The sequence below is a fragment of the Dermacentor andersoni genome, chromosome 8 (genome assembly GCF_023375885.2).
Source record: "Dermacentor andersoni chromosome 8, qqDerAnde1_hic_scaffold, whole genome shotgun sequence".
NCBI lineage: Eukaryota > Metazoa > Arthropoda > Arachnida > Ixodida > Ixodidae > Dermacentor > Dermacentor andersoni.
The window spans coordinates 131611770-131683604 of record NC_092821.1 but is presented as its reverse complement, the minus strand read 5'-3'; the positions used below and the strand labels follow the sequence as shown (position 1 = coordinate 131683604).

General features: G+C 47.5%; 2 protein-coding genes across 2 annotated transcripts; both read right to left on the bottom strand.

Annotated features, from left to right (window-relative positions):
• Nucleotides 1-30904: 30904 nt before the first annotated feature.
• LOC129383263 (uncharacterized) lies at nucleotides 30905-42372 on the bottom strand. The gene is made up of 3 exons (XM_055067640.1): nucleotides 41420-42372; nucleotides 33696-34618; nucleotides 30905-31497 (listed from the first exon to the last, which is right to left on the bottom strand). Exons 2-3 carry the CDS (start codon nucleotides 34470-34472, stop codon nucleotides 31057-31059), a joined length of 1218 nt encoding a protein of 405 aa, XP_054923615.1. The 5' UTR covers nucleotides 34473-34618; nucleotides 41420-42372; the 3' UTR covers nucleotides 30905-31056.
• Nucleotides 42373-60122: 17750 nt separating this feature from the next.
• LOC126525688 (uncharacterized) lies at nucleotides 60123-69081 on the bottom strand. Its single transcript, XM_055067639.1, has 3 exons — nucleotides 67740-69081; nucleotides 62656-63577; nucleotides 60123-60732 (listed from the first exon to the last, which is right to left on the bottom strand). Exons 1-3 carry the CDS (start codon nucleotides 68576-68578, stop codon nucleotides 60304-60306), a joined length of 2190 nt encoding a protein of 729 aa, XP_054923614.1. The 5' UTR covers nucleotides 68579-69081; the 3' UTR covers nucleotides 60123-60303.
• Nucleotides 69082-71835: the final 2754 nt, after the last annotated feature.

The following is a 71835-nucleotide window of genomic DNA, read 5'->3' as shown; positions in this document are numbered from 1 at the left end:
GGTTCTCTCGGGAAACGTGGCCACAGCGCTTGCTCACTTTGCTACCCGGCGAGGCGGCCGACGTAGTCGCTCGCTTGGAGAGAGAGGAGGCAGAGGATTTCGACAAAGTGAAATCGAGTCTGCTAAAAAAGTACCGGCTGTCAGCGGAGGCGTTCCGTCGGAAGTTTCGGGAAAATGAGAAAGGCAGAAGTGAGTCATATACAGAGTTTGCGTACAGGCTTATGTCAAACATGCAGGAGTGGCTCAAAGAAGAGAAAGCGTTTGGTGACCACGAGAAAGTTCTGCAGTGTTTCGGGCTAGAACAGTTTTATAGTCGGTTACCTGAGAACGTGCGGTACTGGGTCTTGGATAGGCCAGACGTTAGTACGGTGGCTAGAGCCGCTGAGTTAGCCGAGGAGTTTGTGACGCGTCGGGCTCGTGGAGCTAAGGACGGTCAAAAGGGTGAATTTGGCTCCAAGTTGGAGAGGCCGAAGTTCACACCCATGAGAGCAAAGGGGGATACACGTAGTGCGGATGCGAGTGAAAGCAGTCCGACCGAACGTAAGGAGACGGCGGCAACCGAAGCCGAACGCAGAAAGCGGTTCGAGACGAGGCAAGCGCGCGTTTGTTATACGTGCCAGAAGCCGGGTCACTTTTCGGCGCAGTGTCCAGAAACAAAAACACAAGTCGTGTTTTTGTCTATATGCAGCACTGACGAGAACATGAAGCTTCTCGAGCCTTACATGCGAGACCTCCTCGTGAACGGGAAAGAGTGCCGAGTGCTTCGCGATTCCGCAGCTACAATGGATGTAGTTCACCCCTCTTACGTAGAACCCGATATGTTCACGGGCGAGTGCGCATGGATCAAGCAAACAGTGGAAGCTCATAGCGTGTGTCTGCCGGTAGCAAAGGTGCTTATTGAAGGACCTTTCGGAGCACTTGAGACGGAGGCCGCAGTGTCATCTATGCTGCCCCCCCAGTACCCGTACCTATTTTCAAACAGGTCCGATCACCTCCTGCGCGAGAAGGGGCTTTTGTTTGGTGAGGCTAGCGTTCAGGCCTTAACCAGATCGAAGGTTCGGGAGCTCGCTGCAAAGGCGGTAGTTGCGGGGCCGACGTTGTTGAACGATGAGAAAGGGTCAGAGGCGCAGCAAGCTAGTATTCAGAGCACGCCCGAACGGGATAAAATTGAGCCTGTAGCGTTAAAGGCACCAGATACTGGAGAGGAAATTCCCGATGCGGGAAAGTTAGAAGAGCTTCCGGTCGAGCTTCCGGGACTAGGCTCAGTGACGAACAGGAAAGACACCGATCAAGTCATTAGTGACTTAATAAGGAAAGCATCGCTGTCGCCTGAGCAGAAAACAGAACTACACCAGCTCTTACAAGAGTTTCAAGGTCTGTTCTCTGAGAGGCCTGGTAGGACTTCTGTCCTTACTCATGACATAGAACTTACCTCCCCAGAGCCAGTACGATCTAAGGCGTACCGGGTGTCACCCCGCCAGAGTGATATTATGGAGGCTGAGGTAAAGAAAATGCTACAGCTCGGTGTTATTGAAGCGGGTGAGAGTGATTATACCTCCCCTTTGATTTTAGTTGAGGTACCGGGCAAGGAACCTCGTCCTTGCGTCGACTACCGCAGGCTTAATTCCATCACTAAGGATCAAATTTATCCGATCCCTAACATCGAGGAGCGCCTTGAGAGAGTGAGTAGCGCTCAGTTTATTTCCACCCTAGATCTTGTCAGGGGTTATTGGCAGGTTCCACTTACAGAAGAGGCTAGTAGGTATGCGGCGTTCATTTCACCAATGGGGACATTCCGTCCTAAAGTTTTGAGTTTTGGTTTGAAGAACGCGCCATACTGCTTTTCAAGCCTCATGGATAAAGTGTTGCGGGGACAGCAAGAATTCGCTTTACCGTATCTAGACGACGTAGCGATATTCTCCGCATCCTGGCCTGAGCATATGGCCCACTTGCGGGCAGTGCTAACCCGCCTGCGCGATGCGGGCTTGACAGTCAAGGCTCCCAAGTGCCAGTTAGCACAGGCCGAGGTTGTCTACCTCGGACACGTGATTGGTCGGGGTCGTCGCCGCCCCTCTGAAATAAAAGTGGCCGCTGTGCGAGACTTCCCGCAACCGCGCACGAAGACCGATATTCGGTCGTTCTTAGGTGTCGCCGGCTACTATCAGAGGTACATCCCCAGGTACTCTGATATCGCGGCTCCCTTGACGGATGCTCTAAGAAAGACAGAGCCGCAAACAGTCGTCTGGGATGAGACGAAGGAAAGAGCTTTTAGCGCCCTAAAGAGCGCCCTAACAAGCCAGCCTGTGCTACGATCGCCCGACCACACAAAAGGGTTCGTTGTTCAGTGTGATGCTAGTGAGCGAGGCATGGGCGTTGTACTGTGCCAACGGGAAAATGGAGAAGTAGAACACCCCGTCCTGTATGCTAGTCGTAAGCTGACGAGTCGTGAGCAGGCGTATAGCGCCACCGAGAAAGAGTGTGCGTGTATCGTGTGGGCCGTTCAGAAATTGTCATGTTACCTAGCTGGCTCGAGGTTTATCATTGAAACGGATCACTGCCCTCTCCAATGGCTGCAGACCATCTCTCCCAAAAATGGCCGCCTCCTGCGCTGGAGCCTCGCTTTGCAACAATATTCCTTTGAGGTGCGTTACAAAAAGGGGAGTCTCAACGGTAACGCCGATGGCTTAAGTCGAAGCCCCTAACGTGGGAATCAGCCTCAAAATTGCGTGTTACTGATGTTTTCTTCCTGAGGCAGGATTTTTTTTAACTTATTGCTTTTGTGTAGTGTTTCAAAGTGATGATGTGCTTTTTAGTGCAATTTTTCCGATTTGTGGACGCGTTCTGAGTGCTGCTAAACTACTGTAAGGAACTAGGCAGCAGTATAAAAGGGGAAAGAGCCTGGCAGGGCTTAGTGAGGGTTGTGCCGTGCTTGCTGACTGAGCGGTTGATTTTCAGGCGTGGTTCTAACGCTTGCCGGAAACGAGAACAAAAATGTCAACTCTCCCGAAGTCACTTTGCAGTGTCCTGTGTGCACCTGAACGTGAGAACGAGGCCTTCTCTGTGCGCTGCGCTCAAGAAACGCCCAAGGACGCCCAACTTCGGTTATGAGCATCATCGAGCGACATCCCTCCGGACAGCGGATGCAGTCCCCTGACCTTCGGGATCTCCTTCCCCCGGCGGGGCGGTCTGTTACGTTTCGCCTACAACGCGCGGTAATGCCGGCGCGGATGCAACGGACGCCGCGGCTTTGTTCAAAGCGGCGGACATTTTGGCCCGTCCGACGCCGCCGCAACGCCTACCCGCCAAGCGTGCCCAGGCGTGTTTCAGTGCCACGTGTCTTCGTGTGTGCGTGTGTGTGTGTGTGCCCTCGCTTGTCAAAGCGCGGCAGCCGGGGAGCGGAGTTCCCCGAATGAGGAGCCTGGAGGTCTCTCGGCTCAACTGTTCGCGCCGTCGTGTGGGTGAGGGTTGGCGATGCGTCACTACACTCGGTTCAGCAGGTCTCTCGGCCCGACAGTTCGCGCCGTCGTGGGCTCCTGCTGCGCCGTCCCGTGACCTTCATCCCGTGACCTTCCCTCCTTCCCTTTTGGACCGCGACGCCGGGAGTATAAGAGCAGCTGCCCCCGGACGCCAAGAGAGAGGCTCCGATTTGTACTGTTGAGTTACGTGCTCTCCCGTCTCTCCACTTCGGTCGACCTGACCGGCCGCTCTTTTGCTATGTTAGAATAAACAAGTTGTTCTGTTACCAGTCTTCTCATGCTTTGCCGGGACCTTCGGATGCTTCCAGTGCCCCAGGCCGCCAGGCCAACGCTACCCTTGGGGCTTGCGACCCATTGGCAATAACGGGCGTCAGCACCGAGACCCCAACAACTCGGGCCAGCGGTGCGATTCTAACAGTGGGAAACAGTGCAGTTCGGAAGCTAAACAATGAATCAGCATAACAATTAATATGTAAAAATAAGCCAATGAAAGTAGTCACGTTTAATTTAGGGAAGCACCGGCGAGTGCGACTGGCTGCCTTCGAGAACAGACACGCACGCCGAGTATAGTCGCTTTCAGCTTTTTCTGTGTTTACTGTACGAAATGTGGAATGGTTTCTCTCAAATTCCTGTCGTCAAAACTGAACTACAGAAGCAGTTTTTTTTTCCGTCCTAATGGCCTAACTAGGTTCACGTCAGTCGCTCAGCTCAGCCAGCAGCCGCACGAACTCCGCGGCTATGACGTACAGGCTTAACCTCGGCTGAACGCGATCGGCATCGGGTCAAATTATGCGCGGATGGCGACGGCTGAAGTTTGTGCTCCCAGCAACGCAATATCACATGCCTCTTTACTCTTGCCCGCCCACACAGAGCCTAACTTTTTGCGACAGCAACTTCTCAAGCCAAACATTAGCTCACTATCACTAGCTCACTACTCGAAACTGTCATCCATTCCCCAGCATGCTCTGCGTATAGCACATTTTAGGTCATAACGCAATGTGGCCAGTAGCTGAGGAGCAGGCAAGGTAGGTGGTACGAGGAACTGAACGAAATTTATTTACAGAAATCTGCGCAACTCTCGAGCCTGATTGTTGCAGGATTTTAGGGAAAATGCACAAGAACGCACTCAGCAAATTTCATTCAGATCCGTCGACGTCGAAAAATTACCGGAGTTGCCCTTTCAGCGTAAAGTAAATAAAGTCGAGTGGTCACTTACAAGAATTCATATTCAATGGACCAGTCCAGATTCAGTTGTTCCAACGTGGTCATTTCACAGAGTGCTGGAATGAGCGTCTTCAAGAGACCGCGGTCACCGCGAATGGGTCCGTCACTCAGCGTTAGCTTCTTCAGGGTGGAAGCGCTCTTGGTCAGGTAACGGGCAAATACTTCGCCGGGCACAACGTCGAAGCTGGCGCTGTACACGCAGCCTCCGACAGCTAGATCAGCGACGGTGCGATTCGCTATGAGCGCCTTGACCAACTGCTGCACGTTATATATACTCATTTCCAGAGCCCTCACATCAAGCGTCGTGAGGTTTCTGAGAGCGCGTCCCAGAAGATGGCCACGGCCAAAATTAACCGTCGGGTGGAACGGATCGCTCTTGGCTTTGAAGACGAGCTCGTCGAGTGATGGCAGAGAGTTGACGAGCCCGAAAACAGCAATGTGGTTGTGGTCCTGGCGACAGTCGTCATCCACTAAGCAGACAGTCAAGCTTTTCAAGGCGGCACTCTTGCTGAGTGCGTCTAGCGCCTGGCGGGTGTAGCCAACCGTGGAGTATATTTCCAAGGCAGTGAAACAACGTGAGTGACAAGCGAGCAGATCACTGGCGAGCTTAAACGCCGAGCTTCCCACCGGGTCGTCCGGTTGAGCCCAGAGTGCGTAGTTGCAGGCGTAAATCTGAGTCAGTCCCAGGCGGGCGCCACCGACCTGTCGGACGTCCTCGCACAGTTCTAGTCCCGCGCCAAGAAGCACTTCGTTAATGGCTTCTCGGTGCTGAAGCAATTGGCATCTCTCGTCGGTGGTCTTGGTGCACGGGACACACAGGTTGCGGGGTTCCATTTTGTGCTTCGTCGTAGCGCGTGCCTTTTTTTTTTTTTTTTCACGTAGAGCTTGTAGGTGGAGGCCCAACATGAAGGTTGTGCTTCCACACCGAGGACGTACTTGAACGCTTGAATGGGTGCCGTCTGCGCCTGAGGGAGAGAGAAAAAAAATTAAAGGGCAAATTAAGAGAGAATTGTAGAAGGGTTCATCGCCTAAATTACAATTGACTTAAACGAGTCCTAACCAGTCCGTTAACAGTATGGGCTACTGTGAACATCTCTGCCAAATTTGACAGTCCTGCGTGTAGCTTGCAAACGGACTTGTTTACTTAACATGATTTTCGAATTTCCGCAAGAACTTTGCGAACAAGACGCGTGACAGGGGCCTCCTGAGAACTTACATCTTCCATAGCCTTAACATGATGAGAAATCGTTGGAGTGGCCTTTTAAATGGTCGGTGCATATTGCTGCTTCCCTGTATTTGCCATAGATGCATTAACTAAATAGATAGAGTAACGTAAACTTCGGATAGAAAGGCTGAAACAATCTGCGGTAACCTTATATTTTTCCTGCTGTTTTCGTACAACACTACATTGGTGAAGTTTGTTGCACACGAAGAGTCTAGGACACAGAATGACGTGGTACACATGGCCGCTGAATAGAAACAGTGTTTATTTCGAGCCATAGAACCACATATATAGAGGTACGAGTATTCTGCAGAAATCATCAAAAAAGATCATCATTTCTGCGTTGTGAATGCATCGCAAAGTCAGCAATCTAGTCAGCCACCTAAACTCCATAGAAGTAGACAGGTACGTACCCAGGATATCTTTAATTTTTTTTTTTGGGGGTGGAGGGTAACCCAAGATAAGTTTTTATGCAAATGAGGGGGTTGTATATCTACTAGTACAAATGTGAATAACGCCCGCCATTCGCCATAAAGGCGCGTGAACCCGCAAGAGAGAGAGAGAGAGAGAGAGAGTAAACTTTAATGAACACCAGCAGTTCTGTCGGCTGGGCCTAGGCCTCCCACGATGGGACGTCGAGGTCTTGCCTCTTCGCCGCTTCGTAGGCCTGCTGGGTCGCCCAGAGTTGGTCGTCGAGATGGGAGCTGCGCAGGGCGGCGTGCCATCTCGACGAGAGGGTCACGGGATTAAGGTCTTGGTATTGTTGTTTGCACTCCCATAGCATGTGGGGGAGTGTTGCCGATTCAGTTTTACAGACCTTGCACGTCTGGCTCGGGTAGATGTCGGGGTATATAGTGTGATAGCGTGTGAGGGAGGGGTATGTATTCGTCTGTAGCAGGCGAAGGGTGGTTGCCTGTGCCCTGTTTAACTTGCGGTGAGGGGTGGGGAAGGTTCTTCTTGCGAGGTAAAATGACTTTACAAGGTCGTTGTATCTTGTAAGGCGGTCGCGCCCTGCGGATGCACCTGCACCGTCTCCGGCACGGTTGACTAGTCCTCGTGCTACGGAGTGTGTAACCTCGTTGAGGTTGGTGAGGTGCGGGTGGACAACGCCGGCGTGTGCTGGGATCCAGACGAGGGTGATTTGATTTTCAGACGAATGCGGGGCTTGTCGTAAGATACGGAGTGATTGATGAGAAATACGACCTTTGATGTAGTTGTTGACTGCTGCGCGAGAATCGCTCAGTATGGTGTGACAGGATGGGTCAAGAGTGGCCAGGGCAATGGCCACTTCCTCGGCCGTCTCGGCATTTTTTGTAATGATGCTGGCAGCATGTCGGAGCAAGCCGCCTGCTGTGGTAACCGCCGCAAAGCGCCGTCCATCTTGGTACTCAGCTGCGTCGACGAAGGTGACGCCCGCTGTGTTGGCGTAAGCTTTGATGAGGGAAGTAGCTCGTGCCTTCCTGCGTTCTTTGTTGTAGTCAGGGTGCATATTTTTCGGAATAGGGTCGGCGTGTATCCATTGCTGAATTTCGCGTGGTATTGGGTGTTTGTCTCCATGTTGACGGTGGTAGGTGATATTAAGCTTGTTTAGAATGCTGCGGCCCGTTTCCGTGAGAGTAAGCCGCTCTAGTTGAGATCGACGTTGGGCCTCGATTAACTCATCTAGCGTGTTGTGGACACCTAATTGTAGTAGAAGATCCGTGCTGGTGTGGCTGGGTAGTCCTAAGGCCTGCTTATAGGCTCCTCTAATGATGATGTCCAGTTTAGTCTTTTCAGCTTTGTACCAGTTGAGAAAGGGCGCAACATAAGTAATGTGACAGACGATAAAAGATTGGACAAGGCGGATGAGGCTGTCTTCCTTCATACCCCCTCGCCGGTTGGTCACTCGTTTCAGCAGTCTGGATGTATTGGCGGTCTGTCGAAGGATCTTTGAGATAGCCGTAGAGTTAGCTCCGTTGGCTTCTATGGTCATACCAAGAACGCGGATGCAAGGGACCACGGGTATAGGTCTGCCATCCCTCAGGTTGAGCTCTATTTCCTCGTATTGGCGTTTAGTCGTGGAGCCCCGCGGGGGGCGTCCACGGAGTGTGGGTCGGTATAGGAGAAGCTCCGACTTTTCGGGGGAACAGCGGAGTCCCGTGCCTTCAAGATAATTTTCTACGACGTCAATGGCGTCTTGTAGGGCAGTTTCGATTTGGCCGTCGCTGCCCTTTGCAGCCCAGATTGTAATATCATCGGCGTATATGGTGTGTTCAATGCCGTCGAGTTTTTGTAGTTCTTGTGCTAGTCCGAGCATAACCAGATTAAACAGTATTGGGGAAATGACAGAGCCTTGCGGTGTGCCCGTGCTGCCGAGGGAGAGTTCCTCTGATCGAATGTCTCCGACCGACAGGAAGGCCTTCCGATTGGATAGAAAGTCCCTTACATAGTTATAAGTGCGTTCTCCAAGGTTGAGCAAGGAGATGCGCTCGAGGATGGTGGAGTGCCTTATATTATCGAAGGCGCGCTCGAGGTCGAGGCCCAAGATCGCCTTCGTGTGACGGGATTTGCCATCTAGGATTTGATGCTGAAGTTGGAGCATAGCGTCTTGGGTGGAAAGATGCTGTCTAAAGCCAATTATCGAGTGGGGGTAAGCACATGTGTCTTCGAGGTGAGTGTTTACACGGGTTAGGAGTGCGTGCTCCATGACCTTGCCTACACATGAAGTTAGCGATATGGGCCGGAGATTGGCGAGGCTAGATGGCTTACCGGGTTTCGGGATGAGAATTACTTTGGCCGTTTTCCATGTCGGGGGAATTGATCCCTGGCGCCAGCAGTTGTTGATGTATTCGGTGAGTTGTTGCACCGAGGGGTCATCTAGATTTCTTAGTGTTTTATTCGTAACCCCATCTGGGCCTGGCGCTGAACGGCTGTTCAGCTTATGTAGGGCAGCATGAATCTCTGCCACGCTGAAATCTTCATCAAGTGCAGGGTTGGAGGTCCCTGTGTATGGGCCGTGAGGCTGAGTGGGCCCAGATGGGATGTACTTTTCACATAAGCTATTCTTAACGTGGTCCTGGCCATGCGTTTTGCTTTCTGTGAATAAAAGCTTGGTGAGGCGATCTTGTTGATATGAGCGGGTGGTGGTGCTATCAATCAAATGTTTGAGGATTTTCCACGAGCGGGGATGGTGGAGTTGCCCGTCTAGAGAGTGACAGAGCTCTGTCCATTGTTGGTGACTTAGAACGCGGCAGTGTGCTTCAATTTCCTTGTTGAGAAGTGCAACCTTCCGTCTGAGTCTTCTATTGAGTCGTTGTCCCTTCCATCTAGAGAGGATGGATGATTTGGCCTCGATAAGGTGGGCGAGTCTACTGTCCATGCGCTCAGTCGGGGCGTCTGTTGTGATAATGCGGGTGGCCGATTTAGTATCAGACAGTAGATCACGTGACCATGATTCTATGTCGGTAATGGGAGTGTCCGTCGCTGCTGTTACACGGCGTTTACGGAACGCATCCCAGTCCGTCCAAGTAAAGTCCCTTGTTCTTCTCATAACGGCTGTTAGGTGTGGGAGAGTAATTTCGATGATAGAGTGATCACTCCCGAGGTCGTGTTGGGTGTTGCGCCAATGGGCGTTGTCTGCGTTTTTGGTGAAAGTGAGGTCTGGCGTCGTGTCTCGTTCAGTAGAAGTGCCGAGGCGAGTGGGGAAGGCTGGGTCAGTAATGAGCGTAAGCCCGAGATCATGGGAGTCTTGCCATAAGTTACGACCTGCAGCAGAGCTGCGTCTGTAACCCCATCCTGTGTGCGGGAGATTGAAGTCACCTCCGATGATAAGGGGGCCGCTGCCTGCGATGTTAAGGGCCTTTTTGAAGAGGGTTAGAAATCGGCTATGGCGTTGAGATGGAGTATTGTAGATATTGAGGATAAATATTCCTTCCTTTCGTTTTCTGTGCGGGATGAGCTCAATGAAGAGGTGTTCGGTGCGCCGATCGTTGAGATCGTGTTCGATTGCGGTAATTCTTTTTCGAACGAGTGTGGAGACTCCGTGTGGAGCGTTGTTCGCAGTGAAAGAGTGATATCCTGGAAGGCTGACCGGAGTATTGTGCGTTTCCTGGAGCAAGATTACGTCGGGTTGACATGAAGTAGCACGGAGGTGTTGACGGAGAACGGGTTGTTTATGGAGGTAGCCGCGGCAGTTCCACTGCCACAATGTTGTGTCAGTTTTAGCGTGGGCCACGATGAAGGATAGGGGATGCCACAGGTGGCAGGGTGGCGGCGACGGTTCCTGTGGTGTCCATGGGTACGGTTTGAGCGGTGGAAGCGGGTTGTGTGAAAAGGGTTTGAATATTAGCTTCCATGGTGGTGACTCTGTGCATAAGGGCGATTAGAGAATTCTGTAAAGTTTCCACCGTGCTTTGGAGTGTTATGAGCATATCCTTGACTTCGGAGCGTACTTGGCCCTGAGCTCCTTCTTGGAGGGCTCGCTTTTTTGGGGCTGGTCGTGAGAGTTCTTCGGTTTGGCTGCTGGTAGCGGGTTCTGGGGTGTTAGGTGTGGGTTGGGTTTTGGGTTGTTTGAGGCTGTGAACCTCCTGGGTAAGCTTTTGGATTAAATCACGCATAACTGCGTTTTCTTTCTTAAGGTGTTCGATGTCTGTGTTATCTGTGTTGTCTGTGTTGGGTTTAGGCAGTGGGGGGGATTTAACGTGACCCTCTCGCGAGACGCCCGTCAGGGCCTCTGCGAAGCTCACCTTTTCTGAGGTATATCTGGCTCCTGGAGTCGACGTGGATCTTGATCTGGACCGACCTCGATCCGACCTCGGTCTGCAGACGGAGCGGGACCGGGACCGGTGCTTGGTCTCCATGGACGGGAAATCTTCTGAATGAAGGGCTGAATGCTGTGCTACTCGGCGTTCTCCGAGGCGTCTTCGTATAACGTACGGCGTTTTGTATCTGGCAGTACAGGCTTTGTCCGCTGTGGGGTGGGGTCCACCACACAACATGCACTTGGGTGTACACTGATGATCTTGATCTGGGTTGCGAGCACCGCAGCCCCGGCAGATCTTGTTATTAGGGAACGGGCAAACGTCCATGCGGTGCCCGAGGCGGCCGCAGTGGTAACATATATCGATCTGCTTGCGGTACAGGGAGCATGGGAGTAGTGTTGCGCCATACCGAACCATGTATGGTACGTCAGGTCCGTCGAAGGCAATGATGATGGTCGTGGTGGAACCGATTCGCTTTGCGGCCAGGGCTAGAGGATTACGATCATTTATGATGTTAGCATCGACTTGTCTGGCGTCATCGGTGAGAGGGATGCCTCTGATGACTCCTTTGGTGGTATTATCTGGGGCGGCTTCGTACGCGCTGACCTCGTGGGTCACCCCGTTGACTCGGATGGACTTGATTCTGGCGTACCGGTCCGCATTTTGCGGGCTGGGCGTGCTGATCACCATGATGTTTTGCTGGTTGTTCGAGCATATTGTGTCGTTTTGACTGTCTTCTGAGCTAAGTTGCGCTGCTTGAAGAATAGCTGCAGTCACTGTAGGGCTGCCGACCTTGGAAATATTGAGTGCTCCTTTGGGTCTGACGATGATCTTGATCTCATTTGCTGGTAGTGGGAGCATGCGCCCGGCCTTGAGAACCTGAGTTCTAACTTGCTGCCTGGGTCTATAGCGAGAGCGAGAGTCTTGCGTCCTAGGTTGTTGTTCTTGGGATAGTTTTCGGCCCCGCTGCTCGTCTGGGCGACGGGCGGTACACCGACGGGAACGGGTGGTACACCAACCCATCTCGGCGGTTAACTCTTCTGGGGAAATATCTTTGCCACATACTTGGACTTCCATGCTTCGCAGATTTGGCCAGGGGCTTGTGCGTCGTAGCAGAGCTCGCACGGACACGCGCGGGAACGTGCCAGGTAGCCTGGTAGGCCGAGCACCTGGCGCACGCGCTTAGCCTTAGCGCGGCGACGGCGTGATCGTAACACAAAAGTGGTCGCAGTACCGGAAAATTAAATGTCCCACCTGATAACTTGGTATCTACAGAGTCCTGGTGGTCTCACGATTCGAATGGTACAAAATTAGGGCTGGTATGCACAGAAAATCGCGGCGAAAACATTTCGAGAAGATGGAGCCGATGTAAACACAAGCTATGGGCGCTGCACTTCTTCTTCCTCCATTAGGTGAAGAATCCGCAAGAGAGAGAGAATAAACATTTTTATTGGGTGAATGCAGCTTTGGAGAAGCGTCCTCATTCCAGAATGCCTTGAGCTCGGGCCGCGTCTTGGGCCCTCGCAATCAGCCGTCGCTGATTGCGAGGCTGATTGCGATGAACCCGCAAAACGGAAATGAAATAAGGTGTATCTCATAAATACGCCTGTGAGGTACGTACACCTCTCGTTTACTTGGCAAACAAGGAACCGCGTCAAATGTACTCGCGCAGGAAGAACGCTGTCAAGAACAAGTAAGCAAGCGAAAGTGTAAAATAAAGACTACTATAGTAGAATTCAACTTTAAAAAACAAATAGCAGTTGGTAATCAAGGCGCACGGACCGCTCGAGGTTTTGTTACTGCGCCAGCCAATTACAGAAGCGAACAAAATCGTCGTTATGCTGGCTTTTCAAAATGGCGCCGTACTTGATACCTCCGAAGCATCTGCTGTTCTTGAAGAGTCGTTTCATCGGCGGAAGCAATGAGATGTGCAACAGACATGGACAAATCATGAGAAGCCAACAAACACTGACACGAAGGAGAACATAAAGGAAATTGTGCTTAATAAACGAAATAAAGTAACGATAAATTAATGGAAATTAAAGTGGATGAAAAAACAACTTGCCGCAGGTGGGAACCGAACCCACAACCTTCGCATTTCGCGAAGACATGGACATGGACAAAGTGTGTGGAGTCTGAGCATTTCACAATGAGTATTTCTGCGGTACAGTTAATTTCACTTCTTAGCGCGTTTTACTCATGAAACTTCAGTGCCAACTGAAGAAAACTTTACAATAAATGGTTGCAGCGAAGCAAGCAAAATATTTCGTTTCAATAAAAGGATTAGGCTTTCGCCATTCCACTGCAACCGGCGAGGGAAAACGTATAAAATTATCCGCTAATAATTTTATTTTTTTGTGGTCATACCGCCTTATTTGGTTAACAAGAAAAGTCTGAAGTACGAATTATTTCCAGCCTCGCGGAGGGACAGTTGCTGGCGGTTTGAGGACGTGGGCGGGGCTTCACTGCAGATTTAAGTTGCATCCGACTATAGCAGCGTCTATTAGCACTGGAAGAATTATAGAGAAATATATATTTGCGGGAAAATCACAGTTTGTTTGGATTCCTCGTTTACTGCTCCACCAATCGAAGTGCCAAAACCGACTCGTATTGTTATAGGGAAGTTGCGTAATGATGCTTGGCCGCCAGTCCCGTACAACCACGTAGAGGGCGGGGCGCTGCGGTTCTAGACGTACTTCGCCCACCGCGGAAGTTTCTAAAAATACCCACATAAGCATAAGTGGCTACGCCAGGCGGCTCGGCTGATAACTGTAGAAGCGTCATTCAAAACACACGGAATTGTTATCCACTTCCGGCGGCGTTTTCTCTACTTCCTTGTTAGATAAAAAAGGTGTCGATACATAAATGTTTACTCTTTCGTTGTCAGCCACATTGCCATACGTGGCCACCTACCACAAATGGTACATCGGGGAGAAGAACAAGACCAACACGCTCATCAGGAAACAGAGAGAGAGAGAGAGAGGAGGGGTAAGGTTAGGAGGTTGACCAGATGGGTAGATCTGGTTTGCTGTGCTACGCTTGAGAAAGAGGCGAGGGGAGGGTAAAGTGATAGCAAAGTAGATATAAAGAAAGAAAGGAGCTTAGACATGCAATCGCAGTCAAATATTGTCACCGCATACCGTCGCCACACAGCACAGTGGCACTTGCAGCACTATAAACATCTGTTCAGGCTACAGCCGCTTGTGCAATTCTGTTGCCCTTAAGAAGTGCAACAGTGCCCTCGCCGCCCTCCCTCATCAGGAAAACGTGCCGTGGACCTCCCGCACTCGACGAGCGCCGAGCTCCTGGCGCAGCAGGTCATACACAACACCCTGAAAGAAATAGCCGAAGCACAGCGCATCTCGCGCCTCGGACGCCTGTCGACCACCACGACGGGAAGGCATATTATGAACGAGCTTGGCATAACGTACACGCCAACCAGCACCGCCAGAAAATGCAACTCTCGAACGAAATCGGAGACACCGTTACGGTGGCAAACATCCCAAGAAACGTGCACACCGATTACTACCGAGGCAGAACAAAGGCAAGAGGCGAGGCTGTGCGCCGTTCGCTCGGCAGGGAGAGAAACGCGCGCTTTGTCGACGCAGCCGAATATCCGAACGGCCATAAATACACCGTGGTAGTCATAGACACTGACTGCAAAGTCAGAATCTTATGCAGCGTATGCACCAAACACTCGGAAATAGCGGCAGCGATCGGGCTGGCCCCCACAGATCAGGAATGCGAAGTCGTACTAAGCGACCCGCAAGCGGCAGTAAATAACTGCGCCAAAGGCACACTCTAAGAAAAAAAAAAGGGCTAAAAGGGGTAGGGGAGTTAGTCCTTTTGGAGATTAACTGATTTGCCACAACAATTAGTCCTTTTGGGGACTTACTGACATGGGATGAACTGCTACTCCCAATGCACTTACTCATTCGAGGTCTAACAGTTGCCCTTTTCAGATGCTCCTCAGTGGAGTAACGGTAATTCTTTCCGATGCTGCGCAAAGGTGGAATTAATGAAATTAGGCATTTATACCTTGATAAAAAATTACTGGGCGGACAAGAAAAAAAAAAAAGCGCGCCCGAAAGTAGGATTCGAGCTCAAGTCCTCTCGCTCACAAGTCAGGCACTCAAACCCCGTCACCACGGCGGTCGGTTGACAGGACCAGGTATTGAGACGAGGTTAAGCATCGGAACGCAAGTGCGGCACACTAAAAGCGACTCGGCATTTTGTGCATGCCATGGAGTAAGAGTGTAACGTTGAGTGTACTTGCACCCATAAGCGACTGCGAAAAGAAATCAGCCCGAGCATTCTTAGGGCGATTTAAACAGGCACTATACGCGATGCGTACACACACTGTGAACGGAAAAGGCTTCTTCCCGGCCGTGATCAGTGCCTCGCGCTCACATGAGTGCGTCTTATCTGCATCGTGTTCCGCGCACGCTCATTCACGCACATTACGGTGCATTTTGGGTTCGTCTTTCTCTGGTGGTGTTCTTTTCCACATATCGCGCATGTATGCGCCGATAACTACTTTTTTTTGCAGTTAGCGAAGGCGGTTCAGCTAGCCCGTGTTCGCTCCTTCTCTCCGTCGTATGCTTGGGTGGCCCTTCGAAACCGATATGTGTTCGAACTGCTGGCCGTTGACGCTAGGAATGCGCTGATTGAGTAATAGGCACACGTAATCAACGTCACTATGGTTGAGGATTAGGCGAGCTGGTATTGCATTCTAAAAGTGGTACAGCGCAACATAGGAAGGAAGAAACAAGCCGAGCCGGCTAGATGAAAGAAGTGAGAGCTGACTTACACCTCGGTTATGGGCAGGTTGCACGAAATATATAGCTACAAGAAAACATCAGGACATGTCCTGTCACACCGGCAGAAGACACACCGCCATCATGTGTCACAAAATGCGCAATTCTCTCATGCACGGTTTGCCATTCAGCGCGAAGAATCTTGCAGATTCGTGTCCTATGACCAACGGATGTTGTGAAGCCTGCTAGGAGAGATTTGACTTCGGGTGGAAATATCTCGACTGGAACTGTGCAATGTATCACACCGTTGTCATCAATTAGGTACTCAATAAATTTGCAAAGTTCAATCAGCATCTCTATATGGCTTTCATAGGTTACTAGAAGCATTTGATTCAGTCGAAATACCAGCAGTCAGGAGGCATTACGTAAGCAAGAAATACAGGACGCTTATATAGATATCTTAGAAGGTGTCTGCAGAGATTCCACAGCTACCTTAATTCTCCACAAGAAAAGTAGGAAGATACCTACAAAGAAAGCGGTCATACAAGGAGACACAACCTCAGCAATGCTATTCACTGCGTGCTTGGAAGAAGTATTCAATATATTAGACTGGGAACGCTTAGGAGTAGAGATAAACGGCGAATATCTCAGCAACCTTAGATCTGCAGATGACATTGCCCTGTTCAGCAACACTAGGGACGAGTAACAACAAATGATTCAGGAGCATAACATAGAGAGTATAAAAGTGGGGTTGAAGATAATATTCAGGTGAGAAAGATGAGGATCAGTAGCCGGACAAGGGAAGAAGAGTTCAGGATCACCAGTCAGCATCTAGAGTCTGTGAAGGAGTACGTTTACCTAGGTCTAATACCAGGCACGTACCCAGGATTTTTTTTCGGGGGGAGGGGGGGCACCACCTCCATCATCATCATCATAATAATCATCATCATCATCAGCCTGTTTTATGTCCACTGCAGGACGAAGGCCTCTCCCTGCGATCTCCAATTACCCCTGTCCTGCCCCAACCGATTCCAACTAGCGCCCGCGAATTTCCTAATTTCATCGCTCCACCTAGTGTTTTGTCGTCCTCGATTGCGTTTCCCTTCTCTTGGTACCCATTCTGTAACCCTAATGGTCCAACGGTTATCTAACTGGCGCATTACATGACCTGCCCAGCTACATGTTTTTTTCCCTCTTGATGTCAATTAGAATATCGTCTATACCCGTCGCTCTCTGATCCAAACCGCTCTCTTTCTCTCCTAACGTTATGCCTAGCAATCTTCGTTCGATCGCTCTTTGCGCGGTCCTAAACTTGCTCAAGTCTCTGCCCCATATATCAGCACTGGCAAAATGCACTGATTGCACGCCTTACTTTTCAATAATAATGGTAAGCTTCCAGTCAGGAGCTGGTAATGTCTCCCGTATGCGATCCAACCTATTTTTATCTTCTGTGGATTTCCTTCTCATGATCAGGGTTCCCTGTGATTAATTGACCTAGGTAAACGTACTCCTTCAGTCTCTAGTGGCCGACTGGCGATCCTGATCTCGTGTTCCTTTGCCCGGCTATTTATCATTATCTTCATCTTCTGCATATTAATATTCTACCCCACTCTTACACTCTCTCTGTTAAGGTCTCCAATCACTTATTGTAACTCGTCTGCATTGTTGTTGAATAGAACAATGTAATTGGCAAACCGAAGGTTGCTGAGATATTTGCCGTCGATCTTTACTCCTAAGCCTTCCCAGTTTAATAGCTTGAATTCTTCTAAGCATGCTGTGGAGAAATTGTGTCTCCCTGTCTGACCCCTTTCTCTATAGGTATCACCCTGCTTTTCTTGTGTAGAATTAAGGTAGCTGTAGAACCTCTGTAGATATTCTTACGCGAAGGACGAGTCAGTAAGACGAGAAACTATTTACAGATTATATTTACAACAACAGTTGCAGCGTTGACCGGTTAGATTCACAGCGCGAGCCCAGTTCGTTCTTCCTCCTCTTTTCTGGAGTGATGGCGCCTACGCGCCTCGTTCAAACAAACAAGTAACACACGCATGTAGCAATATTTTCCAAGCTTTTTACGTAAGCGTTCTGTACTCCTTGATTACGTAGCGCCTCTACGATTTCTGGTATCTCTACTGAATCAAATGCCTTTTCGTAACCTATATAAGCCACATAGAGAGGCTTATTGTACTCTGCAGATTTCGCGATAACCTGATTGATGACATGGATGTGATCCATTGTAGAGTATCCCTTCCTGAAGCCAGCCTGTTTCCTTGGTTGACTAAAGTCCAGTGTTTGGAGATTATTTTGGTAAATATTTTATATAATACAGGGAGTAAGCTAATGGTCCCATAATTTTTCAATTCTTTAACGTCTCCTTTTTTGTGGATTAGTATATAGTCTGCATTCTTCCAGTTTTCTGGGACCCTTGCAGTCGATAGACACTTCGTATAAAGAGCCGCCAGTTTTCCAAGCGTTATGTCTCCTCCACCTTTGATTAAATCGACTGTTATTCCACCTTCTCCTCCCGCTCTTCATCGTTTCATGTCTTCCAGGGCCCTTCTGATCTCATCGCTAGTTATAGGAGAGTTTCTGTATCCTGTTCATTACTGTTTCTAAGTGAGGTATCGTGACTCCTCTGGGTACTGTATACAGGTCAGCTTAGAATTTTTCCGCTGCTTTTACTTTATCTTCGAGATTGCTGATGATATTATCCTTCGTATCTTTTAGTGCATACATCATGCTTTGTCCTATGCCAGGTTTCTTTTTTACTGATTTCAGGCAGCGTTCATATTTTACGGCTTCTTCAGTCTTTCTCATGTTATAGTTTCGAATATCAGTTAGTTTCGCCTTGTTTATCAGTTTTTACAGTTCCACGAATTGCGTAACAACGCTGTGCGGCCGCCAGTCCCATACAACCGCGTAGAGCGCAAGACTCTGCGATTCTAGACGTACTGCACTCACCGCGAAAGGTTAGAAAAACACCCACATAAGCACAGCAGAGAAGTGGCTACGTGAGGCGGTTCGACCGATAACTGTAGAAGCGTCATTCAAAACAAGTAATTGTTCTCCACTTCCGGCGGCGTTTTCTCTACTTCCTTTTTAAGTAAACAGATGTTGATCCATAAATATGCTCATAAGCAACGGTTAACTTTTTTATTATTCGCTTTTGCTTGCAGTTTGGTTGTTGCATTGGCTCTCTCCCTTAGTAGATCGCTTAATTTCTCAGCTCCTTGCGATTTTTGTTTCCAGTTGCCAATTTTGCACGAAAAGTGCTATACAATTAGGGAAAAACAGACGAGGTAACGGGCGACAGTCATCTTGCTTATGGGTATAAGGGTTATTGCAGGGTTTCATGGTGGACGCTCTTTCACATTATTTTATTTCCCACCTTACCTAACCCATACCACGTGTATATGGTTCCGGGCATCTGCCAGCGTCGCGGCGAGCCGTAACTCAAAGAAATAATGAAGCAAAGGGATAAGTTAAACGCAATTGGCGTTTTCTTCCGCCGCAGCTTGTTCCATGAGAGTACAGACCAGCTGAGTAACAGCCGCATCCCTCTCCTGGTCCCAGGATCAGCCTAAACAAAGAAGGTTGAACTAACAAAAGCAACAGCTATGCGCGTGACGGTTGAATAGATGGTGACAACTGAACGCATCTCGAGTTAATCGCGCCGGTGCGGAATCTATGAGAAAACTGTCCTTCACATTACAAGAGATGCCGATAACTACCGCCATCTAAAAGGAGTGAAAAAGGCAGCATAATGCTGACCGATGAATAGCTGCCAAGTCTCAACATTGATCTGGCGGGGCTTTAGGAATGTGTGAGGAGTGGTGGCGTGGGTGGGGAGGGGGGGAGGGGGTATGCCACTTGATTTCGGGGGGGGGGGGGGGGCGGGCCCCCTTGGGCCTCCCCTTGGGTACGTGCCTGTCTAATACTCACAGGGGACTCTGATCATGAGAAGGAACTGAGCATGTGTTGGTGGGCTAGTTGATTACGATTACAAAGACGGCGCCGAATAAAACAACACACGAAGAAGGGGGACACAAGACAGCCCGTAGTGCGCCTACGTGCTGTCTCGTGTCCCCCTTCTTCGTGTGTTGTTTTATTCGGCGCCGTCTTTGTAATCATGAGAAGAAAATTTACAGAAAAATAAAAATGCGTTGGTGCGCATTCGGCACACATTGTTAGCTCCTGACTGGAAGCTTACCATTATTATTTAAAAAAGGTGCATAATCAATACATTCTACCTGTGCCGAAATATTGGGCAGAAATATGGAGGCTGACCAAGAAGCTCGAGAACAAGTTAAGGACTGCGCAAAGAGCGATGAAACGAAGAATGTTAGGCATAACGGTGAAACAGAAAGAGAGCAGTTTGGATCAGAGAGCAAACAGGGATATGCGACATTCTGATTGACATTAACGGAACGAAATGAAGCTGGGCAGGTCATGTAATGCGTACGTTAGATAACCGGTGGACCGCTGTACTTGCCAACATAACACAAATCGCGGTGGATGGAGCTGGGGATCACGCGGACGCCGACTGCGATGTCAAGGAATTTCCGGCAACATACAGAGAGGTGCTTGGCCACTATACGAAAGAACGAAGAAAATATCCACAACCCCACGGGCGCCTAGACAGGTCCCAGGCGTTCGACCTGAGACGGCTGCAGACGGGCACTTTCACCAACCGCTACCACCTGCACCTCCTGTGGCCCGCGCTGCACCCGTCGCCCGGCTGCCCGTGGTGCGAACACGAACGGGCCGATATGGCCCATATGCTTTGGGAATGCCAACGCCATGAGGAAGAAGGACAAGGAGGAAGGAAGAAGACAACATCAGGACCCTCTGAAGCGGGGCGCCTCAGTGAGAGATGGCAAGCCGCCCTCCTGAGCGAGGCACCCGAGGACCAGGAGTGGGCTGTCCAGCGGGCCAGGGCCGTTGCCGAGGATCTCGAAAGATTTTCCTCGGGCGATGGACCCCTGGCAGCCTAGCCCCGGGCGCCAACATTAATAACCGTTGGACAAATAAAGTTTATTCTTATCCTATCCTAGGTGTGGTGATGAAATTAAGAAATTCGCTGGCGCAAGTAATATTCGGTTGGCGAAGGACAGGGTTAATTGGAGATCGTAGGGAGAGGCCTTCGTCTTGCAGTGCACATAAAGTAAGCTGATGACGAAGATGGTGGAAGAACATCACGGTGTCAAAATTAATCCGGAGTTCGCCACTACGGCGTGCCTCGAAATCCGATCGGGGTTTTGGCACGTACAGTCCCATGATCTAAGTCATGTTTAATGGATGGATGTTATGAGCGTCCCCTTTGGAACGGGGTGGTGGGTTGCGCCACCAAGCTCTTGCTACTATGCTGCCTAATATCCTACCTAGGTTAACCAATGAAAAAAGAAAAAAAAACACCATGAACTACCACGTCCAACCTTTTCTGATCCCCTATTGCGAACTGTGCTTTTGTACGTCTCCGTCTTTTGTCGTTTCCCTACTTTTCTTCCACCAATGCTCCAATCGCCTCTTACTAATGTCTATTGCGGACCTGTTTGCTTTACCACTCCTCCCGCTGAACCCAAGGGCTTCAAGGAGGCCAGTGGTGCCTAAATCGACCGCTGGGTAGACGTCATCACATTTAATAAAATATGCTCCGTCGTTTCCCTATAGGGAGCTATAAGCTATAGCTTTACCGCAGCAAGCACATGCTTCTTCTTCCTTCTTATATCTCGCTTTATAGGTGCGTGTTCTAAGGCATCCCGATCTCGCTTCGAAAAGTAATGAGCTTCCCTTTGAGTTATCATAAATGGTTTCTTTCATGATTTCGTTTTTTCCTCTTAAGTAGTTACTCATGGCAGGTTTCTTTTCCATTGCCGCCACCCATGAGATTAATTCAGCCTCTCTGACTTTCCGCTTGACCTTCTTTGTTGCTGTGTTGCCCACCCCATAGGCCGCATACTTGCTGGTAAGCTTCCTAGTTCTTTTCCTCCACTGTGAATCAATGTTTTGCCTGTACAGATACCTGAACACTCTCCCAGCCCATTTACTTTCTTCCATATTCCTCAGCCGTTCTTAATACTCAATTTTCTGCGAGCTTCCCTCACTTCAAAACTAGTCCAGCCCATATCCCCCTGCACAGCTTCATTTGAAGTCTTCCCGTGAGCGCCCAATGCGAAGCGACCCACTGATCTTTGGTTCCCGTCGAGTCCTGATTGTACCCCTGATTTAAAGCAAACAACCGCATTTCCAAAAGTAAGTCCTGGAACCATTACCCCTTTCCACATACCTCGGAGGACCTCGTACCTATTGTATCCCCATAGCGCTATGTGCTTCATTATGGCTGCATTTCTCTCCCCCTTGACTGTTATGGTTTTTTCCTGTGTTTCCATATATCCATTGCCTTCGTTTATCCATATACAAGGTATTTATATTCTGTTACCCGAGGTATTTCTTGGCCCTGTATCTCCACTGTCTGTTCACTGTTTTCATTGAATACCATAACACCTGATTTTCTAACACTACATTTCAAACCTAAATTGTTGCCTTCCTGTCCACAGATATTAGCCAGACGTTGCAAATCACTTTGCTTGTTAGCGAGCAACACAATGTCGTCCGCATAAAATAGACCTGGGAGTTGCTGCTCTATTACTGTACCTGCCTGTTTGTATGAGAGATTAAAGCCTATATTACTTCCTTCTAGCGCCCTCTCCATCCTCACCATGTACATCATAAACAGCAGCGGGGATAAAGGGCACCCCTGCCTCAGTCCCTTGTTGATATGAACTTTCTCCGCGCTCCTCATCCCTTCCCATTCAACGCAAACGGTATTTTCTAGGTAAATCTCTCTCAAAAGCTGTAGACAATCGTTACCTAAGCCTTCCCCTTCCAGAATATCCCACAAAATGTTGCGGTCTACGTTGTCGTAGGATCCTGTAATGTCCAAAAAGGCCACACACAACGGCCTGCTTTCTGCTTTTGATATTTCAATACACTGAGTAAGAACAAACAAGTTATCATCCAAACGCCTACCTATTCTAAAGCCATTCTGAAACTCTCCCAAAATGCCATTATTCTCTGCCCATGCTTGAAGCTTTAATTTGATTGCCTGCATTGCTAGCCTGTATATTACCGATGTAATGGTCAATGGTCTATACGAGTGGATTCTGTCTTTCTCTCCCTTACCTTTATAAATTAAATTCATTCTACTTTGTCGCCAACTGTCTGGTATTCGCCTATATTTTAAAGTTTTTTCCACTGCTTTCACCAGAGCTTCCTTACTTTTTGGTCCCAGTACATTTATCAGCCTAACGGGAACCTCGTCTAGCCCTGTGGCTATGCGCTTAGGAATTTTCTCTTCCACTTTCTTCCAGTCTAAATTTGTCAGCACCAGCTCCTTTTCCATTTGGGTCTCTTTCATGCTCTTTTTTTCTTCAAGTACAACCTCTTCCTTGCCTTGGAAAGATTCGGCTGTTACTTTTTGGATGTAATTTATTGCCGCTTCTCCAAATACTTCTACCACAATGCGATGTCAAATGTGAGTCAATGATAACGCTCAACCCTCTCAGCGGTTATGAACTATGGCGCACCACAACGCCTCAAGCAGACACCTCTCCCTGTGTGTTCCGTATTCTACACAGACAAACAGCAGTGGTGCACGCAAGGTTACGTTTAACAACGACTCACCACTCTCGTGTTGGGTAAAAGGTTAAAGAAATTAAGCTTTAGTCGTCAATATTACCGCTAATTATCCTCAATCAAAGCATCCACTAAGGAAAGCTTCACTTACATCGATTCCTACAGTGCGTGGGATATCTGCATAATTTTCATGTTCGTTTTTAAAAAATATAGTGACAGGAAAGGTTTAGATAGGAGCAGGCTGGCAACTGTCACCCGAAGGGGCACGACGCGTGCCTATTCTACAGAAAGGAGGCAGAAACATGGAAATGGAAGGTAGAAAGAAAACGGAGAAGTACTAAACAAAAAGGTGACAAATCACAAAGAATGTTTGTACCACTGGGGTACAAGCATTCATGGAGTGCCGTAAACCACAGGCCAAGGAGATGATAGTCCTTCAGTTAATTTTCACAACGGAAAGTGTTGCAATTGAAATACAACCCTGCGGTACGTCGCACTTGGAACTCCTTGTTGGACATAAAATATATGCTGATGCGGCCAAGAGAGGAAGGGTCATAGTACGCGACAGTCCGAACCGAGCCCTATCACTGAGGTCAACAACACGTACACTCCCGGAAGTTTCTCTACTAGCCTTGAACTGCCCTACTCTTGAAGCCGGGGTCCTTTGTAACTGGCTGCTGGATAAAGTGTGGGTAGAAAAGCAACCGAATAATGTTTTCTTTCTTTTACGGCACCTCATATGTGCAAGCAGACAGCTCAGCATACAGCGCGAGTGAGAAAACGAGCAAATCTTTTCGACGCAACAATCGTTTGTTGAGAATCGTTTGTGAGGCTGTTGATTTCGTTTTGTAGCTATCTAGGCTTTGTCAGAGGATGCACCAGGGGCCGTTTTACTGGCGGCATCTTAATCTGGCTCTAGCTTTCTTTGTTCGACGTCAACACTCAGTCACGTATCGTATGGAAGTAATCATATCACGATAGGGAAATTGGTGGGATGCTTAGTGGTGTGGCTATCGTCGCGGTCATCGTATCCAAGCGCACGCCTTCGGACCTAAAGTGAAGTTCGCTTCTCGGGCGTCGCCCGACCTTACCTCAGATACCATGGCATCAAATACTGACACATGTACATATAAATGGTAATAAGGTCAGCTCCCCGGTTTGGCGCCGCGAAAACAACTGTAATTTTGTTGCGCTGTTTTGTTCTAGACGAAAAAAAAGAAAGATATATTTCACTGCTGAATTACATGTGATAATGGTTCTTCCCCTTTCTAAAGCAAGTGTGCAAGAACCTCCCTGAAAGCCGTTTGCCTGACATAGCATGACGGGTAAATCATCTACATAACGCTAACAGTAGCGAAGGCACTTCTAAGATTGTAATTGAGTCTCGTAACGCAAACTACACGTGGCACGTTGGCTAATGCACTCGAAGGATCACGTACGCATTGCGCTCTCTAGCCTTTTTGCCCGATTTCTGGAATATAGCAGATTAGTTCGCGTCAGTATGTCGGTCAATAATGCCACGATAACAGGACGAAAAACAAAGCTAATGAAATGTGTTTCTTCCGGTATCGCAAATCCTGGCACAGAAGCGCAGATTTGGGGAACGATGGTATATGTCGCTTTGAAATAAAGCATGGTATCTGGTTTCTTTTCTTAAATTTCTAGTGCAATAAAATGCAACATAAACAACAACTTATACAACACAAAAAGGACAATGGAGAATAAATTTCAACACTCACCTTCTAGTGGAATGTGAGGTCCACACGTAGCGATCACGTGCCGTCGTCAGGTCTGTCCAGTCGTCGACCCCACCCGCAGACGCAGGACGAGTGACCGACCGCTGCCACTCAGGTTGACTTTCACGTTGCCTGGATGCGGACCGAGCTCCGATAGCCTCCTCCCCCACGGCTGTGGTGGGGGAAGAGCCATTTTGAAGACCTCCTTTTTAGCTATTGTGTCGAAGATCGCCTCCTAGACGTTGTCGAGCCTGCTGTATTTGTCACGGGCGATGACTCACCGCGCAGGCAACGAGACAAGTGAACGCCAGGAATGTTTCTCAGAAACGTCTCCGCGAGCACTCGCCACCGAAAAAACTCGGACACGTGTTTAACACCTTACTGGCGTTTAACGAAGAGCGTTGGAAGCGGGAATGATGACGCGGGTAGCATTACTAGCGCCAGTCATTCCAGGAAGTGAGCACAGCAGAGATCCTGCTAACTACCAAAGAAAGAGCAGGGAAGATACCTATACGCCGGAAGAAAACGCGTGTATGGTGGTCGGTAAAAAATAAATAATTGCACTAATCCAACAAACTGCGGGAATCGTTGTCATGTTATTCGAATATATTATCAGAATCGATGTTATTCTACAGATACCCTGCTATCCACATTGCTTGGAGCTCCAGAAAGCGTTACCGGATGAAATAACGCGTTTGTATAGATTGATTAGTTGTTTGTGCGGTACGAGCGTACCTGTGTGTGGAAAAACGGCAGTACGACGACGACCGCCTTGAAGACTACTTCTTGATTTCTATTGCGGCCCGCTGGACACATGCCGATTGTTGGGCTCTACACAGGTGCCAAACCGGGCTTCAGCAAGAAAAACACCGATTGTGACGTGATCTGCGGCTAAGTGTTGTGCAATCGCAATTATGTAATGTCCTGTTGTTTATGTGAATACGACAACGACAGTGGTAAAACGTGGAATAAATGTCGAGGCATGATTAACGTGTGCCGTTAATTAACTAGGTACACCATTTTTACGTAGTGTCGCCTTCTGCGGTTAAAGTACTGAGGAACGTAGACCGATCCCGGATGTATGACGTCATACGCAGCGTCCCAAAGCGCGAGCTCTCACAAGGAAAAGAACCCAGAAAGTAGAACGGGACGCAGCGCCAAGTGTGTCATAAATCTACCACACACTTCATTAAAATCGGCTGAAGGGTTATCGGAGTAAACCACTTCTTGGTTTCACGTGTATTTGAATAGGCGGCATCAGAACTGGGCGCGAGCTAAAGCTTCCTCTTAACATCTCTAATTATTAGTCATTAGCCATAACTACGATACTGAGAGGGCGTTGGAATTGTTTGTCGATAGCTGTGGTGTCCTCTGAGAAACGTTTACACCCTTTGAGTCGTATCTTTCAACCAGACGATAGACTTCATCTGTCTTGTCCTCATTTCCTTTCTCTAAAGCTGCGAGCCCGGTACTTGCCAGTAATGAACGGCATGCACTTATCAGCATGACATAGCATTGCCGACAGGAAAGTAGCGTTCGCAGCTTTTTCAAAAAAAGAAACGCAAGCAAGGCAGATGACGATTATTGTTGTGCGGCAGATATACACTGCAGATATAAACTTTTTTTTTAGAGTGTGTGTATGCGAACCACGCTGTGGCTAGGTCGGGTGGATGTTTCGTGTTCCTTCAAGGAAGCTTTGGTTGCAGGCCGTTTACACAATTCAATTATGGGGTTTTACGTGCCAAAACCACTTTCTGATTATGAGGCCCGCCGTAGTGGAGGACTCCGGAAATTTCGACCACCTGGGGTTCTTTAACGTGCACCTAAATCTAAGTACACGGGTGTTTTCGCATTTCGCCCCCATCGAAATGCGGCCGCCGTGGCCGGGATTCGATCCCGCGACCTCGTGCTCAGCAGCCCAACACCATAGCCACTGAGCAACCACGGCGGGTGCCGTTTACACGGCGCACGGATCGGGAAGGATAAGGCATTTGTCGTAACTTTGTACTTAGTATTCGTCTTAGATGTCTGGCGTCTGATTCTGGATAAATAGAAAAAAAAACATTTGCACTTGTTGAACGAAAGAAAGAAACTAAATATGCAGATCCCACGCACTGTGGGAATCGATATAAGCGAAGCTTTCTGTGCTGGGTGCCTTCATTGACGATAATTACCGGTGATGTCGGCGGCTAAAGCTTAATTTGTTCAGCGCTTAGGCTAACACGAGAGCGGTGAGTTGATGTTAAACGTTACCTTGCGTGCACCATTGCTCTTTACGTAATACACAGAACAAACAGGGAGAGGTGTTTGCTTGAGGTGTTGTTGTGAGCCATATTTTATAACCTCTTAGAGGGTTCAGCGTGGTCATTTCCTCACATGGCACATCGCCTTGTGGCAGACATATTAAACTTGAATTGGATGATGGGGCGGTACGTTCCAAAACCACATTCGGATTATGACGCAAGCCGCAGTGGCGGACTCCGGTTTAATTTAGGCACCGTCATGTTCTTTGATGGGTCCTAAAATCTAAGTGCACGTTAGTTTTCTACTTCGCCCCCGTCGAAATGCAGTTGCCGCGATTGGGATCAGATTCATGACCTCAAGCAATGCCATAGCCGCAAAAGCTAAACTGCGGCCACAGAATTGTTGGGAGGTTAGTCACAGATAATTAGAGCTGCCAAACGGCTAACGTGGCCTAGCCAGGGAGCTCCAGAGGGCATTGTGCACATTCGACGTGGTCCGGCGAAAACGAGTTTCTCCGGTCGCCTTTTCTCTGTTGTCGCTCTCATCTAGTATATACAGGCTCTGACCCCCCTCCTCCCGAGGCGGTCTGCGCGACAACAGCCCACCGCAGCAGCAGTGCGAAAGTCGAAAGAGAGAAAGAAAACTTCGCTTTAAATTAAAGAGCAGTCCGTTGTTAGTCGCATTGGCGGAGGCTGTCAACCGAACATGGGCTAGAAAGGAGGAGGAAAAACTTTATTTGCTCTAATTGGTTATAAATTAGCGGTGGCAGATGCGGTCGGCCGTCTTCACGGTCTTCTTCCCCATCTGCGCAGGGTCGACGCCCCTATTCCAGGGCACCACTGAGGGTGGCTACTCGGAGAGCGTGCCTTACTAGTCCATGCTGGACTTTCGGGTCGCTGCTGGCGAGCACCCTCTCCCACTGCTCCGCACTCGGGTCTTTTATTTGAAGGAATTGTTGATTCTGAACGCATTCCCATGTAATGTGATATAAGGTGGGCTTGGCGCCGCACCAGGGGCAAATGTCTCTATACTGGGTGGGAAACATCTTGCTTAGTGTGTTTAGGTTTGGATATGTTCCTGTTTGCAGCCTCCTCCAAGAAAGAATTCATGGTGAAATGAAGAGGAAAGGAGTTGAAGAAAACCCAGAGTGGGGAGCAAAATAGTACAGAACGCCTATTCTGAGTAATGCCAATACTCACAATAGCGAAAATAGGGGCAGTTTGCCTGGACATTTCTCCTCCTATGCGGGGGACACACTGGCATTAGCTGGCATTAATAATGGCCATGATATGGCTCAACACTGGTCCTACGTAGGCAGCACAATGGCTGTTGCATTGGCATAACATTGGCATAACATTGGTCCAATATTGGATATAACTCTGGGCCAGCGTTGGATTGGATTGCACTTTGCCAATACTGGTTGAAGATTGGTACCAATTTCTGCCAGGATTCGCCCATGCTTGGACCATTGCTGGGTTGTAATAAGGGCAACAGTCTGAAATAGGTTGCCAGCTGTCAAATCGATGTTTGTTGTTCAAATCCTTCATTGTGCGCCATAGAGATAATCAACTGTATAACAGGATCTTCGCCCGCTTTGTCTGCGGCGTTGTGGGAGGGAACCAATGCGATGAGATAACTTGTATCTCCCGCTCGAAAGGCCTGATGTTGACCTTACTCATTTGTTTATGTAGCAGTTAGCCAAGTGTTTTCGTCACGTTTACGAAAAACGAAAATCTCAAACCTCTACTATCGGACAAAACAAGCGCTTTCTTAATAATGAACGTCGAAAATTACACAACCTTTGGAAAACAAGCTTTCTTGAAGAACTTCGAAAATAGCCAGGTAGAGAAAAAAGAAAATAGGACAGCTAAATAAAAAGACGGTGAAGGAATGCCATGATATGAGACTCACAAATCTATAGAAGAACCTGGAAGAACGCAAGACATTGATTCTTTGGCCATCCTTTCGGTCAAGACCCATAAGCTGGACCGCCCGTTAAGAACATTTATTGAAGATAGAGGAAGCTGGCAATGGGCCCTGGCTAAATATCTCCAAGCCTGTCTTTTGCAACCGGTTGACGAGTTCCAAATAAAAGAAAAAACGAAAAATTGAATCGGAGCAAGTCGTCGACTTCCCCGAAATGTCTCCGCCAATCCTACGTTTTCCTATCGACGTCACAGACCTACTATATTACTACATACCGAAGGAGGCTGCAATCAAGACGGTTGATAAGTGCGTCAAGCTGTGCGGATAGGAAATGTTCCAAGACGTTTGAAAATAGTTTGTGAACCATTTTATTGCGTACTTAGAAATAACGTACATAAACTCTGCGTATATCGAATATGAGCACGGATATATTTTTCCAGAAAGAAGAAATCGCCACGTACGATCGTGCTCAGCACCGGTGCGGTGGGATTTATATTTTGCGGCTGGAGACACGTGATTGATAGAAATGCTCAAAGTTGCGAGTGTAAACCGTTGCTTCCGATATGTTGGTGATTATCTTGTACGTACCGAGTATAGCAAACTAAGTCATATTAGTGTCAAGGCTGTGGTGAACAAGTTCCAGGGGGCACACAATGGCCTCATTTTCACGCACGAACTACCGAAGCTTGGAGAACACAATTCCTGGGCCTATAAGCCTACGACGTGGCCACACATGTTGGTCGTGTAAAACGAGAGGAGAAAAAAAAAACACTACGATTTGAACCATTCTACAAGGTTCTAAAAGAAGGAATAGCAAAATTGGTTATCGAGCAAACAATTTAGAAATCCTGCTATCGCGTAGTCACAGATAGCCTGAACAAAAATATTGATAAACTGAAGAAAAATGGGTACGTCTAATACGCTCCCACGTTCTTTCTCAATTTAGCATAGTTATATAGCCAGCGCAACTGAAAAAATACGCACACAAGAAATTCGGCGCTTCTTTGGGTGTGTCCATGTGTTTTTTCAAGCTTGTGCGTACATATAACTACGTCATGAATTGCTAACTAGCTTGTCAGCACGTTATAAGCTCTAAATATATATTCCTTGAAGGATCTAGTTCTTCCAGGACACCATCAAAAAAAGCATATACACTTTTGGAGCGGTCCTAGCTACCCACGCTAGTTCGTTCGCTGTAAAAACTTGCAGCGCAGCGTTGAAAAGAATGTGAACGCTTAGCAAGATATTCATGCTCTAGGTAGAAGCTGCCCGTATACCATTGCAAATGAAGATTAGTTTGATCAATTCTTCTTCAATGCGATTTTCCCTATATCATCAGCATTGGCGCAAAATGAGAATTATATTTCATAAAACACTTGAGCCCGCTCTTGCGAACAATACTGCAACAAGATTTTAGTCAATTGAAAGAAATGAACAAGTGAAAAGTTAGGATTAACCTAAAAAAAACGTCATGCGTGGGCGACAGAGGCCTGACAATGATAAAGTTGGAGTAGGAGTAGTTCCCCAGTACTGGGCGTAACCCACAGAACCAGGTGTATAGCGAAGGTACCCAGTTATGGCTGCTGCTATACACCAGAAAGTGTCTATGGATGGTGAAATAAAAAGTGTCAGTGGCATCAGACATACATAGTTCTCCAAGCACCCATGGCTTCCTAGGTATTTTGTCTGGGCTGGGCCTGACTAAGGGGCAAGAAATCGTAGCATGTTCCATCAGCTTTTGGAAGATAAATCCTCGTAATGTACGTCCGTCGAGTCCTGCTCGTCGAGCACACCCTGGAAGTGTTAGCTGTTGACTCTGATTAGTTAGAAATGTTGCCACCTTTGATCTATTTAAAGAAATGAAGTGGTAATCGTCCGCGTGACATATTTTATTACGATATTTCTATATAAAGAACATAACGACGTTTCTGTCTGTAGATAATAATGCTTTTATTTCTCGGTTAGTGGGTCCATACGTTGTTTGTTGTACAGGCAAGCGCGCTTCCCTTACTTAGACAAGGGCAGCGCCGATTGAAAGAAGGTAGGTCAGTACGGGCAGCGAGTGGCGTTGCAACAATCGCTTTTAGGAGGTGGGGCTCATGCAAGTCCCATACTAAACAGAGATTCCACGAGGGGCATGGGCCCGGGGCGCCCCTCGCAGACTTGGACTCCGCGCGGGATAACAACGTGCGTAATCTTCAGGCATCGGCGCACCCGGAGCCAGAAGTCTGCCGGCAAGTTCACAAGGTGGACTTCTTTAGAGTCGGTGTCAAGGCGCTCCACTTTCTCCTTGATCACGCCGGTGAGCCTCATGTAGTCGCGAAGGCTGCAGTCCCGCACCCTCTCCATGGCTCGCTGGGCCATCTCCTGGGCCTCGGCGTCGGTGACCGATGCTCCTTCCCGCACCAGTTCCAGCAACCGAGGATGCTCGTGCAGGCGTTCGATGACTCTGGCACCCTTGCGGATGTCCTCGCCCAACACGAACCTGGCCGCCACACTTATTCGAGCGGCGTTCTTGAGCATGAGCCCGTGCAGCTCCTGCGAGTGTTCAATATTTTGTAGAGAACAGCAATGAACGTGGGCACGAATAGCTCGCGTCGACATCGCACTTCGCTGCGAAGGCTCCCTCAACATTAATAGAGGCCAATCTCTAAGGCTCCGCGGTGGCATGTGCAGTAAAATACCGTTGACACTTTGGAAGCCATATTCGGCCCAACATAGGGCCGTATTAAGAGGAATGTTATTACGCTAGAACTATTCTTAAGAGCATCGGCTAGTCTAAGGCTAAGCAAAGCGGTTGGCCCATGCCACACCGCACTTACTAACGAAAAGCTTTGTGCATTCCGCCGCTAGCTGTTAAAACACGCCAACCATGGCGCCAGTGGTGAAGGTTATCGAGATAGAACAAGCTATGCTCTGGAACGAGTTGGTTTGACATAAGTATTTCCTAGACCAACGAGGGAAAACGACAGACAGATAACTCACTATTTCACTCTTTCGTTCTTCAGAATATGTAACGCCTAATCCCAAACGTGGGAGCGGCCCGCGTCAACGTATGGTTGACCTTCAGGACCCAATAAAGTTCTCCATACCATACCATACCCAAACCAAGCAAAAGAGCACAGCTGGAATGTGCCATGTGGACACAATCTAAGAACATTCTTAAGCTTGCAAAGCAGGCCTCTGCCAGTGGTGATTTAGCTTTCCTTATACATGTGCATGAGGGATGTAAATGTACAGATGCGTCCATACGTAGCTTCAATCTGATCCAGCAGACACATGACATGTATAACAACCAGACTACTTCCGTTTTGTAGTTTTGAGGGAGGTAAAATTGCACACACAGTCTTGGAGATGAACCTTACCCTTTATCGTAAACCCGGTCACTGACACGATGTTCTCGAGTCTTGATTTTCTTTTTTTTTATTTTGCTTCAACTGAAGGCATAGTGAGAATAAATCGCGAAAAAAATACGGTCAGGCCTCACTGCGACCCTAATAATTTAATATAAGATCTTTTCTGCAATCTGTTCCAGTTTCATTTCTGCGGTGTTGTGGCTTCATGACGCAAAAGGCGGTAAGCTTAGAGCCGGAGATTGCGACGTTTCGACACTCGCTGCGGCTCGCTCGGTTGTCCGCAATGCTGCTGCTCATTGGGAGAGCCGATGTAGCAGCATAGCGGACGACCGAGCAGGCGTCAAAGCGTCGCAGTGTCTTTCTTCCACGTACTGTATGATGACGTCACAACACACTATCCTTCTGGTAATAGAAACCGAATTGGCAGTAGAAAAGCAACTATTCCTAAATTATTTACGACGATCCAAGGCTTGTCACTTTTCTCCCAAGAGTTTTCAGAACAGTCATGTACTGCGGGAAAAAAGTAGTTTAAGATGTCATGTAAGTTGCCCGTTAAGCAGGCAAGTTGTCCGCAAGTTACTGTTCGTTAGATTTTGCGCAGCCGATCCCGCTTAAAGGGACGCCAGACAATGGTACTGCTGAGTTGGAAAGTTGTAATTCCGCAATAGCTCGAACGTCAGCGTTTGAACGAGCGAAGCATCTGTAAGACAAGAAAGAAGGCAAAGTAATCGATACAGACTGCAGAGAAAATCCCTCGCTAGCCTCACGACGGAATGCATTGCAGCAGAGTATCCCACCAAGCTCGCTGGATGAAGCTTCTGCTTTTCAGCTACCATGGAATCATGGGTACGGGCGGATTAGTCTAATGTTCATCTTCATAACTTCAGGCATTCTTCTGTTCTAATTATTATGTGTCATGTTGCTAAATTGTAAAGCAATTACTGTTTTCTAAACAAAGCAAGGTAATGTGTCTGCACCCACACGATATTACTTCCAATTGTCGCACTTCCCTATTACAAAAGCCATAAACCCCATCACTCCGATATGCAAAAATACGATATGAAGAATATAGGATCCTACATTAAAACCAGTTTTATAAGCGAACGTAATTGGCTGGCGCATCTACGTAATCTCCTACCGTCACTCGCACCAGCACTGCGGTTTCGACTGGAAATTCCGTTATGGAAACATTTGCATTTATCTCTCTGGTTTATTGTTTTCACCCGCCAGATAAATCCACATTGACTGGAATCATGCTCCTCCCGTGCATGAGCCGTCGCACCTGGAATACGGCGGCTGAATCGCAAGCGTGTCTCGAGTTTTCGTACGTTTGCTGCACCAAAAAACAAGAACCAAAAATCGCAGAGGTATGGAACTTACCCTCATGGCGTGCACGTAGAACTTCATGTTCCGCGAATTTCTGTGATGTGGTGTGAACGAGTCGACGTCTCTGCAACTGGGAGCCAGGCTGATCGCGATGAGATTTCGATGCTTACGAGCGCAGTCACGGAGCTTGTCAAGGTGTTTCGATTGTACCTTGACGCCTACAAAACTTAGTCTAGTGATGTTGGCGTTCCTCGCCAGCGCTGGGACCACCCGGTCGTACATGACAACGCAGCGACCGCAGTAACCCGTTATCCCTGAGTGATCATCGGCGACAATTTCCACGTGGGTCAGCGTGGACGACTTGGCTAACCAATCCAACAAGGTGCTGAACGCAGCGTGACTCATCAAATCGCAGCAGATATTGACTGACGTTGAGGTGCCACGGCGAGAGAGCACCTCGCAGCATGCCTTTAAAGGTTCCAGGTCGTGTTGGGCGCTGAATTCGATGCGGAGGTTGTCGAAGTTCACGGTGGAAGGTTTCGTGGATGCCAATATCTTGGCCGCGTTCCCAAAGGTCACGCAAAGGTTCATGACGCGAACGCGGTCGCCGAGGCTGAGCTCCTGGATGGTTTTGGAGAGGACGATCAGATCTGCGTTGAGCTTGTTATTTGTGATCAGCGGCACTCCTTGGAGTACCACCTTCTTCAATGTCTTGTTGTTAGCGACAGCTTGTAATAGAGTGTGACACTGCATTTTGTCCATGTCTGGCAAATTGAGGCGCAGCTCGAGCAAGCTGGAGGTCGTCCGCAGAGCTTTGAGCCAGGCCTTCATCCACTGCGCCACATTATAGCGTGAATATCGATCGGCAGCCGTTCAGGAACTGGCCACGGTAGGTTTGTCCTGGCCGAGGTAGCTGGAGGAGTCGTAGGCTAGGGCAGCGAAGAACCGCTTCGGCCAAGAGAGCGGTCACTTCGGGGCTGAAAAAACACGCGTCAAAAGAGGCTTTATAAGCTTGTACAAACGCAAGTCAAGCCCATAGTTGGTTTATGAAGAAGGGAACAGGAATTAGATCATTTACAGATTAGCCTACATGTAGATGTGGGCAGGAAAGAGCCGCTAGATAGACAAGTTCATGGTGACTAGAAGCTATTCCAGCATTTATAGCAGATGATGCTTCCAACAGAAGCGTCATCAGAAGCGTATTGGGCTGTGGGTAAAGTGGCCATAATGTACGCGGAAGGCAAAGGCGGACTTGATTTGGCAACCTTTTGGCGATAAAGGGCGTACGCACTAGCGCGGCATTTTCATGCACGCTTAAGAATCGTAAGGGGCGTGCTGAAGAGATTGAAAGTGCGATATATGCGAAATCGAAGTCGCAGCACAATATTTTTTAACAGCAGAAGCTAAACCACTGAACAGACTAACTCGGGCAAACGAGTTAAGATTAGGGCCGTGAGGGATGGGAGGAAGGTTTAGGCGCCTGTGCTCAGCACAGCCTTATATGTTTGCGAGGATGGGCGAGAATGAGGTGGGGGCTGCCACTAGTTCGCTCGGTCTTTCTGTGTCGATGTCAACTTGGGGCGTGTAACCGGCGCAGCTAGGCCTTTGCGTTACACGGAATTTTTTCTGCTTGTGCAGGTTGGCGATTGTTTTAAGGATTCGTGTCCCATTGATCTGCATATTTTGCCGGTTCCGCCCCAGATTGTGTTTGCAGGCGCACAGTCGCGATGTGTCAAGTGTTCTGAGCGGCGACGCTTTGTCCTACTGCTTAGTTATGCTTTTTATTTTCTCTTGTTACTATAGTGTGGGGATGTCGAGTTGAATCCAGGACCCGATATGCAAGATACATTAGACACACTTCTGCAAGGACAGAATGAAATTAAATCGAAATTAGAAGCTATTGAAGTAAAGCAGGAGGAGGGTATGGCTGCATTACATGACCTAAAGAAGCGAATCGAAAGCTTAGAAGAAACTATCGAACAGTTTGAAGGTATTAAATTGACCTTAACCTCATGCAAGAAACAATGCGAAGACAACCAAACTGTGGTGAAGAAATTATTGAAAAAAGTTGATGATCTGGAAAACAGAAGTCGGCGTTCTTAATTGCTATTCTACGGAATTTCTGATACAGAGACTCATGAGCCTCCCGAGACGTCTAACGGCCACGTAATGGAAATATTGTCTGAACTTCGTGCAACCACCGTGCACGTTAAAGTAGCACACAGACTATGGAAACACCACGAAGGAAGAAAACGACCTATCGTTGCTAAATTTGCTTATTTGAAAGAAAGACAAAGCATCTTAGCCAAAGCGAATAAGTTGAACGGGAAAACTGTTAGTATCTCGAAAGATTTCTCTGAGTCTATACGTCGCAAAAGGAAATTCCTGTGGGATTTTTCGAAGCTGCATAAGAGTGAAGGCACTCGTGTAAAACTGAAATATGATGTGCTGTACCTAAATGAAAGAAAATGTGTACGACGAACAGTGGCGTAGCTAGGTCGTCTGGCACCCGGGGCCCATAGGTCTTCTGTCACCCCCCCCCCCCCCGGATGTAGTCGAGGAAGGCGAGGATATCGACAATTTCCGGGTGTCTTCAGACGTATATGACACCCCCCCCCACTGGCCCCTTGCACCCGGGGCATACGGCCCCGGGTGCAAGAATAGAAACTCCTTGACGAAAAGAAACTTGGAGGCGGCTAACAATGCTCTACAGATGGCTGCTGCAAAAGCTAAAATGGGCTTCCTTGACTCCTCGTCAAGGTTCCAAAAGAACCCAAAGGAATTTTGGCGATACGTTAAACGCAATGGTAACGATAATGTAGGCATTCCAACCATAGCGCACAATGGCCACATGATAGATGGCAGTCTTGAAATAGAAAACGCCTTTAGTGATTTTTTCAGTTCGGTATTTCTGCCCAGCAAAACTTGTGACATCCCTTATCAACCAGTTCAGCTTAATCCTATGGCGTCCATAGAAATAGATGAAAGGGGAATTAATGCATTACTTCAACGACTAGGTGCGTCCAGAGCTGGAGGCCCTGATGGTTTGCACAATGGCCTTTTCAGGTTGTGTGCCGAATCTGTACCTCCTTTTTAACCTCTCCAGTTCAAGAAATCTTTGCTCACCACTTCTCTTCCTACAAATCGGAAAATTGCCTGCGTGGTCCCTATTCATAAGACCGGGCCTCGGGAATTAGTCTCTAATTACCGCCCTATGTCCTTAATAAGCAATGCCTGTAAAACTCTAGAGCACATCCGATATACGAACATAATGAATCATCTCAATCCCTTATTAAATCCAAATCAGCACGGCTTCCGGCAGGCAACATCATGTGTTACACAACTTACCGAGTTTGTTCATGCGGTATGCGAAGCTTTCGGTCGTTGTAGCATCATTGACTGCATATTCATTGATTTTAAAAAGGACTTTGACGTAGTAGATCATGGTCTGTTATTCCACAAGTTGTGTTGTTTAAATGTGAATGAGAAGGTTGTTGAATGGATTAGGGAATACTTAACTTTAAGGTGTCAGTATGTCACAATAAACGGAACCAAATCAAATGTAAGTTCCGTCACATGAGGCGTCCCACTAGGGTCAATTTTAGGACCGTTGCTTTTTCTTGTCTTCATTAATGACATGAGAGAATATTACTTCCTACATGCGACTCTTCGCGGATGACTGTAGTCTACAGAGAAGTGAAAAATTCGCAGGATTCACTTGCTTTGCAGGAAGACCTAAATACATTGCACCGGTGGTGCGAAGAGTGGCGCATGAATATAAATTTGGAAAGAACAGTGCACATGTGTTTCACGAGGAAAAAGAATGCACCTAATTATGTCTATAACATCAACGGCCACCTATTGGAAACTGTTCTCGAATACAAGTATTTAGGTGTGTGCATCACCTCCGGACAGGCCGCCATTGGAATATGAACCTGGCAACGTTTAACGCTAGAACGTTATCTAGTGAGGCGAGTCTAGCAGTGCTACTGGAAGAATTAGAGGGCAGTAAATGGGATATAATAGGGCTCAGTGAAGTTAGGAGGCCAAAAGAAGCATATACAGTGCTCAGAAGCGGGCACGTCCTGTGCTACCGGGGCTTAGCGGAGAGACGAGAACTAGGAGTCGGATTCCTGATTAATAAGAATATAGCTGGTAACATACAGGAATTCTATAGCATTAACGAGAGGGTGGCATGTCTTCTTCTGAAACTTAATAAGAGGTACAAAATGAAGGTTGTACAGGTCCACGCCCCTACATCCAGTCATGATGACCAGGAAGTCGAAAGCTTCTATGAAGACGTGGAATCGGCGATGGGTAGAGTGAAAACAAAATACACTATACTGATGGGCGATTTCAATGCCAAAGTAGGCAAGAAGCAGGCTGGAGACAAGGCAGTGGGGGAATACGGCATAGGCACTAGGAATAGCAGGGGAGAGTTACTAGTAGAGTTTGCGGAACAGAATAATATGCGGATAATGAATACCTTCTTCCGCAAGCGGGATAGCCGAAAGTGGACGTGGAGGAGCCCGAACGGCGAGACTAGAAATGAAATAGACTTCATACTCTGCGCTAACCCTGGCATCATACAAGATGTGGACGTGCTCGGTAAGGTGCGCTGCAGTGACCACAGGATGGTAAGAACTCGAATTAGCCTAGACTTGAGGAGGGAACGGAAGAAACTGGTACATAAGAAGCCGATCAATGAGTTAGCGGTAAGAGGGAAAATAGAGGACTTCCAGATCAAGCTACAGAACAGGTATTCGGCTTTAACTCAGGAAGAGGAAACTAGTGTTGAAGCAATGAACGACAATCTTGTGGGCATCATTAAGGAATGTGCAATAGAAGTCGGCGGTAACTCTGTTAGACAGGATACCAGTAAGCTGTCGCAGGAGACGAAAGATCTGATCAAGAAACGCCAATGTATGAAAGCCTCTAACCCTACAGCCAGAATAGAACTGGCAGAACTTTCGAAGTTAATCAACAAGCGTAAGACAGCTGACATAAGGAAGTATAATATGGATAGAATTGAACAAGCTCTCAGGAACGGAGGAAGCCTAAAAGCAGAGAAGAAGAAACTAGGAATTGGCAAGAATCAGATGTATGCGTTAAGAGACAAAGCCGGCAATATCATTACTAATATGGATGAGATAGTTCAGGTGGCTGAAGAGTTCTATAGAGATTTATACAGTACGAGTGGAACCCACGATGATAATAGCAGAGAGAATAGTCTAGAGGAATTCGAAATCCCACAAGTAACGCCGGAAGAAGTAAGGAAAGCCTTGGGAGCTATGCAAAGGGGGAAGGCAGCTGGGGAGGATCAGGTAACAGCAGATTTGTTGAAGGACGGTGGGCAGATTGTTCTAGAAAAACTGGCCACCCTGTATACACAATGCCTCATGACCTCGAGCGTACCGGAATCTTGGAAGAACGCTAACATAATCCTAATCCATAAGAAAGGGGACGCCAAAGACTTGAAAAATTATAGACCGATCAGCTTACTGTCCGTTGCCTACAAAGTATTTACTAAGGTAATCGCAAATAGAATCAGGAACACCTTAGACTTCCGTCAACCAAAGGACCAGGCAGGATTCCGTAAAGGCTACTCAACAATAGATCATATTCACACTATCAATCAGGTGATAGAGAAATGTGCGGAATATAACCAACCACTATATGTAGCTTTCATTGATTATGAGAAAGCGTTTGATTCAGTCGAAACCTCAGCAGTCATGGAGGCATTGCGGAATCAGGGTGTAGACGAGCCGTACGTAAAAATACTGAAAGATATCTATAGCGGCTCCACAGCCACTGTAGTCCTCCATAAAGAAAGCAACAAAATCCCTATAAAGAAAGGCGTCAGGCAGGGAGATACGATCTCTCCAATGCTATTCACAGCATGTTTACAGGAGGTATTCAGAGACCTGGATTGGGAAGAATTGGGGATAAGAGTAAATGGAGAATACCTTAGTAACTTGCGCTTCGCTGATGATATTGCCTTGCTTAGTAACTCAGGGGACCAACTGCAATGCATGCTCACTGACCTGGAGAGGCAGAGCAGAAGGGTGGGACTAAAAATTAATCTGCAGAAAACTAAAGTAATGTTTAACAGTCTCGGAAGGGAACAGCAGTTTACGATAGGTAGCGAGGCACTGGAAGTGGTAAGGGAATACATCTACTTAGGACAGGTAGTGACTGCTGATCCGGATCATGAGAGTGAAATAATCAGAAGAATAAGAATGGGCTGGGGTGCGTTTGGCAGGCATTCTGAGATCATGAACAGCAGGTTGCCATTATCCCTCAAGAGAAAAGTTTATAACAGCTGTGTCTTACCAGTACTCACGTACGGGGCAGAAACCTGGAGGCTTACGAAAAGGGTTCTACTTAAATTGAGGACGACGCAACGGGCTATGGAAAGAAGAATGATAGGTGTAACATTAAGGGATAAGAAAAGAGCAGATTGGGTGAGGGAACAAACGCGCGTTAATGACATCTTAGTTGAAATCAAGAAAAAGAAATGGGCATGGGCAGGACATGTAATGAGGAGGGAAGATAACCGATGGTCATTAAGGGTTACGGACTGGATTCCGAGGGAAGGGAAGCGTAGCAGGGGGCGACAGAAAGTTAGGTGGGCAGATGAGATTAGGAAGTTTGGAGGGTCAACATGGCCACAATTAGCACATGACCGGGGCAGTTGGAGAAGTATGGGAGAGGCCTTTGCCCTGCAGTGGGCGTAACCAGGCTGATGATGATGATGATGATGATGATCACCTCAAAACTATGTTGGCATCGACATGTTGATGATGTTTCTGGGAAAGCTTGCAAGATGTTGGGTTTATTGCGCCGTAACACGACAATGTTTCCGCAGGACTCTAGGGATTTACTAGTTAAAACGTATATTAGGTCCGCGCTGGAATATGCTTGTACTGTATGGGACCCGCTCACTAAGACTGACAGACAAAAATTCGAAAGAATCCAGAACTTAGCGACCCGCTATGTGTCTGGGAATTATAGTAAATACATTAGTGTGTCTGGCATAAAACAGGAATTAGAATGGGAACCCCTTGAAGTAAGAAGGAGAAAACCAAGGCGTAATTTTTTTTCATAATATATATTAAATAGGATTGCTATTTTTAGGGAGAAGTACATTTTTCATCCACACTATAGATCCGAGCGGGTTGATCATAACCATAAAGTGCGCGAGTTCAGGTCAAGAACCGATATGTTCAAGATGTCGTTTATTCCTCACACTGTTCAAGAATGGAATGCTTTATCTTCATTTATTGTTAATATTACCGACAATAAAGTGTTTGCATTGTCATTATGACTGCCCTTGTAATACTTCAACCCTTGTAATAGGGCTGAAGTTCGTGCTGCCAACAACGCAACACCACATGCCTCTTTTCTCTTGCCCGCCCACACGGAACCTCACTTTTCGCGACAGCAACTTCTCAAGCCAAATATTAGCTTACGATCACTATAGCTCACTCCTCGACCCTGTCGTCTGTCATCCATTCCCAGCATGCTCTGTGTATACCACATATTACGTCATAACGCAATGTTGCCAGTAGCTGAGGAGGAGGCAAGGCAGGTGGCACGAGAGAACGGACGAAATTCAATTGTAAACAAATCTTCGCAATTCTCGAGACTGATTGTTTCAAGATTTTACGGAAGCATGCAGAAGGCACTCAGCAAGTTTCATTCAGATCCGTCGACGTCGAAAAATTGCCGGAGTTGCCCTTTAAGCGTAAAGTAAGTAACGTTGAACGGTTACTTACAAGATTTCATATGCGATGGATAAGTCCAGATTCAGTTCTTCCAAGGTGGTCATTTCACAGAACGCTGGGATGAGTGTCTTCCAGAGAACGAGGTCATCGCAAACCGAGCCGTCGCTTAGCGTTAGCTTCTTCAGGGTGGCGGCACTGGTGGTCAGGTAATGGGCAAATACTTTCCCGGGCGCGCCGTTGCAGCCGGCTCTGTACACGCAGCCTCCGACAGCTAGATCGGGTAGGGTGCGTTTTGCTATGAGCGACCAGACCAACTGCTGCGCATTAAATGTGCTCATTTCCAGAGCCCTCACATCAAGCGTCGTGAGACTTCTGAGAGCGCGTCCCAGAAGCTGGCCATGGCCAAATTTAACCATCGAGTACAGCGGATCGCTCTCGGTTTTGAAGACGAGCTCTTCGAGTGATGGCAGACAGTCGACGAGCCCGAAAACGGCAAGGTGATTGTGGTCCTGGCGAGGGTCGCCATCCACTAAGTAGACAGTCAAGCTTTTCAAGGCGGACCTCTTCCTGAGAGCGTCTACCACCTGGCGGGTGCAGCCAACGGTGGAGTATATTTCCAAGGCAGTGAAACAACGTGAGTGACAAGTGAGCAGATCGTTGGCGAGCTTGAACGCCGAGCTTCTCACCGGGTCGTCCGGTTGAGCCCAGAGTGGGTAGTTGAAGGCGGAATGCTGAGTCACTGCCAGGCGGGCGCCACCGACCTGTCGGACGTCCTCGCACAGTTCTAGTCCCGCACCAAGGAGCACTTCGTTAATGTCTTCTCGGTGCTGAAGCAATTGGCATCTCTTGTCGGTGCGCTTGGTGCACGGGACACACAGGTTGCGGGGTTCCATTTTGTGATTCGTCGTAGCGCGAACCTATTTTATTTTTCACGTAGAGTTTGTAGCTGGAAACTCAACATGATGGCCATGCTTCCACTCCGAGGACGTACTTGAACACTTGAATGGGTGCCGTCTGCGCCGGAAAGACAGAAAAATAAATTAATAGACAAATTAGAAGAGCATGGTAGAAACTCAGGCGGCACATCAGGTTGGGCCAACGTTGGAAACATATTGGCACTTCTTGGCCCAATGACGGCCTAAGATTAACAGCGTGGTTCCAATATTGGCAGTGCCATTCTGATTCCTGGCCCAATGATGGCCTAAGGTTAACAGCGTGGCGCGAATATTGGCTGTGCCATTCTGATAGAGATCCAACGTTGGCCCACATTACACAGTCAGTAAACGATATTGGCTGTGCCATTCTGATAGAGATCCAATGTTGGCCCATATTACACAGTCAGTAAACAATATTGGCACTGCCGTTCAACAAGGCGGGAATTATTGGACCAACTTTCATATGGATTTGCCAATATGGGTTATTAGTTGGCTTTCTTTGGAGGACATTGGCCCGTAATAAGCCAATTTTCGCCTTGTCGGCTTTTAGTGCTCTACGACTTGCTGAGATTGAACAACGTGTTTTGAAAACTAACGCACTGATCACAGGCACACTGCGCAGGAACCAGAAATATGTTCTGCCATGTCAACTCCATGCATGGTACACCGCCATTTTTGCACTTGTCCTTTACCGAAATGCGTCCCCTATAGAGAAAAGCCAGTGTACCACGTAGCAAGCAGGGGAAGTCGCATAAGATTAGCAGCTGCTTTATTGATCGTGAATAAGAACATGAGCTTTCCATAAGAAGCAATGGTATTGCGAATTTGCCTGCGCATTGTATATTTTGCATGTACGCTCCGCGACTTTGGTGGATCATGATTCTGAGGAGAATCGAGAATTACAGTGACTCAGAGCTGATGGAACCGTTTTATATTGCATCGAGATGGAGCGCATATGTATTAGTGAAACTTTTGTTTGTTTAGCATGCATGGCATGTTGCGGCGACATAATCATCATGCTCCTATTCTAATATATTTGTTTGTTCGTGAATGTGTAGTAAGCTCCTTGTATGAATGCCCCTGACAGAAAAAAAAGTTAATTGCACGTTTTGGCATTTGCGTGTCAACAACCTCTTGTCTTCGCCTTTAGTTGGCACGGCGCATTCCGGATTTTTTTTTTTCGGCCTAGCTTTCCGTCCTTCAGCCCCCGCTTGCCTCTCCCCCACGCACCCACGTGAGCCTGGTCAATGCTATCAGTCAAGCGTTCAGACAGCCATAAGCTGCTGTTTCAAATTGGGTGCTCTCAGAAGCATGGTGGAAACCGTCGGGGTCACTATTGTCCTCCTTGTCGCCCTCCGCGGCCGGGATAGGTCCAGCGGGGGAAAGTGGCGTTTACGCCATATTCTTCGTTCACCCTTTCCTTTCACTCTTTCCTTCTATGCGTTGCTCGCTAGCACGCCGACTGGGTGCAACACCGCCTGAGTGCTTGCCGTCTTGTCCGTTCTTGCCAGCGCACTCCTCTCGTGAAAAATGCTCGCTTGCGGTCGTCATTCCTACTGAGAAGCCTACATCTTGAAATACGCAGCAATGTGGCCACGAATTTTTGTGAGTGTTAGAATTAATATAGGCGAAACAACAATTAGAAAAAAAGTCGGCGCTCGTGGCCACCGTCTTCGATGTGGGATGAACTCGGATACACATCGCATGGAGCATGGATCTTACAATGGTGAGTGCATTTGTTTTGCGCATGTTATAAGTTTTATGAGGAGCACTATCACCCAAACAATATCACGCGGTATATATATTACTGAAACAGGCCTGGCTAATGTAGAGTGCCTGTAATTACATAGCTCTTTTTATTTGCAGCCTTTGAATAGTGCCCGGAGTAGAACCACGTGTAAATCTCTGAATTTCACCCAAATTCCAGGACTGATTTTATCAAGCCACGCTCGCGACCTGATCCTGCTAGTGATACCGAGGAACCACGCTTCTTCTCACTGTTATAGGTCAAGCATCATTTCCAGCCGACAGTATTTCTTTCTTTTCGTATAATAAATGCCTCTTTTACTAGTGTTTCCTGACGGAACTTCTCGGTTTCCGCATTAAAAATTTCGCACGAAGGCCGCATTGTGTCTACACAGTCTGAAACTAGGCTTTTTGTGCTGTAGCAAGTTTTGTTGCAATTTTTTAATTATAAAGTGCTACGCTGACTAGGTGTGGGCTGTAAACAAGGCGGACGGATCCTGCGCATTTTATGTCTGTTCTAAATATTACGTTACACCTTGTACAAGATATGCCATATATGTCGAAATATTAGGAAGTGTTACCTGACAAATCTCTTGCAAGAAAGTTTCTTGATTCACCCCTTCGAACTCTCTGCTCAGACTTATAATATTGTTGCAGTATGGCGATTTTTCAAATGAAAACGCTGCCACATACATTTGTCATACCAACATCTCTGATAATGTTTCTTTTTATTTTACAGTGCAAGCATTTCCTCCAAGTAATGGTGAAGTCGCTATGGGATATGGTAGCAATATCAACGAAACCACCGCGTTATCGTGGTCCTGGGGGGCCTGATCAGCCTGCCGTCATTCAAGCACTGACCAACCTGCCTACCGACGTCAGCTCCCTGCCCTGAAAAGCGTCAGCCCACCGTCCTCGGCACCTTGCCCAGTTCCTATCCTGAGGGCAGTGCCTGTAAATAAACTGTTTGAAGATAACCGAGCGTCACCCATCTAGGTCTACGGAAAATGCCTGTTTGTGAAAACTTATTCGCAAATAAACTGTCATAAACGTCAATTTCAGTATTCTTTTATTATTATTTGCAAGCATTTATGACTTCTGCTTCTTGACATCTTTTTGTCGAGCTTTCCTAGCTACTATTGAGGAAGACGGTAAGGGGACAATCGCTACAAAAAATGCCGCTAGCTAAAGGTTTGCGGTAAGAATGTGTACGTGCTCTAAAGCCAGCGTATCTAGAATATTCGTCATGCAAAGGGCATTGGCTCAAAGCTGGCATTAATATGGCAACGATATGGATCAACACTGGTCCTACGCTGGCAGCACGATGGCTGCTGCATTGGCATAACATTGGTCCAATCTTGGCTTTAACGCTGGTCCTACGATGGCTGCTGCATTGGCATAACATTGGTCCAATCTTGGCTTTAACGCTGGTCCTACGCTGGCAGCACAATGGCTGCTGCATTGGCATAACATTGGTCCAATCTTGGCTTTAACGTTGGGCCAGCATTGGATTGGGTTGCACTTTGCCAATATGCCAACATTGGTCCAACATTGGTACCAATTTCTGCCAGCATTGGGCCATGGTTGGACCAATGCTGGTGGGCTGCTTCGTCAAAACTGGTAGCCAACCAGTCCGTGGATATTATAGACTACTGTGAACATCTCTGCCAAATTTTTCTGTCCTGCGTGGAGCTCGCGAGCGGATTGCGAAATTTTTTGTTTTCTTAAAATGATTTTTGAATTTCCGCAACAACTGTAGGAACAAAACGCGTGACAGAGGCGTTTCGGGAACCTAAATATTCCATAGCCTTAACATGATGAGGAATCGCCCGAGTAGCCCTTTAAGGAGTCGGTGGATATTGCTGCTTCCTTGTGTTTGCCATAGATAGATTAACTGAAACAATCTGCAGTAATCTTATATTTTGTTTACTGTTTTCGTACAACGCTACATCCTACACATTGGTGAAGTTTGTAGCACACCACAAAGTGTCTAGGACACAGAATGACGTGGTACACACAAGCTCGGAATTGCAACAGTGTTTATTTCGAGCAAAAAAAAAACACATATATAGGCAACAGTATTCTGCAGAAATCATCACAAAAATCATTGTTTCTGCGTTATAAATACATCGCAAGTCAATAATCTAATCAGCCACCTAAACGCCATAGAAGTGGACAGGCACGTACCCAGGATTTGTTGTATCGGGGGGGGGGGGGGGGCAACCAAGGTAAGTTTTCTATGCAAATGAGGGAGGTACCCTTACTAGTACACATGTGAATAACGCCCGCCATTCGATATAAAGACGCATAAACCCTTGAAAGGGGAATAAAATAAAGTGTGTCTCACAGGTACGAATGTGAGATATACCTCTCTTTATCTTGGCAAACAAGGAACCAAGTCAAATGGACTCGCGCCGGAAAGAAGAGTAGGAAGAATACAGCCAAAAACAAGTAAGCAAGCGAAAGTGTAAAATAAAGATTACTATAGGAGAATAAGTTTAAAAAAAAACAGCAGTTGGCAACCAAAGCACACGGACCATGCGGGATTGTGTTACTGCACCAGCCAATCACAGAAGCAAGCAAAATCGTCAAGGCCATCCGCAAAACCACCAAGGCCATCCGCGGAGCAGCGCGACCACACGGGGTTGCGCCATGACCAGTTCCGGCGCTGAGTTGCACTGAGCCTAACAAAACCCCGTGGATTGACTGGCACACACGACCAAGTCGAGCTAGCATGCATCATAACTTAATGGAGACCTTTCCACCTGACTTCAAAAATCACGGCAGGACGACCCGACACTTCAAGAAACTTTTTGTCGCCCAAATGATGGCGCTCCCGGGTGAGATGTAACCAGACCTCCTACTGTGCTTTTGCAAATACTTCGTAAAGGCCCGGCGCCCGCCCCCCGAAAACCGCATCACAGCGTGCCAACCAAACTTGGTGTTTAGCGCTCGACAAGAAGCACGAACTGGTTGATCGCCTGCTTAGGCGAAGGGTGCAAAATCAAACAGTCTGATATGGAGCAGCGGGGAGACTAAAAAGGCTAGCAATCCGTTGGAGAAGAGCTGCGGGAAGCAAACACTGCGTAAAGACATGAACCCAATCCTCACGACCGCCACAAAAAGGGCACACTCCACGAGCCGGGATGGCTGTGAAGGGGCCTGTAACTCAACGGCAGGCACCCTCGCGCGAGGCGGCACATGAACTTAGCTCGCCTAGCGTCGAGGAAACTGGCCCTAATGAGCCTCAAGCTTGGTCTGTGGATGGACAGATCATACCTTTGGCAATGCGGGGGGAGAACTGGGAGGGAGGACGTCGATTAATTCTTGGATTCGAATTGAAAACTACGTCGATGGCGGGGTGAACCTTGCGGAGGCATACCAGAGTTGGCAGCCGCCTCATAAATGGCGGACGGGAAACCTGAGTGAGGCACACAGTGGGAAAATGTGCTTTGCGAAAACAAACGGAGTCAAGTACTAAGAAAAAGGAAGTAAAGCTTCGAGTCAGGAGCATATCTGAGTTAAGAGCAACCTGGGTCAACCTGACGTGTAGTGCTGTAGCCACGATACCGAGGTCGGGAATTCCAAGTCCTCCGTTATTCTTGGGCAACATAAACCCTTGCCGAGCTACACAACCTGTTGTACCTTTCCATATAAGCTTGGTTCAAGTTGGAACAGGAGTAACTCATGCCACGTACGTAAGGAAGGAAAACAGAAGTGAGCGAAGAATTGTCGCTCGAGCCGTCAATGGACATGAGAACGCGCCGAATTCCTGAATCCTGGTTTCAAACTTCTCTTTAGCTTGCTGCCAGTTTTCAGCGGACAGGCCGTCTGGATCGAATAGACACAACTCGACCTTCATTCAGGCCGCAAGAGGAGGACTAGCAGTGCTCCGCGGCTTCAGTAGCGGAGACGAAGGCAGCGCCCATGCCGCTTGCGCAGGGCTCTCTGCTCGCGAAAGGTAAGGTGTGGGGTGGGTGAAGCACTTTTCGCGACCAAAGCCATTGTGCTGAAGAGAGGGGTCATAGTGCGCGGCAGTACGATACGCACCCCATCGGCGAGGACCACCACCCGCGCGTTCCCGGAAGTTTCTCTACTAGCATTGTCCCTGTGGAAGCGTGGCATGGCAGCTGCCTTGTCTCCGCTAGCCCTGAAGCCGTGGTCCTTTGTAACCGATGGCTGGTCATGGTGCGGGTGGAAAAGCAGCGGAAGAATTATGCTTTTTTTTTTCATCTCAAATGGGCGAGCGTGAACTGCGTCGCCGGAGACAGCGCGAGTGTGAAAACGAGCAAATATTTTCAGCACAAACAGCTGGCACTCGTTTACGTGGCGGCTGATTTCGTTTTGTAGCTATCTCGGCTTCGTCGGAGGATAGAACAGGTGCCGTATTACGAAGTGCGTCTTCATCTGGCTATAGCTATATTTAGGAGTCAACGGTTACGCCACGGATCGTGTCGTAGTATTCATCCCACGGTAGGGAAATTCGTGGGGTGGGTATTGGTGCGGCTATCATCGCGGTCGTCGTAACTAAGCGCCCGGTTTGGGCCAGAGCGAAGCACTCTTCTCGGTTGTCTCTGGACCGCGCTCAGATAAGATGACGTCACATAGTGATACATACAGAATGACATGATAGTGAGGTCAGCTCCTCGCTTTCCCGCCGCGAAAACGGCTGTCATCTAGATTCCCATTTTCATTCCAGACGGAAAAAAATATATTTCGGCGCCCAATAGGAAATTTTCGTGCTTCTTCCCTTCTGTAAAGAAAGGGTATTGCACGTCTAAAGGTGCAAAATCCTTCCTTAAATCCCTTATGGCGCAGCATAGTTGTAGTTATGTCTCATAACGGAAACTAAACGTGGCTTGCCGGCTAATGCGTGATAAACATCAATTACACATTGCGTCTTCTAGCCAAATAATTAGCACTAATATCTCAGTCATTAAGACCAAAAAAAAAAGCTAATGAAATATTGTTCTTGTGGTGCCAAATAACCTTGCATGGCTGCGCTGTTTGGGGCACAAAGATATGTGTCGCTTTTAAGTATTAGTAAGGCATGGCATCCGAACTTTTTGTGAAAGCTGCTCTCTTTCTTTTTAAAATGCCGAGCGCAATAAAATACAACATAAACGTTCATGATATTTTATGCGACATCGAAAAACACGATAGAGAATAAATTCCAACGCTCACCTTTCACGAGTAGCGATCAGGTCTATCCAGTGGTCTACCACACACACACGAAGACGCAGGGCGAGTGACGGCCGAGTGGCAGTCAGGTTGAAGTCATGGCACAAAGTCACGTGGCCTGCATGCGCACCAGGTTCCGATTGTCCCCCTTTCGCCACTGGAAGGAGAGGCGCCAATCTAAATGCCTCCCATCAAGCTTTGTATCGAGGGTCGCCTTGTTGCTCTTGTCAAGTGCTGACAGATTTGCCACGGATTCACCGCGCATGCAGCCAGCCAGCTGAACGCCAGGGGGCGCACCTGCAGTGGCACGTACGCCGAAACACAGCCCTCCCCAGGAATGTTTCTCGAAAAAGTTGTCGAGCAGAGCAACAGCCGGGATACCTTGGAGACACAGTTACTGCCGTACTGCGCTCAACGAACAGCCTTAAAGCGAGCAGTGTTGGAGGACGTCACGCCTTTTTAGCCGGCCCCAGAACGGGTTCGCGCCACCGCGGAGACGAGCGGGGGAACGCTGTCGGCGCGCACATGAGTTCGAGAGTGGAGGTGAAGCGGGGAGAAAGAAAAAGTAAAAACAAAGAAAACTAGCTGCCGGATATGACGACAATCCGCCTTTTTTTCATGGCGCCATGGAGCATGCACCTGCCCTAGCGGATTAGTCGCGAAACGTTTTAGAGGGGTCGCGCTCGTGGCCGCGCTTCGGAAATTCTTCCGAAAATAAAAATGCGTTCGGACGCTCGCTGCTGCAAACGCTCGTGCCGTGTACTGCTTTGAAACTCTACTGGTAACTCGACGTCGGTGCGGTGCCGAAAGCGTGCGTAGCGTAAGACCGCAGCTCCACTTTACAGTAGAAAGCAGAATCGTCTGAGTTGTCCGGACTCCACCGTGAGCCGGGTAGTGGCCGTCTTTCATTGATGGCTAGCAAATTTAAAGAAAAACCCGCGTGTTAGACTTGGGCGACACTTAAATACGTCACGTTGCTGTCGAAGTCTTCTTGCAGCGTCGGTCCTTACTTGCTGGCGGTGGCAGCGCGTGCCCGACTTCACGTACTCGTTTAAGCCGATACGAGACGTACTTGATCGTAGTTCACGTACTTGGCCGATACGAAATGCAAGACATTCACGCCAATAATTGATAGACTATTGTGCGTCACTGAAACCACATTATCATACCAAGTCGACAACGACGCAACCGACGAGCGCGAGTTGTACTGCGACGGGCTCTCTGGTCGACGGCACTGGAAAAATCGGCGTGCCGACCACCGACAACTGGATAGCGACAGCGTTTTTGCTTGTATATAAAATTAATCTTGCTCAAAATGAGTCAAACACGCCTACCAAGTTGAAATGCACAAGCGTTAACCCTCTCAAGCCATGCCCATGAAGTTAGAGCTCATGTCGATCGTGTTCAATGAAGGTAAGGGGTAAAGGTTACTATGAAGTCAAGTTAGAGTGATAAAGCAATGCTCTAGAACGTCTAAGGCGTGAATATAATCGCGAACATAGCTTTAGTAACCAAGAAATTGAGGTAAATGCATGACACGATTTGAAACCCCCCAGCGACATTCTGGTACTAGTTCGATGAGGAAGGCACTCCTCATCATAATTTATGTCACTAGTACTCAACTACTCGTATTAAAAAGATCATTTCATTAGGTTATAAGATGGAAGAAAATGCTACTTGTCTACTTCTGTTCGTTTCTAAGAAAAAATAACATTTTGACGTTACCCTTCAGTAGTATGGGTGGCCGAAAGTTTTCGTTTTCGCTCGACTCTGCGCCGCGCACGCGTTGGAGTTTCAGTTGTTTCGTTATCGCGTCGTGCTGCGCTGGTTCTGCTGGCTCGCGAAACTTGCATTTGGACAAGCAGCGAGAATGCCACGTCCATGTGATGTCGTGCGATGCGCGAACGGTCCGCGGAACTTGGTCAAGGCAGTTGAATTGAATTGAATTGAATTTTGTTCCGCAACAACAAAAAGTTACGAGGAGGACAGGTAAAGTCTGTAAAAACAGCTTGAGGAGCTCTGACCCCATATCCCACTGGAAAGCATAAAAGCGTGCGACTAAGGGAGTACAACCTACTAAGAGGAAAATACTTACAGGAGTTATAAAACGTCACTTGAAAACAGGATTATACAGCAGTCAAAGAAATAGAAAATCATCGTATCACATCATTATACAAACATTAAACGCAGTTATTTTGGCGATGTACTAGATATGTCAGTCTTATTCTTTTTTATTATGTTTTCGAAGTGTAGGCAATTGAAATTTTAACATTTGATTTCCATAATTGGTTCTAAATTTGGCGACGTACCACACTTCAGAATGGCGAATCCAACGTTACTTATCACTGTGTGTCAACGAGTGAACCTCACCGTTCGAAGTGGTTTACTGTCTTACCTCTGCCACAGCGCGATGGTAAAGAGCCGAAAAATCGCATAGTGGGCTCGCTGCACTTTCGTCCAGAGGATTACGAGTTCAACGCCGACTTACTGAAGCCGTGTGGAGTGCCTTTCAAAGCAATGCTTTCCCGTAGCGCTGTACGTCGGTCTTGCCTGCATTCTCTGAAGCGCAAGAACAACTGCAGGTCGAAGATAGGGCGGTGAGTGCGGCATTTGGTTTTCAAATGTGCATTTGTGTTCAAATGTGTTTTCATTCAAATGTGTTTTCAAACGGCATTTGGCTACAAATGTGCGAATATGTACAGCCATGACATATAGTTGCCATCGTAGCAGTACGCAACGACGCCGGCAGCGCGAGCCCTCAGCAGCAGGTCACGTTCATCAGGGCTTAAATCGCTGAAGTCGAGCCCAGCATCGCGAGCCAATGTGTCGTTGTCAGGGTGGTCCATTGCAACGAGCGTCAAAATTGGCGTCATAAAATAAAGAACCAGCTTATCGTCACGCGCTTTCCCTTCCGCTAGCCACCATAGTTCCGCTTTCGCGCCGCTGTCGGCTCTGTCTTGGCTCTGTTTCTGGCCGCGCGTTTGCGTTTTGTGCAGAAAAGCCGTAGCGCCGTCTGCGTGCGCCGTTTTACTCACCGACGGCGCAACGTCACTGTGAGACCATGACGTCACCACTGCTCGATCGGAGGGCGGGCGATTTGAACTGCGCTAGAGGTACGCGGACGCTTCAGAACGCATTTTCTCTTAAAATAAGTCTCTTCTTCGCATGAAACAAGCGTTTCGAGGTTTCTGGAATGATATTTCAACAGTACAGGTTGACTTAATATTAACCTTTAGTGTACCTTTAAGGAGGTAGAGCAGAAGGGTGGGACTAAAAATTAATCTGCAAAAAACTAAAGTAATGTTTAACAGTCTCGGAAGGGAACAGCAGTTTACGATAGGTAGCGAGGCACTGGAAGTGGTAAGGGAATACATCTACTTAGGACAGGTAGTGACTGCTGATCCGGATCATGAGAGTGAAATAATCAGAAGAATAAGAATGGGCTGGGGTGCGTTTGGCAGGCATTCTGAGATCATGAACAGCAGGTTGCCATTATCCCTGAAGAGAAAAGTTTATAACAGCTGTGTCTTACCAGTACTCACGTACGGGGCAGAAACCTCGAGGCTTACGAAAAGGGTTCTACTTAAATTGAGGATGACGCAACGAGCTATGGAAAGAAGAATGATAGGTGTAACATTAAGGGATAAGAAAAGAGCAGATTGGGTGAGGGAACAAACGCGCGTTAATGACATCTTAGTTGAAATCAAGAAAAAGAAATGGGCATGGGCAGGACATGTAATGAGGAGGGAAGATAACCGATGGTCATTAAGGGTTACGGACTGGATTCCGAGGGAAGGGAAGAGTAGCAGGGGGCGACAGAAAGTTAGGTGGGCAGATGAGATTAGGAAGTTTGGAGGGTCAACATGGCCACAATTAGTACATGACCGGGGCAGTTGGAGAAGTATGGGAGAGGCCTTTGCCCTGCAGTGGGCGTAACCAGGCTGCTGATGATGATGATGATGTACCTTTAAACCTAGCGCCGTCGAGTTCGTGCACCCTCTACCGGCGGACCTGAACTGAAATGTAAGAAGTCAGGACGAAGGAAAGTACTTTGATAGTTTAGTTCTGTCCTTAGCGATTTGAAATCAACTCCGCCACATCGTTCGGCGCCTACACAATAAGCGGCGACACAGCGCTGTGCCAAAATCTGTACGTCACCGTATCTGTAGGCTGTCGGTGGCATTCGCTACGTATATGGGTGGGCCTGTATGTGTTGCTTCGCCGACACATTTCTGCATTTCAGAGATGCACAGTTTGTCTCTGCGTCAAGCGGCAAAAAAAAAGAAAAGAGACGGTGTATTAGGTATACAGCAGCGTAAACAACCGCCTCGCTAATTTATACCAACGCCGTGTGAGCGATGGCATCGGCGCGTTTTCGTGAGAGAACAAAATGACCTACAAATGAGCACTTATGCGAGCACAGTTTTCTCTAATAACGCTCTATGGCACGCACAAACTGTAAGTATGGTGGAATTAAAGAAAAGCGAGAATCCGTCATAAATTAACAAACAGTAATATACGTATCTGGATCCCTGTCTTCTGGATCACAGTATATCTGAATCACAGTCTAAGTGGTTCGACCGCTCACATTGACTCGTCGCAGGGTGTAACAACACAGAACATATGCGCAGATGTGTATGTTGCAGATATGTATGCGCAGATATATATAGAGGAAGCTGGCAATGGGCCCTCGCTGAATATCTCCAAGCCTGTCTTTTGCAACCGGTTGACGATCCCTTCCAAAAAAAAAACAAAGAACCGAAAATTTAACTCGGAGCAAGTCGTCAACTTCCCCAGAATGTCTCCGCCAATCCAGCGTTTTCCTTTCCACGTCACAGACCTACTATATTACTACATACCGAAAGAGGCTGCAATCAAGACGGTTGATGAGTGCGTCAAGCTGTACGGATAGGCAAGGTTTCAAGACGTTTGAAAATAGTTTGTGAACCTTCTTTTACGTATTTAGAAATAGCGTACATAAACTCAGCGTATATCGAATATGAGCACGGATATTTTTTTTTTTTTCAGAAAGAAGAAATTGCCACGTGTATCGTGCTCAGCACCGGTGCTGTGGGATTTATATCTTGCGGCTGGAGACAGGTGATTGACAGAAATGCTCAAGGTTGCGAGTGTAAACCGTTGCTTCCGATATGTTGGTGGTTATCTTGTACGTACCGAGTATAGCAAGCTTAGTCATATTAGTGTCAAGGCTGTGGTGAACAAGTTCCAGGAGGCGCACGATGGCCCCACTTTCACGCACGAACTACAAGAAGCTTTGAGAACACAATTCCTGGACCTATAGGCCTACGACGTGGCCACACATGTTGGCCATGTAAAACGAGAGGAGAAAAAAAAAAACTTACGCTACGATTTGAACCATTCTACAGGGTTATAAAAAAAAGGAATAGGAAAATTGGTTATCGAGCAAGCAATTTAGAAATCCTGCTATAGCGTAGTCAAGATAGCCTGAACACAAAGATTGATAAACTAACGGAAAATGGGTACCTTCGATCTTAGCATGATTATCAAAATCCGCGAGCAAATGATACCGGAATCACACGGCCGAGGAAGTTTGACAAACAGAATAAGGATAAACATAAGCGAACTGTTATTGTGCCTTACGTCCCCAACCTTTGACGCGTACTGTCTCAAAAGGTGGCAGAAAGGTATGTAGCAGTACTCTTTTCAGCGCCGATCAAGTTTATATAGGTCTGCGCATGCACAGGAACTCGGATAAAAGCACGCGCAAAAAAAAGCTAGCGTAAAATGTGCGCAGAAGTACGTACTGTGGGTGTAATGAGGTGTAGAAGATTCCGCTTACATTTGGCAAGATAAACGTGGAGAAACGGGATGCTGTCTCAACGACATCCAGCATTCTGGCCATGCATTGTAGAACGTGCAAATACACGCTTAACTTTGACAAGATGACTGTCGTAGCTAAAGGAAACCAACAGTGACCAGGGAAATCAGAGGCCCTTTAGAAATAGAAGAAGAAAAAGGCAACAGCGTGAGCACGCCTTCAGTCATGCTTACAATGTTGCTAGACATTCTTGCCCTATGGACGCATACACGCACATAATGCATTAATAGAATAGTTACGAGCTGAAAGTTGAGAGCGCGATCTGAGGGTATTGGTCATAAACATAGTTCGCGCATTCGGATTGCGTCGTTGGGTTCTTTTAAAACTACCTTTTGATCGAACAATGAAGCGGTTGGTATAGTTCGCGCTCCCCCGTGTCACTTCGTGTCCTTTTTACAAGCGCTGTTTGTTTCGTCTCTGTTGGTGTCTTCGAGTACATAGCTCAAGGAAAATGAACTGGTGCACTTTGAAAGTGCGGAATTCCACTCCGCTAACGAAACTGTGCGTATTTAATGCGTAGTTGTATCGTAGCGTCTGTCCTTGAGAGTGGAACGGGGACGCAGCGGTGTTCTTGGTCTGACGCCCGAGCTGCCTTATGTGCGTCATAATTTCTTGAGATACCGTAATTGTGTGGTGTCCATTGAAAGGAGGTGTCGTAGCCCTTCGCTCACAAGTGTTGGATAAGTTTTACAATTTCGCACGTCAGTTGATTGTGAGCTCCAAGTCGGAAAAACGACTGCCCACATCGGGAGGCCGATCTTGAATCACAGAATAGTGCGCATTTTCCAGGGCACTGTACTGATCACACGAAGCGCACGACTGAGAGCCGCAAGTTCTGCAGCCGTAGACGTAGTGATATGGGAAGTCTTGAAATTAAAAAAAAAATTAAATTATGGGGTTTTACATGCAAAAACCACTTTCTGATTATGAGGCACGCCGTCGTGGGGAACTCCAGAAACTTCGGCCACATGGGGTTCTTTAACGTGCACCTAAAGGTAAGTACACGGGGGTTATCGCATTTCGCCCCTATCGAAATGCGGCTGCCGTGGCCGGGATTCGATCCCGTGACCTCTTGCTTAGCAGTTCAATATCACAGCCGCTAAACAACCACGGTGGGTGGGAAGTTTTGAACCATTGGGTCATTCTCCTTGCACGTGTAACTTTGTGAGCGTTTTGATAACGCCCCGACCCGCCGTGGTTGCTCAATGGCTACGGTGTTAGGCTGCTGAGCACGAGGTCGCGGGATCGAATCCCAGTCACAGCAGCCACATTTCGATGGGGGCGAAATGCTAAAACACCCATGTGCTTACATTTAGGTGCACGTTAAAGAACCCCAAGTGGCCGAAATTTCCGGAATCCTCCATTATGGCGTGCCTCATAATCAGAAAGTGGTTTTGGCACGTAAAGACCCCTATAATTTAAAATCACGCCCATACACAGCGAAACAGAAACAGAAGGCACAAAGACTTAGTAATTGGGATTTACCCAATAATTAACCAGCACAATTAAAATGTTATTCTGTGTGTTATCTCTAATACGCCCCCACATTCTCTCTCACTTTAGCATAGTTATATAGCCAGCGCAACTAAAAACATACGGACACAAAAAATTCAGCGCTTCTTTGGGTGTGTCCATGTTTTTTTTAATAGCGTACATATAACTACGTCATGAATTGCTAACTAGCTTATCAGCTCGTTATATAAGGTCTAAATATATATTCCTTGAATGATCTAGTTCTTCCAGCTGGGACACCATCAAAACAAGCATATACACTTCTGGAGTGGTCCTAGCTAGCCACACTAGTTCGTTCGCTGTAAAAACTCGCAGCGCAGTGTTGGAAAGAATGTGAACGCTTAGCAAGATATTCATCCTCTACGTAGAAGTTGCCAGTATACCGTTACAAATGAAGATTACTTTGATTAATTCTTTTTCAATGGGATTTTCCCAATATTATCAGCATTGGCGCAAAATGAGAATTGTATTGCATAAAACACTGGAGCCCGCTCGTGCGTACAATACTGCAACAAGATTTTAGTCAATTGAAAGAAATGAACAAGTGAAAAGTTAGGATGAACCTAAAATATCGTCATACGTGGGCAACAGAGGCCTGACAATGATAAAGTTGGGCGCGGGGAGGCGGAACTCTGCATCCCCCCTCCCGACTCCTTGAAAACTACGGAGGGCGCTCGAAGCCTGTCTTAGTTGGTGCCTATATGCATGTGATGGTATGCGAGGCATACATTGACTGCTCGAAAAAAAAGGTATAAATTTCCGTGAAGTAAGGAAAACGTACCTTTAATAACCAAATGTCACATCTTTCCTTAACCTGGCAACGAACCATCATTTCTTCTCAAGCGCCTTATTCTTTCAATATATCTTGGTCAACCACTCGCCGTGCCTTTGGAAGTTACAACTAAAAGCAGCTACACGCATTTTCGGCGGATATTAGATCAGCATTACTAGTTCTCTGGAGAACATCGCGGACACGATTGCAAACGGTGGTAGAACATGAACTATCTAGATTACCGTGATTCACGATAATTATCGAAGATTATCGTGACCCGAAACGCGCTCGTCGTGGAGATTCCTGAAATTACCTGCGTTAATACCAGTCAACCATAGCCTCTGATTTTTTCAGGGATCGACACTGCCCTGCCAACCTCTATGTCTTACTTCGTACATTCCTCTCTGACAGCTCCATAGTCTATCCCTCCCAGGCGCGACAAGTAGAATCTAACACCACCTTGTGAAGTCCGCAGGGGTTCCCTTTGTCTCCGCTTCTTTGGCGCTGACACCTCGTGTCTCCTATAGATCTATCTCTACGAAACACTCGGTTTTGTTTAAACAGCTTGATATCACCTAAATCGGTATTTACACGAAAAAGTGTCAATGGTAAAATAAACAGTGTCAGTAATGTCAGATATGCATAGTTCACCAGCAAAATTATAGAGAAATGCTTTGAAAAGCGTCTAACTAAGTATCTAACAAAATTTGACATTATTTGCACCACGCAGTTTGGCTTTCGTGCAGGTTACTCTACTAATCTTGCGCTTCTTTCATTCACTGATCGAATTAAGCACCACATTGACGAAGGTAAATATGCTGGAGCAGTGTTTATTGACCTCACCAAAGCGTTTGATTCAATTCTTCATAATATTTTAATTACTAAATTAATCGCAATCGGTGCAGTAGGACCGGCGCTCGCTTTTGTTCACGATTATTTAACTAACAGACAGCAGGCTGTTAGCATTTGTAATCACCTTTCTAACTTCAACTTAATTGATAGGGGAGTTCCTCAGGGGTCTATATTAGGCCCATTACTCTTCACTATCTACATTAAAGACCTAACTGCCCATCTTTCGCATTGTGAACCTTATCTCTATGCGGACGACACTACGATTCTAACTGCTGGTACCTGTATTAATAGCCTAACTTCTAAGCTCAATACTGATTCGGAAAGCATTATTCGCTGGTGTCGTCGTAACTCTTTAGAAATTAACCCTGGTAAAACAGTCTTCATGCTGTTTCACCCCACTCAAAAGAAGGTAATAAATATTCCAACCATAGCTATCGAAAGTTATCCCATCCAACCTTCTAGTCATTGTCGTTTTTTGGGAGTTGTCCTTGATTCCAACTTAAAGTACATTACCCATATTTCACATCTAAAGCAAAAAATTGGATATGGTATCCGGATTCTTATAAAAGCACGTCCATACTTTAGTCTACCTTGCTTTCTCTTTATCATGCATTCATTCACAGTCACTTCACCTAATGCATTACGACTTGGGGCAACACATATAGCTCTCATCTTGTTCCTTTACAATACGTCCAGAACCAGGCCATCCGCATTATTACTTTCCAGTCACCCCGATGTAGTGCATCTGCTCTTTTGCAAGAACATCGCATTCTCACAATTCATAAACTATTTCAATTAAACATGGCAATCCATGTCTATAATTCCCTTCACTCAAACATTCCCCAAATAATCTTTAACACTGAACAACTTGCTAATCATAATAAAACTCGATTTGCATTAGCTAACAACTTCATATTATCTAAAATCAGAACTAATTTTGGTAAATTCACTTCAGCGTTCACAGCGATGTCTTACTGGAACTGTATTCCAACGGACATAAAGCTGTCTCCTAGTATAGGCAGCTTTAAAAAGCATTTATTCTCATATTTACTCAACTTGTGAATGCTGTGATGTAATTTAACATGTTGTGTTTGCTTTATTATGTGTAAACCGTTATATCTCTTTAACATTTCACTATATCTCAGTCCACTTGTTTCCTTGTGTCAGTTTATGTTAGAACAGTGCCTCTTGGCTAATTTTACTTCCCCTGATTGGTTTTGTTTTTAATTCAGTACAAGATGTAATTATGTACAGCGTTATGCCATGTTCTTAGTTTACTTGTTATCTTGCATTAATACATGTTAACAATTCTACCTCTTTGCTGTATTTGCATAAACCTGAATTGTGTTGTTACCTTTTATTTGTTCAAACCGCAATTCTGTGTACTATTATATAATGTTTCAGTTCTTTTGCTGTCCTGTGTAATTATTTGAACACAACTTTACAACGTTGCTGCATTTGCTCTAACCTAATTTGTTTTGATATTTCTAATTAGAACAGGAGGTCCCCCTACAGCCTTGAGCTTTGGGACTTCCTTCTGTATATCTTGTTACTGTGCTTTTATTTTCACGAATGAATACAAAAAATGTTCTTCTTCTTCCACACACCCATGGTTTCCGAGGTATTTTGTCTGTGCTCGGCCTGACTAAGGGGCAAGAAATCGTAGCATCTTCCATCAGCTTTTGGAAGATAAGTCCTCGTAATGTACGTCCGGTGAGTCCTGCATGCCCGTCGAGCACGCCCTGGAAGTGTTAGCTGTTGATTGAAAAGTTAGAAATGTTGCCATCTTTGATCTATTTGGAGAAGTGAAGTGGTAATCGTTCGCGTGACATATTTTATTATGATATTTCTACATAAAGAAGGCAAACATAACGACGCTATTGCCGGTCAATAATAATGCTTTTATTTCTCGTTTAGTGCGTGCATACGGTGTTTGCTGTGCAGGCAAGCGCGCTTCCGTTATATAGCCAAGGGCAGCACCCATTGAAAGAAGATAGGTCGGTATGGGCAGCGAGTGGCGCTGCAACAATATTTTATGGGGCGGGGGGATGAAGGAAATGAGCGAGAGAAGGGGGGCTCATGCAAGCCTCATACTAAACAGAGATTCTACGGGGGGCAAGCCCTCCCAGACTTGGACTCCGCGCGGGATAACAACGTGCGTTATCTTCAGGCATCGGCGCACCATGAGCCAGAAGTCTGCCGGCAAGTTCACGAGGTGGACTTCTCTGGAGTCGGTGTCAAGGCGCTCCACTTTCTCCTTGATCACGCCGGTGAGCCTCATGTAGTCGCGAAGGCTGCAGTCCCGCACCCTCTCCATGGCTCGCTGGGCCATCTCCTGGGCCTCGGCGTCGGTGACCGATGCTCCTTCCCGCACCAGTTCCAGCAACCGAGGATGCTCGTGCAGGCGTTCGATGAGTCTGGCACCCTTGCGGATGTCCTCGCCCAACACGAACCTGGCCGCCACACTTATTCGAGCGGCGTTCTTGAGCATGAGCCGCTGCAGCTCCTGCGAGTGTTCAAAATTTTGTAGAGAACAGCAATGAACGTGGGCACGAATAGCTCGCGTCGACATCGCACTTCGCTGCGAAGGCTCCCTCAACATTAATGGAGGCCGATCTCTAAGGCTCCGCAGTGGCATGTGCAGTAAAACACCGTTGACACTTTGGAAGCCATATTCGGCCCAACATAGGGCCGTATTAAGAGGAATGTTATTACGCTAGAACTATTCTTAAGAGCATCGGCCAGTCTAAGCCTAAGCAAAGCGGTTGGCCCATGCCATACTGTACTTACTAACGAAAAGCTTTGTGCATTCCGCTGCTAGCTGGTAAAACACGCCAACCATGGCGTCAGTGGTCAAGGTTATCGAGATAGAAGAACTATGCTCTGGAACGAGTTGGTTTGACATAAGTATTTCCTAGACCAACGAGGGAAAACGACAGACTCACTATTTCACTCTTTCGTTCTTCAGAATATGTAACGCCTAATCCCAAGCCAACCAAAAGAGCACAGCTGGAATGTGCCATGTGAACACAATCTAAAAACATTTTATACAGGCAGGCCTCACTGCGGCCCTAATAATTTATTATACAGGAGCTTTTCTGCACTGAGTTCTAGTTTCGTTTCTGCGGTGTTGTGACTTCATGACGCAGAAGGCGGTAAGCTTAGAGCAGGAGATTGCGACGTTTCGACACTCGCTCCGGCTCGCTCGGTTGTCCGCTATGCTGCTGCTCATTGGGAGAGCCGATGTAGCAGCATAGCGGACGACCGAGCATCCGTCAAAGCGTCACAGTGGCTTTCTTCCGCGTACTGTATGATGACGTCACAGCACACTATCCTTCTGGGAATAGAAACAGAATTGGCAGTAGAAAAGAAACTCTTCTTAAATTATTCACTCGGAAACAAGGCTTTTCACTTTTCTCACTGGAATTTTCAGAACATTCATGTAATCGGGAAAAAAAGGAGTAGTTTAGGATGTCATGTCAGTTGCCCGTTAAGCAGGTAAGTTGTCCTCAAGTAATTGTTCGTTAGATATAACACAGCCGATACCGCTTAACGCGATGCCAGACATAACGGTGTTGCTGAGTTGGAAAGTTGTACTTCCGCAATAGCTCGAACATAAGGGCTTCAACGAACGAAGCATTTGTAAGACTAGAAAGAAGGCAAAGTAATGAATACAGACTACAGAGAGTTCGCTCACTAGTTCCTCCCGACGGAATGCATTGCGGCAGAGTTTCCCACCAAACTCGCAGGAGGAAGCTTCTGCTTTTCAGCTACCATGGAATCATAGGTACGTGCGGATTAGTGTAATGTCAATCTTCATGGCTTCAGGCGTTTTTCCGATCTAATTATTATGTTTCATTTTGCTAAATTTCAAAGCAATTACTTTTTCTAAGCAAAGCAAGGTAATGTCTCTGCACCCACGCAAATCACTGCAAATTGTCGCACTTCCCTATTGCAAAAGCCATATAGGCCATCACTCCGATATGTAACAATCCGATATGACGAATATTGGATCCTACATTAAAACCAGTTTTTCCTAAGCGAGCCTAATTGGCTGGAGCATCTACGCAAATTGACCTCGAGGTGGACCATGTACATTCTTACGTTCTCACCCATCATGGTCACAGAGCCCCCTTCGGAAATTATTCTTTAGAAACTGCTCTTTGTTGAGCCTCACATCCTACCGCCACTCGCACCAGCACTGCGGTTTCGACTGGAAATTCCGTTATAGAATCATTTGCATTTATCTCTCTGGTTTATTGTTTCTACCCGCCAGATAAATGCAGATTGACTGGAATCATGTTCCTCCCGTGCATGAGCCGTCGCACCTGAAACATGGCGGTAGAATCGCAAGCATGTCTCTAGTTTTCGTACATTTGCTGCACCAAAAAACAAAAACAAAAATAAATCGTAGAACGATGGACCTTACCCTCATCCAGTCCACGTAGAGGTTCATGTTCGGCGAATCTCTGTAAAGTCGGATGCACGTGTCGATGTCCCTCCAAGTTGGAGGCAGGCTGATCCCGATGAGATTTCGATGCTTACGAGCGCAGTACCAGAGAGCCTCAAGGTGTGTCGATTGTACCTGGACGGGGCCAACAAAACTTACTCTAGCGATGCTGGCGTTCCTCGCCAGCGCCGAGACCACCCGGTCGTACATGACAACGCAGTGACCGCAGAAATCCACTATCCCTGCGTGATCACAAGGGAAAATTTCCGCGTGGGTCAGCGTGGACGACTTGGCTAACCAATCCAACAAGTTGTCGAACGCAGCGAGACTCATCAAACCGCAGCAGACGTTGAACGACGTTGTGGTGCCGCGGCGGGAGAGCACCTCGCAGCATGCCTTTAAAGGTTCCAGGTCGTGTTGGGCGCTGAATTCGATGCGGAGGTTGTCGAAGTTCACGGTGGAAGGTTTTGTGGATGCCAATATCTTGGGCGCGTTCCGATAGGTCACAGAAAGGTTCATGAGGCGAACGCGGTCGCCGAGGCTGAGCTCCTGGATAGTTTTGGAGAGGACCATCAGATCGGCGCTGCCTTCGGTATTCGTGATCAGCGGCACTTCTTGGAGTACCACCTTCTTCAATGCCTTGTTGTTAGCGACAGCTTGTAATAAAGCTCGACACTCCACTTTGTCCATGTCTGGCAAACTGAGGCGCAGCTCGAGCAAACTGTAGGTCGTCCGCAGAGCTTTGAGCCACGCTCTCATCCAATGCGCCACGTTATATCGTGGATCTCGGTCACCATTCAGGAACTGGCCGCGGCAGGATTGTCCTTGCCGAGGTAGCTGGAGGAGTCGTATGGTTGGGCAGTGAAGAACCACTTCGGCTAAGAGAGCGGTCACTTCGGGGCTGAAAAAGACGCGTCAAAAGAGAGGCTTTAGAAGCTTGTACAAACGCAAATCAAGCAGATTGTTGGCTTATGAAGAAGCGAACATGAATTATATTATTTACAGATTAGCCGAGATGTAGACGTGGGCAGGACAGAGTTGCTTGATAGACAAGCGCATGATGACTAGAAGCTATTCCCGCAACTACAGCAGATGGCACTTCCAACATAAGCGTCATAAGAAGCGTATTGGGCTGTGAGTAAAGTGGCGATGATGTACACGGGTGACAAAGGCGGACTTGATTTCGCAACTATTTGGCGATGAAGGGCGTATGTACTAGGCGCACCATTTTCATGCACGCTTAAGAATCGCAAGGGGCGCGCTGAAGAGATTGAAAGTGCGACATGGGCGAAATCGAAGTCGCAACACAATATTATAACAGCAAAAGCTACACCACTGAACACGCTAACTCGGGCAAACAAGCTAAGATGAGGGCCGCGAATGGGGGAGAGGGGTGGGGGGCTGTCACTCGTTCGCTCGCTCCTTCTGTCAGGCTATTTGCTTACATTGACAAACATCGTCGATGGTATCTGCACACTATCATTCATTCCTCCCGTGCAGTGCCCAGCACGTGACCTGAAAGTCTCCGCTTTGCTTTGCGGAGGTTCACAATGTGTAGTGCACGAAATGCGACTCCCACGGGACATACTATACTAAGCCCTATGACTCCTCGTTATAATTCTGTAACTTGTACCAAGCCACTGATAATAAAAAGATAATTGCATTGCATTGTAACACGAAAAAAAATACCACTTGTCTGCATGTATTTGATTCTTAGAAAGAACGTCACAATTCCGCCCGAAAGGCGAAGCACCGTTAGCGATAGAAAACTAGTAGATAGCTATAGACCGTTTTTTCGTAGGCGCCGCCATATTGTGAACGCAGTGGCGCTGCCTATGAGCAGCGCCATACTGGCTTGGGTGAAAGCGGTCTTTTGCATGGGAGGTATACGTTCGGCGGTAGGTTCTGGCGTTTGTTTTCGCGGTCGTGCGGTCTGTTTAGTATGACGTGCGTCTTCTACGTGGTAAACGGTTCTCTGAGACGTGCTGAAGTGGCTTAAGGCGTCATGGGCGGAATTTGTGCTGGCGTTGACGTGGACGAAACACGCAGCGCGATGTGTGCGCGCATTTTTGAGCCTACAATCAGCGTCGGAGATCAATTGTGTATTTCTGAATGTTCTAATCACTAATGTCATCTTATTGCAGTATTATCCTCCATTTCTAAGCTTCGGTTTAGGAGCTATGAAACATACGCGACGATCGTAACAGCGTGGGTACCGTTCTGCTACGATAGGAGCTGTGAAGTTGTACTTTGACAAGCGTTCGAACTGTTCGCTGCAGATTACAATGCGTGACTACTTGGTTCGATGGATGAAGTTTCCGCCCCTGAATAAAATAGTTTTGGCAAGTAATAGCAGCATACCTTACAGTCTGAATTAAGCTTGTCCAGCAAAGGGACTGTTTACTAACTGCGCGAGCGTCCTAAGCAGTGGTATATGTTGGATTACAGTTATCTTTGTTCTATATTCTGCATGGTCCAAGCATACGACATCAGTGGTTATATATTTATAAACGTTGTGCGGCGTGACTATGCGAGGTCATATTGCGGCGTTAGCTCGTCTTCTCTTGCTTTTTGGACAAAGAGGATGATAACCGAATTTTTTCTTCGGATGTGTTCGTTCCGTTCTCTACGACTCACTCACACGTATTACGGAAATTTTGTCCTCAAAAATAGGCATCGCCTCATTTTTATGCGATCCCTCTCATATATCATGGCTGTATACAGGCCAAAAAGGCAATGCCGAAGCGCACAGCTTACATTTGTATCGTGCTGGTTCACCAACCGCAGTGATCGCTGTGTTGAGCAGCGCGATCGACCTCATGCAGGAAGGCTAGCGTAGACACAGTAATTTCAAGCCTACTAGACTTGAAATGCGCGAGAACGATGCCGGTGTATCACAAATATTTGATAGCGCCTGCCGCTTAGGTGTTTCGTGGTTGCCTTAGGTTGGCCGTGCACGAGCATGCGCTCTTACGCTTTATGTTTTACTCCCTACACCAAGCGATCAGATAGTGAGCAGATTTACCATTTCATGCTGCTAATAGAGAGACACCGGCTTTCTTTGTTGAATTAAAACCGATATAAGCAAAATAGTTCACAACACACACACACACACCGCGACCGATAATGTGCGTACACCGCGGCTGATAAAGCGCGTCACATTATTGCGCCCCCAAGATATATTACCACCTTTTGTAGTTACCGATGCTCCGAAAAGCTTCCCTAACGACCTTATATGAACGGACATCGCGTAAATTTCACAAAGTACCACTAAAACATCTCGAAATCATTCCGCAGCACGCGACAGCAATACTTTCAAGCATCGCCGCGCCGGATTGCCCAGGTCAGAGAGGAGGAGAGTATCTCCGTGCGCCCTATCCTCCTCGGCCGATGAAAAGATCTTACGAAGAAAGGTCTTACGATTGAGCGGCCATATAAAGTCGTAAAAGTTCGCTTATGAACTAAATTAACAGTGATAGAATATCTAAGCGTGACTCAACAAGGAAGTAGAAAGAAGCAGACAACCTGAGACATCGCTGTCCTTGTGTGTCTGATTCTTTCTACGTCCTCGTTTAGTCGCGCTCACACATTCCATCATTGGTTCAAACCAATAGGGAGCCAGCGCCCATGTGCGACGTATCACGCTGGGACATGAAGACCAAGGGTAGCCCTAACCACTGATTTTATACGTGCTACTTGCTATTTTATGTGTTTTATCTCTTCACAGATAAGCCCTTCGAATATAAGATGTGGAACACGTCTTTCCGGGCTTGTATCCCGCAGGAACGCCGCTGACAGTTCAAAGCACCGATGGTTCATTTGTTTACATCGGCAGGTACAGCGACCGCTCGTTGTTCTCTTGAGATACAATGCTAGCTGTTCACTTGTGATATCAGGTAATGTCAGAACATGTCAAAACACGAGATTTCGTGCATTTAAGCACTGCTGCATCACTCAGTGTCGCGCTGATATGAGCGACCACACACCTTCGAAAACAGCGAGCGGGAGACCATGGAACGGGAGCGCTGTTATGCTGCCTACTTATCACTCTTCGTATTGTCTTAATGTACACAAGCAATGTGTTCCGTAAAGTAGACATAAATTAGGATGTTGAGCGTACGGTCATTCATTTAGAGAGCGCGTAGTTTTCTCGAGGAAACGCCGCGATGCCAGTATTGACACCGCTGACAGCTGAACGAGGTGGGTCCTTACGCTGCATGCTGTATCGAAGGGGCCTCTACTTGCTGAATATTTGGGATACGTGACAAACAGTGGAGTTCGGATGCTAAATAATGAGCCAGCATAACAAGTAACACGATAAAATACGTCCATGTACGTAGTCTCGTTTAATTAAGGGAAGAGCCGGCGAGAGCGACTGGCTGCCATTCGAGAACAGCAACGCACGCTGTGTCGTCACTTCTAGTTGTTTGAGTGTGCACAGTACGAAACGTGGAAGGGTTTATCTCAAATCCGTATCGTCAAAACTGAACTACAGAAGCAGTTGTTTTTCGTCCTAATTGCTTAATTAGCTTCAGATAAGGTTGGCCATCAGCAGACGCACGAACTCGGGTCGGCGACGTATGGGCTTAACCGCAGCAGAACCCGATCGGCGTCGGGTCAATCTGTGTGTGCGGACGGCGAGGGCTGAAGTTCGTGCTGCCGACAACGCAACACCACGTGCCTCTTTTCTCTTGCCCACCCACGCAGAACCTAACTTTTCGCGACAGCAACTTCTCAAGCCAAACATTAGCTCACTATCACTATAGCTCACTCCTCGACCCTGTCGTCTGTCATCCATTCGCAGCATGCCCTGCGTATACCACGTTTTACGTCATAACACAATGTGGCCAGTAGCGGAGGAGCAGGCAAGGTAGGTGGTACGAGGAAATGAACGAAATTAATTTGTAAACGAATATGCGCAACTGTCGAGTCAAATTGTTTCAGTATTTTACGGGAAATGCAGAAGAACGCACTCAGCAAATTTCATTCAGATCCGTCGACGTCGAAAAATTACCGGAGTTGCCCTTTAAGCGTAAAGTAAGTAAAGTCGAACGGTTACTTACAAGATTTCATATCCGATGGATAAGTCCAGATTCAGTTCTTCCAAGGTGATCATTTCACAGAACGCTGGGATGAGTGTCTTCCAGAGAACGAGGTCATCGCAAACCGGGCCGTCGCTTAGCGTGAGCTTCTTCAGGGTGGCGGCACTAGTGGTAAGGTAACGGGCAAACACTTCCCCGGGCGTGCCGTTGAAGCCGGCTCTGTACACGCAGCCTCCGACAGCTAGATCAGCGACGGTGCGGTTCTCTATGAGCGCCTTGACCAACTGCACCGCGTTATATGTGCTCATTTCCAGAGCCCTCACATCAAGCGTGGTGAGGTTTCTGAGAGCGCGTCCCAGAAGATGGCCGTGGCCAAATTTAATCGTCGAGTAGCGCGTATCGCTCTCGGTTTTGAAGACGAGCTCTTCGAGTGATGGCAGAGCGTGGACGAATCCGAAAACAGCATGGTGAGTGCGGTGGCGAGACTCGTCATCCACTAAGCAGACAGTCAAGCTTTTCAAGGCGGCACTCTTGCTGAGTGCGTATAGCGCCTGACTGGTGCAGCCAGCCGTGGAGTATATTTCCAAAGCAGTGAAACAACGCGAGTGACAAGTGAGCAGATCACTGGCGAGAATGAGCGCCGCGCTTCTCACCCAGTCGTCTGGTGAATCCCAGAGTTGGTACTTGCAGGCGGAAATCGGAGTCACTGCCAGGCGGGCCCCACCGACCTGTCGGACGTCCTCGCACAGTTCTAGTCCCGCGCCAAGGAGCACTTCGTTAATGGCTTCTCGGTGCTGAAGCAATTGGCATCTCTCGTCGGGGGTCTTGGTGCACGGGACACACAGGCTGCGGGGTTCCATTTTGTGCTTCGTTGTAGCGCGTGACTATTTTATTTTTCACGTGGAACTTGTAGGTGGCAGCTCAACATGATGGCCGTGCTTCCACACCGAGGAGGTGCTTGAACTCTTGAATGGGTGTCATCTGCGCCGGAGAGAGAAAAAGAAATTAATGGGCAAATTAAGAGATGGTTGTAGAAAGGGGCATGCTTTCAACTGCGATAGACTTAAACGAGTCTTCAACGAGTGCGCGGTTAGGATACGCTGCTGTGAACATCTCTGCAAATTTTGCCATCCTACGTGGAGCTCGCAAACGGACCGCGAATTTCTTTTTTACTTAAGATGATTTTCGAATTTCCAGAACAACTGTACGAAAAAGGCGCGTGACAGGGGCGTCTCGGGAACCTAAATATTTGATTGCCTTGACTTGGTGAGAAATCGCCAGCGTAGCACTTTAATAAGGAGTCGGTGCAGATTGCTGCTACCTTGTGTTTGCGATAGACTAATGTAAACTTCGGGTGGGAAAACAAACATCCAATATTTTTCCGACTGTTTCCGCACAACGCCACATCCTACACATTGGTGAAGTTTATAGCACAAAAAGAGTCTAGGACACATAATCCCGTGGTACACGCTGGCGCTGAATTGCAGCAGTGTTTATTTCGAGGCAAATGACCATAGATATATAGGTAACAGTATTCTGTAGAAATCATCAGAAGAGATCATTGTTTCTGCGTTATAAATGCATCGCAAATCAGCAATTTACTTAGCCACCTAAACTCCATAGCAGTAAACAGGCACGTACACAGGATGTTTTTTGGGGGAGGGGGGTAACCCAAGGTCAGTTTTTTATGCAAATGAGGGGGGTATCTTTCCTAGTACAAATGTGAACAACGCCCACCATTCGCCATAAAGACGCGTGAACCCGCAAAATGGAAATGAAATAAGGGGTACCTCACTGGTACGCCTGTGAAGAACACCTCTCCTTTACTTGGCAAGGAAGGAACCGCGTCAAATGTACTCGTGCAGGAAAGAAGCGCTGGAAGAACACTGTCAAGAACAAGTAAGGAAGCGAAAGTGTAAAATAAAGATTACTAGAGTAGAATACAACTTAAAAAAGAAACAGGAGTTGGCAAAGAGGCACATGGACCGCGCGGGGTTGTGCTACTGCGTAAGCCAATCACAGAAGCAAACAAAATCGTCCTCATGCGGCCTTGTCAAAATAGCGCCGTACTTGATACCTCCGGAGCATCTGCTGTTCTTGAGGAGTCGTTTCATCTGCAGAAGCAGTGAGGTGTGCAACAAATATGGACGAAGTGCATGGAGTCTGAGCATTTAACACAGAGCATTTCTGCAGTACAATTCATTTCACTGCTCAGACCGTTTTACTCATGAAACTTCACTGCCAACTGAAGTGAAACTTCGCAATAAATAGTTGCAGCGAAGCAAGCATCTTATTTCGGTTCAATAAAAGAATTAGGCTTTCGCCATTCCACTATAACAGGCGAGGTTATTGTGGTTAGCACCTTAGTTGGTTAAGAAGTCTGAAGTACGAATTATTTGCAGCCTTGCGGAGGAATAGTGGTGGGTGGTTATGAGGGCGTGAGCGGGGCTTCACTGCAGATTTCAGTTGTATCCGACTATAGCAGCGTCTGTTGAATTAGCTCTGGAAGAATTATAGAGAAATATATATTTGCGGTAAAATCACGGTTCTTTCGAGTCTATCGTTTGCTGCTCTACCAACTGAAGTGCCAAAACCGACTCGTATTGTTATTTGGAAAGTTGCGAAACGATGCGTGGCCGCCAGTCCCGTACAACCGCGTAGAGCGGATGGCGCTGCGATTCTAGACGTACTGCGTCCACCTTGAAAGGTTCGAAAAATACTCACATAAACACATAAGCATAAGTGGCTGCGTCACGCGGTTCGACTGATAACTGCGTCATTCAAAACACACGAAATTGTTCTCCACTTCCGGCGGCGTTTTCTCTATTTCCTTGTTAAGATGTCGATCTATAAATGTCCGCTCCTTCGTTGTCAGCCACATTGCCTGCGTAGCCGCCTACCACAACTTGTACGTCGAGGAAAAGAACAAGACCAACACGCTTATAAGGAAACAGAGAGAGAGAGAGGGAGAGGCGAGACAGAAGAAAGGGGAAAGACAGGGAGGTTAACCAGATGGGTAGGTCCGGTTTGCTACGCTACGCTGGGGAGAGAGGGGAGGCGGAGGTAAATTGATAGCGAAGTAGAGATAAAGACAGAAATGAGCATAGACATACAACCAGTCAAATACTGTTACCGCATACCGTCACCACACAGCTCAGCAGCACTATAAACATCTGTTGAGGCTACAGCCGCTTGTCCAATTCTGTTGCCCGTAAAAAGTGCAACGTTGCCCTCGCCGCCCTCACTCATCAGGATAACGTACAACCCTACTGCAAAAACCAGGGTCTTCCAGTGTGAAACCAGCGCGTTTTGTGGCACTGGATCGCACAGGGTGCGCTGGCGCTCGCTGGGACTCACAGGGACACCAGTGAGAACGTTGGATAAGAGCTGGGTCACACTGGAAGAGACACTGGTTCCACTGCCATGACGCTGGGGCGCGCTGGTTTGTGCTGTACAGGCGCTGGTTCTCGCTGCAGTTCGCTGGTTCGCACTGGAAACTGCGCTGGTTTTGTTTGTGCCGCGCTGGTTCCAGTACGCAAGGACGAGCGCTGCTGAATATTAAATGCTTTATACAGTTTCATCGCTTCATACTAGCACCTTCTCCTAAATAACGCTATATCTTGGGGTCATAAAACCCTATTTCGCGTCGCAGCTTGGAATAAAGGTGCTTGAGCTGCCCTGTTTATTCATGGAGATTTGACACTGAAGATCACTTTCGTTTTTTTTTATTTTCTCTTTTGACTGGGCGGATAGCTATATGCTTCAACGAAACCACGCAAACGCAGAGGACGCCGCGTTTTTTAGTAGTTCTCCCGTAACATATGACTGGGAGTTGTCGCCGTTGTCGCAGTGTTGTGGAGTGGACATGAAATGCAGAAATCGTTCAGACGCGCGCGAACGGACCCCGAGCTCGAAGCCTATCGCTGACTAATATTATCCCACCCATAACAAAGCTGAGGGGATTCGTGCGCTTCCACTTTCCATATTGGACTAAAGAAGTTCTGAGGCTCAGATACACACATTTTAGCTTTCGCCAGCTACCCGCGCCGAGATCGGTCCTCACCGAAGCTTAGGCCTAGCGTATCCACCGGGTCCGTCTTCACGCTACCGGCGCGTC

What these genes read in the sequence shown, in the direction of transcription:
- LOC129383263 (XM_055067640.1), bottom strand. Translation starts at nt 34,472, where the DNA reads ATGAAGGCCTGGCTCAAAGCTCTGCGGACGACCTCCAGCTTGCTCGAG. An exon ending in TCTACGTGCACGCCATGAGG is followed by an intron (nt 31,498 to 33,695) that starts GTAAGTTCCATA and finishes GAACACTCGCAG; the next exon opens with GAGCTGCACGGGCTCATGCT.
- LOC126525688 (XM_055067639.1), bottom strand. Translation starts at nt 68,578, where the DNA reads ATGGAACCCCGCAGCCTGTGTGTCCCGTGCACCAAGACCCCCGACGAG. An exon ending in TCCATCGGATATGAAATCTT is followed by an intron (nt 63,578 to 67,739) that starts GTAAGTAACCGT and finishes CGTCTTTTTCAG; the next exon opens with CCCCGAAGTGACCGCTCTCT. An exon ending in TCTACGTGGACTGGATGAGG is followed by an intron (nt 60,733 to 62,655) that starts GTAAGGTCCATC and finishes GAACACTCGCAG; the next exon opens with GAGCTGCAGCGGCTCATGCT.